Source organism: Adiantum capillus-veneris, chromosome 8, assembly GCF_014529385.1.
Source record: "Adiantum capillus-veneris isolate H3 chromosome 8, ASM1452938v2, whole genome shotgun sequence".
Classification (NCBI taxonomy): Eukaryota; Viridiplantae; Streptophyta; class Polypodiopsida; order Polypodiales; family Pteridaceae; genus Adiantum; species Adiantum capillus-veneris.
Window position 1 is genome coordinate 146,623,295 of NC_140938.1, and position 72,089 is coordinate 146,695,383.

The following is a 72,089-nucleotide window of genomic DNA, read 5'->3' on the forward strand; positions in this document are numbered from 1 at the left end:
GTTTAATTGAAAGATTGCCCTTGCAATAAATGAAAGAAATTCTTGTAATTTGCATGTGAAATTTTTTGATTTTAAAAGCTACCTTGGATGAAAATTTGTGCTTGGATTTGACATTGCTTTAAATTTTAGTGCTTGATATTAATGTAAAACCATGCAGGGCACTAAATTTAAGCTTGTTTGATGGCCAAAAGAGAGCACCAAAACTTTTGGTCTTGTAATTTAGCATGCTTTTAGTGCTTGTGTTAAATGACCAAATGCTTAAAAGCACTAACAATTGAGATTCATTTTGAAGGGATGTGGCATTGATCCAAGAAGGGGTTATCATTGCAATATATTGCAAAATATGGTTGTTTAGAGCCATTCCAATTATTTGGATTAACAGTTGTATAAATGCTAGCTCATAGCTTGGTCAAAAGTTTAAAATTTTTCATTTTGAGCTAGTGTTTACCCAACTTTTATGAGATCTTTCAAGTACAAATTTGTCTAGTGAGAGTCATTCAATTTTATTTCATCAAGTTGCAGTCATCTCTAGCTCATAGATTGCACTAAAAAATGTAAAATTTCATGTGAGCTAGTTGTTAGCCAACTTTTTGGAAAGCTTTGAAATGTAAAATTCGGCTTTGGAGAGCCACTTCATTTCATTCAAAAGTTGCATTATTTTCAGCTCTTGACTTGTTTTTGCCATACTTCAAGTGAGCTAGAAACTAATCTACTTTGAATCATCCATGAGAGGTAGTACAAATTGCTAAATTTGCTTTTGTAGAAGCATTTTTTCTCTCTCATCATTGTTGTGTATGCATAAATTTGCTATCAAAGAGCATCATGTGCATAACCAAAGGCATTTTTTTCCCTTGGGTTTTTTCCCTTTGGAAAATTCGGGTATGCAAGACCCTAGCTTTAGGTTTTCATTAATGTTTTTTGTGTGGCTTTTCAATAATTGGCTTTTGTAGCTTGTGTTTACACTTAGCTTCAAAAAGCTTCTTTTGCAAATAAAAAGATCAAGAGGCTTCTCTACACAAAGGGAGATGCTTGCTCAAGGATGCACAAAGAGCATGAATAGGTGTAATCCTTCCATGATTTTGCTCTTTTGTTCATCTCTTCATTCTCTATGCTTGGATTAAGTGAAATTTTGCTTCTAAGCTATGGTTTTTTCATCTTTAAAAGCTAGGCATAATAAATTTTCAACACTTTGCTTTGTGAAAATTAACTCATCAAAAAATTAGGTTTTATGTGTGCTAATCATAGGTAATTGGCCTTGACCTTAAGTTAATGTAGGATTATTTCTCATTAGTCCTAAACTCTTAGTGATAGTCTTAATACTCCGTTCATTTTTGTCATAACCTAGGGCTATGATTAGGCTTTAGTCCTTTAGTCCAATTTCCATTAGCATCTCATGTTGGAAGAATAAAAATGTGCTAAAAAATGAATCATGAAGCAAAGAAGTGTCCAAAAAAGTAGCAAAAATGCTACTAAGGCACATGAAAATAAAAATTCTATGTTATGTTGTGTCTATGAGAGGCCTAGCACCTTATTGGCACTTGGCAGGCGAGGGGAATCACCTTGGCTCGCTTGGTCAAGGCCCTAAACCGATGCCCTGGGATGATAGGGGTTAGCCGTCGCCTTGGTAGGCTAGCAGGCTTTTGGAACACCTTCTTGAGGATTCAAGGAGCCGAGAGTCGCACCTAGACTTGCCTTGGGGTGGTAGCCTTATGATGTGTTTAATTTTTTCAATGAATGACAAAAACAAAACTTCCATGAGCTTCAAAAAACTTTTGATAATGTACTAATAGATTAGGAGCTTTTTTATAGCCCGTACACATGATAGACTTGAATGATTTATTAAGATTGTTCACATAGTTTTTAGGCTAGTAGGTTTATAAACTTGCATTAGCGTAGTGTCATAATTGATTGCCTGTGTTTCATGCATAAAACTGAAATTTCAAGTGGTTTAATCTTAACAATAGTTTGAGTATTTTTTTGCTTTATGTTGTCTATTTTTTGACTATGATTGACCCATCTTTTAGAAGCAAAAAATCACTTTGCATGATTGTTCATTTATGCTTTATGTTTTATTCATTCTTGGTGGCCTTTGATGCTCATTACTTGTTCTTATGTTTTGCAGCTCAACATTTCTTCCATGGACTTGCTTTTTGCCATTGCACCGTGTCTTGCTTCACTGGCACACGAGGACGTGCGCCAAATTAGGAATGGGGGAATGTTAGCAGCCGTTAACACAGACTACACCAATTATGCACCAAGGTGTAAATGTGCTATAGTGCACAATATTTCCTTTTCATTATATAGAGCTTGGGCTTATGTAGGAGTTCCAAAGTTGTATGAGTTTAGGCTAGAGAGCTCAACTTTATCCCATAGTTGAAGGGTTTGAAGCCCAAAGCTATAAAAGAGCCCTATGTTTAATGAGTAGTCATTCTTTGGTGAGGACTCCTCTTTGTAGAGTGGATGGTCATGAGGCTCATGGGATTTCCATGCCCATGTAGCTCTTGATTTCTAATAATCAATTACACTTTCTTTCTTATTAGTCTTCTTTGCTTGATTATGTAGAGTGAGTTTATATTAGTGTGATGGTAGATCTCTAATCCCTTTTTTTGAGTTAATCTATTATATCCACACCATTGGCCATGGTGTGTGAGGGCTATGCCTTCCTTCTCTTCATCTCTCTCTGTAAGGTGCGGTTAGTGTGTGTGCATACGTAGTCGTATTGAGGAATTGTGTCGGAATGGACACACTAATGCGGAGTATGTATGTTAATTGCATGCTTGTCTAGTTGTGATTAAGAGTTGTGAATAAGAGTGATTGATGTGAGAGGTTAATTTCAACCACATGATTGTGTGCAAGTGATTAGTGAGTAGGAATGTGTTGTTGATTAGAGGAAGCCTCTTTCCATGGCTTATCTCTATGATGAAAAGAAGGATCCCTTGAATCCTCTATGTCTATACATCTTAGGCTCGTGCTTCCATGCCCTAGCCGGGTTGCCAATCCACAATTCGACAATTTTCTAGGTTGCGATTAGGTTGTGCTACAACGCATCCCTACACCTTGGTGAGGTGCACACACACTACTCACCTCCCTCCTTTGTAGGGCTTGCCCCCTCCTTTGTAGCAAGTTCTTTGAACTTGGTAAGCAGGCAGACCCCCTGGTTAAGCACATTCCTTGCTTAAGCAAGCTGCCCCCTTGCCTGCTTGGACCTTACTTGACTAAAGTTTAAAAATTAGAGACTATTTCTTAATGCTTTTAACACTTACCTTTAGAGGCTTTAATGAATCCAACCCTAAGGTATTTTTCTCCATTGTTTAGCCTTGCTCTTTGATAGGCCATTCCTCATTTGGACCCCTTTACCATTGGCCCCGTGTTGAAATAGATCTATAAGTACATCTATATCTTAACCCTTGTTCCCGTTTATTCTCCCACATTAAGTGATCATTTCAATATGAAAAAATCATTTGGGCTCGTTTGATGTTAGATTTTATGACATTACCTCTCTCTTGAAATCATAATCATCCTCGACTATGAGGTAGAAGAGATAAAGTCGTAGTTATTAGTCAATTTTACTTAGTGGGGAGAGGATCCCTTTTTACCCTACGACATCTTTCCAAGATGGATGACTAATCCATTTGGTGCTTAGCTACTCTTTAGTCCATTTCATTCTCCCAAAGTAGAGTGAAAAAATCTACTTGGTGTTTCAGAGACGTCGTCATCACAAACATGATTCTAAGCATGCATACTAGTTAAATTAAAAAGAGAATTAATCTTATAAGGCAAAACCATAGATCATTTAAAATAAATTTGTACATTTGTTTACTCTAATGTAGCATTGTAAGCATTGATAAGGTTCATACTATCCTTAAGCTGTATTCCTTGCATCCGTCTAGCATCTTCAAAAGGATAATTTTTGAATTTAATAAGATACCGTTCGATAATCTTACCATGTCGTAGTACCTTGTCTTCATGCCGAAGGATAGCTTTGGGTTGTAGCACCTCTTGTTGGTCTTCAACTTTGAGAGGGTCTTCAATAATTGGTTCACTTGGTGGCTCTCCGTTGTAGGGCTTAAGTAGGCTCACATGAAAAGCATTGTTTATGAGCCAATGGTTGGGCAACTTGAGTTGGTAAGCCGTCTCATTGATGGGCTTCAAAATTTTAAAAGTACCATAGTATCTTTTTGCTAGTTTAGCATAGTACTTTTGATGGCCCGTAGGATTTTTGCATGTGGTTTTCCTTAATCGAGCCTTAGGAAACTTAAGCAAGACCCAATCATTATCTTTGAATGTTAAGGCCCTTCTGTGCTTGTCAACAACAACTTTTTTCCTTTGTTCAGAGATGGACATAACCTCCTTAATCTTTTGAAAAGATTCTTGTAGGTCACGGCTATACTCATCGGTGGCGAAAATCTTCCCATGTACTTTGAGTAGCAAGGGACTTTTAGGTCTTCCCTAATGATCTCAAAAGGTGTTTTTCACATAGAAGTATGTACAGTATTATTGTAGGCATACTCTAAAAGAGGTAAGTACTTTTTCCATTGTGAGCGTTGATCTACTTCGGTAACATAAGTCTTGAGTAGATTGAGTATCGTAAGATTGGCTATCTCACTTTGGCCATCCGTTTGTGGGTTATAGGCCAAAGAGAAATTTAATCTTGTTCCTAGATCTTCAAAGAGACCTTTCTAGAAATTATTGGTCATTCTATGATCTCTATTCGACACGATGGATGTTGGTAATCCATGGTGTTTGAAAATCTGTGATATGAAGAGAGTTGCCAACTGGTGTGCCTTAATAGTCTTTTTGGCAGGAATTAAGTATGCGTGTTTGCTAAACCTGTCGACTATTGTCCATATTCCCGTATTCCCATGGTTATACTTGGATAATCCAAAGATGAAATCCATGGATATACTCTCCCATGGTGAATTTGGGATAGGCAATGGCTGGAGTAATCTAGGTTGCTTCCCTCTATCATATTTGGTCTTTTGGCATACTACACATTTTGAAACATACTCTTGTATGTCCACTTTCATGTAGGCCAATAGAAATATGTCTCTACTCCTCGGAGAGTAGGTTGAATATCTCTATGACCCGCATAGGGAGGAGCATGGGATTCATACATAACTTTCTCACGAAGGGAATGGGTAACACATAGCCTATTTCCGTGGAGAAGATAACCATCCTGCAAGGTGAATGGTTCCTCTTTCTTTCCCAAAGCAAGGGCTGAAATTATGTCTCTAAAGTCAGAGTCAGTAGCATAATCATCTATCATAAAAGATAGAACATTGTGAGTAGCTATAGACACTGCATTAACTTTTGGTCGTCTTGAAAGTGCATGGGCCACTTAATTATGCTTACCAGCAATGTGAGCAATATGAAAATTAAATTGCAAAAATTTGCCCACCTCATTTGTTTGTCGGAGAGCTTGGTTTCATTAAATACTTGAGACCTTGGTGATCGGTTCATAGAATGAATGGAGTCCCCAATAAGTAGTGCTTCCATGTGTCTAGGACATGTAGAACAGCTAAAAGCTCTTTCTCATAAATGCATAAGACTCGTTCATCAGTATTGAGCCTTCGGATCTCATATGCTATGGCATGCCCTTCTTGAAGCAAAACTACTCCAAGGCTATCACCACAAGCATCACCTTGGACCTCAATTGGCTTTGAGAGATCCGGAAGCACGAGGACTGGTTTGGAAGTAAGCTTCTCTTTGAGCTTATCAAAAGACTTTTTCTCCTTAGCAGTCCATACATACTTAACATTCTTCCTAGTTAAGTCGTGTAGTGGTCCTGCTACTTGAGAGAATTTTGCTATGAAGCGTCTATAGTATGCGCACATAGCTCATGTAGATTCTTTGGGTTAGGACATGCTTTTATTACCTCTATCTTTGATGGATCCATACGGATACCATGTTGAGAGATAATATGACCTAGGTATTGAATCTCTTGAAGGAAAAATTCGCTTTTCTTTCGGTTGAGAAAAAGCTTATTCTCCCTCAATGCTTGAAAAATCACTTGGAGATGTTGCTTATGTTCCTCCAAAGATTTGGACTAGATGTTAGCAGCAAGCTAACACGATACCATTTTTCGAAGTTCTCTTTGTAAAACACTTATTATCTTGATAAATCAAGAATATTGTAACTCCTATTTTCTCGGATTAACTCTGTAATTAATGAGCCGGGGCTACAAGCTTCCAGATTGTATCAACCTGTCATTACCCAGCTTTGGTAAAACTCTAGATTATTATTTTTGACCACCCAAAAACCTTGACTAAGGTATAAAAGCCAATTTTTGTAAGTTTTTTATAAATTTTGGATAATGAAATACACAGCGTGAGCTCATGGTGCTCACTTCTCTCCTTCTCGCGCTTCCTACTCCATCCCCGGTTGTCACATTGCAGTCGCATTTGTTGCATTGCAACCGCAGGTAAGAGCTATACGCATTGACGTAAGCAGTTCATAGTAATTCGTAGCTTTTGGCGTTGCCAACCCGTGGCCTAATTTCATCATAACTAGGAATTTACACTTTCAAATCAAAAACTAAGCATAGGCGGGGTATTGGGGCATCACTAGGCCAAAAATCCACTGCAATCACGATTTTGGAACTTGACCTAAAGTGGGGTTTGAAACCATAAGAATGTGTGCTTAGGTCTTATAAACATGTCCTAGAAGTTTTGTTACTTTTGGATGTCGTTTGATGCTGCAATGGATGTGATTTGTTTGTCGATAAGCGATTGGCTTTTGATGATTTCAGTCACTTGAGTGTAGCTTGAGTTACATGCAAGTTGTTAGTTTTTTTTTTGAGAGATTGATAACCTCTTGTAGCCTCTATGCACTAGTCGAGTCAGCTTCGTCCCATGGATTGACAATTTAATCGTGGTTCTCGATAATACTGCAATAAGATAGGATGGTGAGGTTAGACATGCGTCCCACATTTGACGCCATTGCTGGGGATCGAAGAGACCTAAGCTAGGGAAAAACATGAGCGTCTTGTGAAGTTATCCTTTAACTTCCTCTAGGTTCAAAACTTTCTTTTAGAAATCGCATAGCTTAAGATTGTCGTCTTTTGCTGTGTAGAGGTAGCTTGGAAGTAAACGTACTTGTTGAGTGCCTTTAGGATTGTAGGATTGTAGAAATAGATTAGGATTTTTGAGAATGATTGGTAGACGATACAAGTCTTAAGATCAATGCTCAGGAAACCATAAAAAATAAGAAAACGAGTGTTCGTGGACACTTTCCACAACCCCATTGCATGAGAATCTAGGAGTAGGGTAAGTAGAATCCGAGGTAGATTTTAGAACATTGCTCTCTTTCAAAGAATCAAGTGTGAGTTGTTATTGGAAGTTGTAGAATTTCAGGTCTACGGCTAGAAATAGCTCAACAAGACTCGAAACCACTCAATCCGAACGGAGAGTGAGCCTAAAAGTTGTCTGAACCAGTTGTCGAGGTAAAAATTTCAAGAGTTGGCCAAAGCTCATATTATTTACTTTTTCTTGATATTTTAGGCCAAATTAATTTTTTACTTGATTCATAGGCTTAAAATAGCTCATGTAAAGACCGTCTTTGAAAAAATTGCAAAAAAGTGTTCATTTCAAGCCTGAAGTTAATAATCGTGATTATTAACTTTCTGCTCCAAATTGACCAAGGTTCATACCATTGACTCATTGCATGTGTACAAACAACTTTTGTAAAGGCCCAAAAGGTTTGGATCACCAAACTGGCAAAAAACTGCGTAAAAACTAAAGTTTGTACTTACTTTTTGAATCTTGAGTGTAAATTGGGAAAAAATTTGTCCAAACTTGTTGAAAATTGATTCGTAGGCTTATATTGATGTATTAAACATGTGTACATGCTCAGTTGACCAAAAAGATGCAAAAAGTTGTCAGTTATAAATAATCACGATTATTTACATCTGTCCCATTTTTCAAATATTTTGACCAAGTCAGCATACCATTAGTTTTACCATGTTGTAATAAGCCCACAAACCAAATTTGGTAAGATTTGGATCACTGGATTGAAAATTGTGACCAATTTTGTAAAGTGAGTCTGCGGACAAAAAATTAATGACTATTTGACCAAAAATTGTCCAAACTTGATGAAATTTGGCTAGTGACCTTAACTTGAGGTGCTTAATAGATCTGTGTCAAATTTGGAGCAAAAAGTTGCAAAAATATAGCTGGAGTAAATAATCGTGATTATTTACATCTGCTTCAAAACTTGCGAAATTTACACATTTGAGTATACCACAAGGTCAAGCATATCAATTAGACCTCACAAATCAATGTTGTTGAATTTGGATCACAAAAGTGAGACCTAAGCCAGATTTTCAAAATCAGAGTCTGCAGACACAAAATAGTTGATAAACTTAATCAGATTTTGTCCAAACTTGTTGAAACTTGTCCAGGGACTTTAACAAGTTGTATACTTGCCAAACCAATCCAAAAAGTGCAAAAAACTAACAAAATTAAATAATCATGATTATTTACTATTGCTATCTAGAGACATCAATTTTGACTTTTTGAACTTATACATTGTAGACCAACATAATATAAAGCCACCGGGAAATTTTTTGGGTTCAATAGGATCAAAACTGGTACATGTTCACTCTGTTTCTAGATTGCAGGTTCAACCTTTGATTTTTTTGCTAAAGTTGAATCTGAAAGTCAAATTTTGACTCCCATAGCTCGATTTGAAGTGATACACATAAACCAATCACAAGAGTTAGCAAAAGCTCTATTGTCTTTTTAGAAGAATAGCTAACTTGATCAAATTTGTACAAGAATCAGGTTGCAAACGAGGAATCAGTGGCTTGACAGAAAGTTGCAATCGAATCAAGTGGAAATTGACGACAAGTCAATCCAAAGGTGAGTACTCTATCCTGGGCTTCATAAATCTATATGAATCTTAGATCTAGTCCTGTATTATGAAATCAGGGCATACTTGGAGAAACCTCCAGTAGAGTATCCACCGAAGATAGAGTGAATCAAGGCAATTCCTTGCACACAATTCTTGAAGAAGTCTTAGACACTTTTTCAGACTCAACATCCAAAACGTCTTCTTACTCGACTCACTCGAAAACCGGAACGACAATGCGCTATAAGCATATTATACTATCTTTTTACAAGACTAATCGACATGGAGTCCATGTTTACTTAGACCCTAACAAAGAGTATGCTATTCGCATTGATGACCATGGTATTAAGTTCGAAGAAGAGATTAGGGAAAACAAACAAGGAAAAATGTACATGGATAGAAACGGAACTCAGTATATACAAGTCAAAAACCCTGATGTGGTAGACAAATGGGGGTTAGAAGTAAACACCATAATCCCGGATATGTCAGCAAAAGAAGGACCACCAACTTTAGAATTCGAGGGATACGATCAAGTAGATTTAAAGCCTTTGAAACGGCTTAGTACGGATAATCCTAGGATCGGGCTCTATTGCTGGAAAGATAGAAACATAAAAGATCTTTTGTGGACTTTGTATGCCAAACCAGGACAACTAAAGGCCATGAAGGTCATCCATATCTTCAAGATCAAAGATAAGGGATCAGCAGACCTACCAACCTACCTGTTTAGGGATTGCTATAACAATAACTTTGTTATGATGACTCCTAAGGAGGTAGAACAAACCAAATACCAAGTGTATTCCATAAGAGATTGGATATTGTGACAAGGACCAGAAACCATTCCAAGAGATGAACACCGTGAGAGATCATTTGAGAGTAATGTGAAGAAACTAGAAACCACCTCATTACGTAGAAAATCGGGTCCAGGGCTACATGAGTCACTATTTCCAACAGACTGGTTTGAAAGACTCGGAATAGGACCAATTGCCAAGAGACCGGGAGTTGAACCAAACAGACGCGTCAGAGCAGCTGATTTTCAGAAGTGGGTCAAAAAATACAATGGATTAGGGGATCCATACAACCACTTAGCAAGCTTTCAGCAAGTACTAAGAGCAGAACGTATATTCGATTTCCATACTCAATTCGAGGGGTTTGGAATGACATTAGAAGGAAAAGCATTGACATGGTTCCAAAACATTCCACCAAGGTCAAGCATATCAAGTAGACCTCACAAATCAATTTTGGTGAAATTTGGATCACAAAAGTGAGACCTAAGCGAGATTCTCAAAATCAGAGTCTGTGGACACAAAACAGTTGATAAACTTGATCAAATTTTGTCCAAACTTGTTGAAACTTGTCGAGGGACTTTAACAAGTTGTATACTTGACAAACCAATCCAAAAAGTGCAAAAATTTGACAAACGTAAATAATCACGTTTATTTACTATTGCTATCCAGAGACATCAATTTTGACTTTTTGAACTTATACAATGTAGACCAACATAATATAAAGCCACCGAGCAATTGTGGGTTCAATCGGATCAAAACCTGTACATGTTCACTCAGTTTCCAGGTTGCAGATTAAACCTTTGATTTTTTTCTAAAGTTGAATCTGAAAGTCAAATTTTGACTCCCATAGCTCGATTTGAAGTGATACACATAGAGCAATGACAAGAGTTAGCAAAAACTCTATTGTCTTTATAGAATAATAGCTAACTTGATCAAATTAGTACAGGAATCAGGTTGCAGACGAGGAATCAAATTTGTATAGGAATCACCGATTATAGCATCCTCTTCTGTGATAGCAACATCTGCAAGCATATTAGCAATCATAGGTTCATTGACATCTCACGCTCATCCTGTGCTGGGTCCACAACTTTAGTCACTTCATTAGCTATTGTGTATATAATAGCTTTAGTTATGCAATCATCTATAGCAGACATGTTATCCTGCTCGGCTATAGTGCAAATAGTTTCAGTAATATCCTGTAGAGGCTCATCTGCTTGATAAACTCTTTCAGAATAACCCATGTCAAGGTCAACAACTTGTGAACCACTTGTTGTACAGTCTATGTCTTCACTGGAACCATTATTAGAGGTAGTGTCCATGCGAGAAATCTTTGAAAAAAAATCATATAAGCCTATTCCAGCATTAAATTCATTGTTTACCTTTTCTTCATTGCTCAAATAAATCTCCTCTGAAACTAAATCTGCTACTTCCAGCTTAGCATTCTCTTTGGCTTTACTTCTTGCAGAAATATGCTCCCAGAATTCATCATAGTTGAGGATCTGCATCTGATCCCCTTCACCTTTACTGAAGACAACCTTATTTTGTTCAGTAATCTCCTTTATTTCCCGATCTAGAATCCTTGAGCTTTCGTAAATAAATTCCTCTGCAAAATACTCCCACCGTGTGGGATATTCCTATGCCAGTTCTTGAACCTACTTTTTAAAATCCGAGTTTACAACCTCCTCAAAAGCTGCAATCATCTGATCTTCTGGAACATTTCGGCTCTTCATCTCAGCTTCGTAACATGCAATAAAACCTTCTGGATCATATCCCTGAAAAACATAATACTGCTCACATACAGCATCAAGTGCTAGCTCTATAGCATGATCAATCTGCTTTTTTATCTGCATGGCTTTTGCTTCCTGCAGATACCCTTGAACCAATTCCATCATTTTTGGCAAATCTACAACTGCTAGATTTTTATCAAATCCATTGGCACTGAAATCTTCAATAAACTACTTTAACTGTTCTGGCATCTCCATCTTTACCTCCCACCCCAGCTCATTTCGCGTCGTTCACCAAAGATTTCGGGGGATATGTGTTCGCTACGTGAGCTGGGCAGGTGCCGGGCCTCTGGTTGTGGGAGGTGTGAAAGAGAGAGAACAAGACCAACAGATGCAATTGAATCTAGAAATCACCGTAATCATCAATTAATTGATTAAGGCTTGAGTACAACTTAATCCTTAGCCAAGGCGGGCTGTTAACAGCACCGTCACTTGGATCATCTGCTAACTAGGAGTTTAAGCTCCCGTTTATAGGATTAACCGGGCCGTTAACGACACCGGGCTTAACAAAATGATAATTCAATCTCTAACGGATGACGGTGATGGAGATTTTCCTGTGTTCTTTCATCAGCTTTGAGTTCCCTTAGATTTAGCAAGCTTCAATTTTGTCAATTATTCCGCAGCTTGCTGCTCCTTATCCTTTGCACTGGCTTAATTTCCACTCACAGCTTTTAACTTCTTCTTGCTCTTCAATTGCTATCTGATGCTTTAACCCTTTCTTTGCCTGCCTCGTGCTTTCCTCGTGCCTTCTTAATCATGGCCGCTCATCTTATGCTCGACAAGAGAGAGAACTTTATGCTTGCTTATGTATGAGAGAGATCCTTGGTTTTGCTTCTCAAGCACGAGAGCGAGAGATTTCCTTTTTTCTTTGCCCTGGTTCTTAGGCATGTTTGAGAGGTAGCCTATATCCTGCTTCAAATCCTCCCTTGCCGGATTTTCTAGCCGAGGTCTCCTTCTTTTCTTTTGTTAACTCCCTTCACGCCTCTTGCCGAGTTCACCTCACTTTGCCGGCCTCTTTCTCTAGTGTAAGGCTCGACTCCTTCTTCTTGCCCCTTCTCTAGCTCGGATCCTTGGAGAGAGAGAGAGAGAGAGAGAGAAAAAGAGAGAGAGAGAGAGAGAGAGAGAGAGAGAGAGAGAGAGAGAGCTTTGCCTTCTCCAACCTTGCTTCGAGGATGAGAGCGAGAGAGAGAGAGAGAGGGAGCTCTTCCCCCCTTGTCCTTCGACTCCTTTGTTGACAGGCATATCAGAGTGTCAATTTAGTAGTTAGTCGAAAGTGATTCATCGAATGTAGTCAGTCGGATCATAGTTAGTTGGATGTTGTTTAATCGGATATTTAACAGTTATGATATATCAAGACTGAGGTTGTTATTACCAGTCTGTTTGTATGGTGGTTATAAGTCGGTTGTGTGAGTTGTGATGGCGCAGTTGTATTCAGAGATGTTGTAGCTCTTCTTGATCAATGAAGTACTCTTGTTCCTTAATTTTGAGTTATCAATTCCTTCTATCTCTTATCTTCAGTATGATGTTAGTATCTCTGTGTATTATTTCTGAGTTATGAGATGCTGAGAGAATTGTGATGAACTAGCATTTTTTTGTGTTTGATGAACCAAAACACATTTGGCGATCCTGCTGGTTCAGTTCTCGTGGCTGAGGACGTATGCAGTTATCAGGTATTATTCTTCGGTTCATGAATCTCATTCTGGTGATAATGCATGTCCGAGCGAGGTAGAAGACACTCTCCTATATATTACACACGGGCTCAAGTCAGGCAGGCAATATAGATCCATTCCCCTATGAGGATGTGATTGTAGATGAAGAAACTGATCCACAACCTCAAGAACGGGTGGTAAATTCTGGTGAGGAGGATTCTGGAGCAGCAGAGGACAGGGCAGTGAGGCAACTTGTGGGGGCACTACTCTTGACAGGAGGACCTACACGAAGTAGAAGGCGACTCCAATTTGACCCATTGAGAGGTTCTAGAGCAGGCAAAGACCTGTAAGACTCCAAAATCCCGTCCCCATGGCTCAACCACGTCCTAACCCGCAAATCAAATCAGCCAAGTTCAGTGAGAAGCCCAAAGAGGATGCAGATTGTCATGTAACACAATTTCAAACCCAGTGGCAAGCAAGTGGATACCAGGTGATGTTTCTAGATCCTATAAAATTATAGCAATTTGCAGCTACCTTGGAAGGAAAGGCCATGAGCTGGTTCAGCCAATATGGTATGGCTCACTTTCCTACTTATGTTGCACTTAGTTTGGCTTTTCTACAAAGATTCCGAAAGGAGAAAACTCCTACAGATATTTTAAGGAAGTTACGATGCATCAAACAGGGGACAATGTTGGTAAAAGATTTTGCTCAGAGATTTAGAATATTTGTTGAGAGATTGCAAGGAAATGAAAGGCCAAGTAATGAAATGTTGGCTGGCTACTTTCTCAAAGGATTGAGGAGTGGTATTAAAAATGCAGTGGCCAGCATTAACATTGGAGGAGGTTTTTCTAATTTGGTACATGCTGCTTCTAGAGTTGAGAAGAGGCTTGGAATGACAAAGTCTAGTAAGAGAGGAGACAAGGAATCTGAAACAGGTTCAGAGTCAGAGACATCTTCTTCTGAAGAATCGGATACTGGCACTTCATCTGATGAGGAGGAAAAGAAGAAAAAGAAGAGTCCTAAGAAGAAGAAGAAGGACAAAACAGGGGGTGAAGTTGATTTAGTTCAGCAATTAAAGAATATTGGCTATTCAGTCATAGCACCTAAAGAAAAAAGGTACTGTGAAATTTGTGAAAGAGATGGACACCACTGCTCAATGCTGGTACAACCCTAAGCAAAGGGGTAAAACAGGTACAGGTGTTGGGCGGGGTACTGCCTGCTTCAGCAGAGGAAAATCAGGTGGCTCCATTCTGAGGAAGACCTCCTGGACAGGGATTTCAGAGGGAACCTGGAAGAAACCAGGATAATAACCAAAGAAGGCCCCAAGGAGTTATGCCTTGTGTATACTGTGGTGACCCTACACATTGGGTTGGTCTTCGTTGTGCCTTATGGGTAAAACATCGTGAGGAGAGAGGTGTTCTTGTTGTTTCATTCAATCAGGAGAACCAGCAAGCAGGTCCTCCACAACCACCTCCAAATCAACCACATGCACAAGCAAATGTGATCATTATCGACATTCCGATGGAGAATGATTGTCAATATCCAGATAATATGGAAGATGAAATTGATGTGCTGGCTGTGACAAGATCCAAGGCTAAAGGTCCTATTGATTGGGAACAGCAAAAAGGGGTTAGAGATCAGGTGCAGAAGTAGGTGCAGAAGGAGCAGCAAGGTCAACACTTGGAGGATCATGCAGAATCTTCTAATACACCAGTACAATAGAAAAAGCAGGTTGAAGTACCTGAACCAGATTGGTTTGAGGTACTAATTAACTCTCCTTTACACTTGTCTTTAGACCAAATGCTTTCTATAGTACCAGCATTTAAAGAGAGATTGCTACATAAATTACTGGGAAAGCACTATGAAAGTTCGATGCAGCAGAAAGAGGAGCCTGTGGTGAATAGCGTTCATCCTTCTGATGTGGATTTCATGGTTCCAGTTATCAAGGTGACTTTATAGGATAGGATATTTGAGGAGGTATTGCTGGATGGAGGATCTGGTGTCAATATCTTACCTGAGTCAGTTTATCTCACAATGGGCTTAGGGAGATTGGAACCAGCACCTTTCCAAGTTAAAATGGTTGATCAAAGGAGGGTTCATCCAATAGGCATTTTAAAGAACTCTTCTATTCAGATTGCAGGGATGCAATTTCAAGTTAATTTTGTTGTTCTTAGAATGAAGGAAGGTGATGCTTCCTATGAGATGTTGTTGGGAAGACCTTGGTTTAGGTTAGCCAAGGTGAAACACAGTTGGGGTGAAAATCAGGTGGTTCTTACCAAAGGGAAACAGATAATCAGCATACCTATGTTGGGAAGAAAGCACATTCCTGGAAAAGAAAGACCCTTGTTTGCTCAATCAATCAGTCTTGCTGAGGAAGTAGAGGATGATGAGGAGGAAGCCTTTTTGCAGGCTAATCTGACTGTCATACCCGTTTTTGAAGTTGATATTGAGGGAATTTTGTAGAAAGATCAAGAAACAGAGGAGATTTTGATGAACCTGTCATGGGACAAGAAATTCAGGGTTCTGACATACTGATAGCCATTTTTCGGCTTTCCATAATTTTCATAGTAAGCTACCTCACCCTATCAAATCACTCAAACATTTTGGTTATCCCTACCATTTCATTGTACATAGGCGTGTGTGAGTTAGGGACTTTCTCCATATTTTCTTAAGAACCCTCAATTAGCTAGTCACTGGGCTAGTTGAGCCAAAAAAAATAAAAAAAATAAAAAATATAAGTATATTATGGCCCATTTATGTGTAAACATTTCATTGTATATAGAGCCTAAATAAAAAGATTTTTCATAATTATTTTGGTATTTATTTAAATATTTCTACCTATGGTGTGTTATTTATGCTATGTACATTGACTCACCATTACCATATTTTTTCTTACCATTTTGCATACTCTTTATTCCATATAAAAATAATTTCATGCAAGCTTCTCTTATTTTTGGTGTAATCCATCCCAACAAAAATCCAAAAAAACTAGTTCTATTTATGTGTATATTTTTTCACTATTGTGATTTTTTCCTTCCTACATCTATTCTCTATTACACTCATAAATTAGACCACCAAAAATATTCATCTTTTTATGGTAGACTTATAATGAGAGAGATTTATTTTGACCCTTTTATAGTTTTTCCACCTATATTATTTATATTGAACATGTACATATTTTTGTAGACCCCTCAATATTTGATTTTCTTAGTTGTACTATTCACTTATATCATGATCTCAATAATATCTTCAATTATAGACCTACCAAATAAGGTCAAGGGTATGTGGCATCCATGCATGCACCATGGGGAGCTCACTCTTGGAGGTATTCAAAAGAATCATCCAAAGAACGACCTCACAAGGACTTTGTGCAGTGGAAAAAACAGTTGGTTTTGCTGAATTTTTAAAGATCACATGCTCCCCAAATTTGAAAAGGTGATACACACAAAAGTTGTAGCTCGTGAGCTGAACTTTTACCTCAAATTTTTTCATATTTTTTTGAGCTACGAGCTGTGAGCTATGATTTTATTGGTGGACCCCAATTTGCCCATGCTATGCAGCCACACTCCCTCTTCCACTTTATCATTTTCCTCTTTCATACACACTCCTCCCTCTCCTTCCCACTCCCAAACCTGCAACTCCCATGTCCTAATTCACCCTCTTCACCATTGCCACATCTCTCACACCTCCATAGCCTTCATCCTCCATTTCTACACCCTATGTGTCCCCCTTTCTCTCTACATATATGTCCATATTACCATACTCTCTTCAGCTTTGTAAAGAACTTCAAAAAAATCAGCAAAAATCCAAGGATAACCTCTGCAAATGAAGGCTTTTATCATGAATTTTCCAAGGTTTGAAGATAACATAGCTTCATCGACACGCGTTGCTTCGCCATGCTGACTGCTTCTTCTTCCAGTGCCGTAAAGAGGTGAATGTCAACTTCTCCAAAGCTTCAACCTCTCTTTACAAGCTTATCCCTTCTCTAACTTTTCTCATCATATATCTCACCATTTGGTGAATGATTTTGTAAATATTTTTTAGTGATAATTACTAACTACTAACCACTAACCTTATTGTAAAATGCACCCTCTACTAGAGTAGGCACTCCCAAATTATTCACTCAATCCTCTCTCCTTTCATCCTCAATAATTCTCTTCCCTTGAGCCCACATCCATGTGACTCAAAGGACAAGAGAGACCCACCCTCATTAAAAAAAATAAAAATATGCATAATCTTTTATTCCTTCAAATAAACTTGATTAGGCCTAATCCTAATCGGGGCTTCTAAACCTATAAATAGAGCCCTTCTCTCCCTTGTAAATCATCACATGATCACACTACACCACACCATTCTCAACACATAACACACCACTCTTCAAGCCTAGTTGCGTAGAGTGTGTGCATCATGAGTGCTCTATTCCATCATTACACATAGGTGCATGGAGAAGCTTGAAGTTAGTTATGCCATCTAGAGGAGTGGAGTGTATGCCATACTCCTCACCACACTTGTAGCCTACTCTTGTGCATAAATAAGATTTATAGTTTTGGGTGCAATTGTATGTTGCAACTACGACTCTTCTCTCCAAATTGACTTGATAAGTTGGCTCATCAGGTGGTTGAAGGTATATTGTCCTTGAAGTTTGTTGTGTCATTTCATGCTTGGTGGTTTGAGGGCTTGCTGAATTGTTTGCCTAAAAGGTCAATTGTAAGAGGGTGCTCGGTGAGAGGGCTCCCGTGACCCTAAGACAATTTGTGTATTGGCAACAAGGTCAAGTTTTGTGTTGTCTCTCTATTTCTCATCAAGCTTTGTGTGCATCTAGTCTTTAAGGCTAAGACCGAGTTGCTCAAGTTGATTTGTGCTCTTTACCTCTCTCTGGCGTGGTGAATGTTTGTGTTTGGTGTGTGTGGCTATCTTGCGTTCCCCTCTCTTTGTGCGTTTGAGTACAAGGAGATATCACGTGCGTCCTAGTTCGCATCTACAACTAGGTGGTGCCCCTTTTCTTGTTTGGTTTCGGGCTGTGGGTTGTTGTTGTCTCTGATTGTGCTTGCCCCAGCCCCAATTGAGCAGCACGGGAGCCTCGAAGGATGTTTAGAGGCCGCTCTTCTTGTTGCCCGCCCCGGACCGCCTCAATAATAAAGCTGATGGACGAGAGTGTATCAACTAGTGTCAAAGGGTAAGTTCAGCAGGAGGAGAGGGATGCCAGAGATATGGTGGAAAAGCTTTACAACAAAATATTTGGAGTATCTAAAAGGGTTCAGCAGGATGAACTGAAAGAATTGAATTTAGGGACTGAGGAAGAACCAAGGATGGTCAAGGTTAGCATTTATGTGGATGGGGAATTCCTACAAGAGTTATGGCAGTTATTGTTGGAATATAAAGATGTTTTTGTATGGGATTATGCAGATGTAAAAGGTATTGATCCATTACTGCATCAGCATCACATTAATTTGAGAGAAGATGCTATTCCGATTGTCCAGCAGAGATATAGGATGAATCCCAACTTTGCACAACAGGTTAAGCAATAAATTGATAAATTACTGGCAGTTGGGTTCATCAAGCCTATTCATGAAGTTACTTGGTTATCTCCAATCATTGTGGTACCAAAGAAGAATGGGAAGATTAGGGTTTGTGTTGATTACAGGAAGCTAAATGCAGCCACTATTACAGATCCTTTCCCAATGTCATTTTGTGATGCTATCTTAGATGCAGTAGCAGGGAAAGAGATGTATAGTTTCCTTGATGGTTTCTCAGGGTATAATCAGATTACGGTTGCAAAGGAAGACCAACATAAAACAACCTTTATTATAGATTGTGGAGCCTTTGCATCTACTGTCATGAACTTTGGCCTTAAGAATGGACCACCGTCCTTTAATTTTACAGCTTATAAGACATTTGAACCTTATTTTCAGGATTTCATGAGAGTGTTTGTAGATGAATTTTCAGTTTTTGGTCAAAGAGATTTACACCTTGAGCATCTGAAATTATGTTTTGAAAGGTGTAGGAAGTTCAGATTGTCCCTTAATCCCTACAAAAGTGTGATGGCTGTCAGGAGTGGTGTGCTATTGGGTCATGTGGTTTCTCAGGAAGGGATGTCAATAGATGTGAATAAGATTGAGGTAATACAATCAGCACAAGCACCTAGCAATATCAAGGAATTGAGCAGGTTTGTGGGACAAGTTAAGTGGCACAATGGCACAGTGGCTAATGTATGTATGCCTCTTACCCATTTAACCAAGAAGCATGTAGAGTTTGTTTGGTCTGAACCACAAGAAAAAGCATTTCAGATTCTCAAGAAAATTCTCTCAGTTGCTCCCATATTACAACCTCCAGATTGGGTATTGCCATTTCATGTGTTTGTTGATGCCTCGGATATAGCCATTGGAGCTGTTTTAATGTAGGAGAAGACCCAACGGTGGTTTAGACCTGTGTACTATGCTAGTAGGGTGCTTACATCTGCTGAGAAGAACTATGCAATGACTGAGAGGGGGGCATTAGGGATGGTTTATGCTTTAAACAAATTCAGACATTACCTCTTGTGCAATAGGGTCATATTCCATGTGGATCATCAAGAATTGCTTTATCTTATTAAAAAGCTTTTACTTGCAGGTAGATTGGCAAGGTGGATGCTATTGTTGCAGGAGTTTGACTTCCTTATTGTTCATACACCTGGCAAGGAACATGCAATAGCTGATTCCCTAAGTCGGATTGAGACAAGGGAACAACCGACAGGGATTCCGGATCAGTTGCCAGATGCAGATTTATTTGAAGTTCAGAGTTCCATTTCTGATTCATGGTATGACCAAATGCTGGTGTTCCTGACTGATGGTGTTATGCCAACAGGGTTTACAACAGACCAAAGGAGGAAATTTGCCCTAACAAGCAGACCCTTTTTAGTGATTGCTGGAGCATTATACAGAAAAGGGATTGACCAGGTGATTAGAAGGTGTGTACCGGATTTTCAACAATCAACTGTGTTGCAAGAAGCCCATTATGGAGCAGCAGGAGGACATTTCTCAGGGGACATTACAGGAAAAAAGATACTCCAAGCTAGTTTGTGGTGGCCAACTGTGTTGAAGGATGCTCATTCCTATGTAAAAAGTTGTGTGGTGTGTCAACAGTTTGGTCAACCTGATTCTAGAGATAGAATGACAGATCATCCTATATTGCCATTAGAGCCATTTCAAAAATGGGGTATGGATTTTGTAGGACCAGTCAAGCCTACAACAAGTAAGGGATGCAAGTACATTCTAGTAGCTACTGACTACTATACCAAGTGGGTGGAAACTGTGGCATTGAAAGATAACAAAGCTCAGAGTGTGGCAAAGTTCTTGTATCACAACATCATGACCAGGTTTGGATATCCAGTAGAGTTGGTCAGTGATAGAGGTACACATTTTTTGAATGAAGTGATTTCTGAGTTAACAAAAACCCACATGATAATGCACAAGAAATCTACCGCTTACCATCCCCAAGCTAATGGACAGACTGAGAGTACTAATAAGACTCTTATAAAGATTCTGAAAAAAATTGTACAGGAGAATAAGAGGGATTGGGATGCAAAGTTGGATTCTGCTCTGTGGTCATTCAGAAAAGCTTTCAAGGTGACAACAGGTATGACCCCATTCCGATTGGTGTATGGCTTGGAAGCTGTAGTACCAATGGAGTTTGTGGTACCTAGTCTGAGGATTAGTGCTGAGAAGATGACTCCAAAGCTGTCAGTTCAGTATAGAAGCAAGTATTTAATGTAGCTGGAAGAAGACAGGTTGATCAGCTCCTATATAACAGATGTCATTCAAAGAAGAAGGAAAGCCTCGGTCAGCATGAATGTCAAGTTTAAGGTTTTCCAGGTAGGTGACTGGGTAATGCTTTACAACTCTAGGTTAGGTCCACATCCTGGGAAGCTCAATTTAAGGTACAAGGGGCCATATCAGATTATGACAGACCTAGGTCAAGGAACTTTTATTGTAGCAGATGTTTTTGGCACAAGGGTAGAGAAACCTGTTAATGGATTCAGGTTAAAAAAATTTCAGGGCAAGCCACCCCATTTGGATTGGCTCAAACCTGCTATACCAGAGGTTTCATTTTGTGAAATAGTGGAGTTCTCTTCAGGTACTATGGACCAGGTCACTCTTGATCTATCATCAGAGTGCATAGGCTTTGCATTCAGGTCAGGGATCGGATTGTACTACATCGGAGTTTGTTGGCTCGGAGTCTACTGGGTCGGAGTTCACCTGATCCGATTACTTAAACAATGTTTAAATTTCAAAAATTGCGTCGAAAAGGGTGCAAAGTCCCTTCCACTTAACTCCATCATACGAGTTAGGGACGACATCATTACCTCACACACTTTTAGAGGCCTTCGCGCTTGTGCAATTCACGTAAGTAGCGTGCGCATGCATACTCCACAACTTGCTAAGCTTTCTACTACTTCTGCTTCCGCTATGCCTAAGCCTAAACCTGTTTCTGTCATGAGACCATCACCAGAAGATGAGCAAGGGGAGGTTGGTAAGCTACGCCCTCGTAGAAAAGGAGTAGTGCTCAGAGTTGATGTATCTGACCCAGAAGACGAGGTCGAAGTGCTGCCTGAGGAAGAATCAGCACCAATGTCATCAAGCAAGATGTTGCAAAGTTTAATGGAGCCTTTCACTGATTTCAGGGTGGAAATTGACTGTCAGGCAGAACGAAATGAGAAGTGGTTGAAGGCAACAGGTTTATATGATTTTGCTACTCTACCCTGGGGCCAGTGGAAAGGGAACATTTATGCAAAAACTCAAATGGAGCTGTCACGAAAATCCAAAGGTGCCATTTCTGAGAAGGTACATCTTAGTCCTGGTGTGGTAGCTCAGGTATTTCAGCTTCCCTTTACCTCTATTACTGCAGTACCAAAATGTTCAGATGAAGATCTGAAAAAAGAGTTTGGACCAAGAGAAGGAGGTAGGCAGTACTTTATGTTGAAGAATGTTGAGTATTGGAGGAGAGAACAACTGAAATGGTTTTTGGAAAGATTTTGTTTTCTAGCTAAATATGACTACATGTCTAAGGAAAACTGGGCACCACTGTATTTTGCTGAAAATGGGGGGAAGGTCAGTTGGGCACATTGGGTGTATGATAGGATTCATGCAGAAATCTTTACCTCGGATAAAAGAAAGACCCAGTTGAGTAGCAGGTTAGCAGCATTTCTGTCTGCTTTGTTTGCTTTTGCCCAAAAAGTTGATGTAGGGGAGGTCACAGTTTCTCTCATTACTCCTATCAATGAGGTTAGTCCTTGGCCGGAACAAGGGAGAATATCTGACAAAGCAGAGATTAGTAAAAGCATGGATGAAAAGCTGAGGACCATACAGGATGTTATTGAAGTAGGATACACTGAGGATGAGGCCAAGATGGGGTTGGCTAGTCATGAGCATAAACTGCTTATGGGGAATTTGCTCAAGAGTTTGGATGTTGAGGCACAAACTCCTAGTAGGGTTATAGGAAAAACTTTTAACATGCCCAAAAAGAGGAAGCTAGATAGTGCTTTGCATGAGGTGGCCAAATCATTAAATTTCTCTCCAGCTGGTCCTAGCACTTGTGCTAAATCTGATTTGCTTATTACTGATGTACCAACAGCTCTAAAGATGTTGCAGGAATTACACGGATTTATAAGGTATCAACAGCACAATATGGAGGAACAGTTACAAAATATAGCTGAATCTGGTCTATCTAAAGCAATGTTGCACCAGCAGTCGGAGTTGGTGGAATCTTTGAAGCAGGAATTGGTAGAGCAGAAGGAGAAGCATCAACAAGAGATGCAGGTTCAGCTGCAACTACATCAACAAGAGGTAGCAAAGGTTAAGCTCTCCTTGGGAATGTTTCAAGAATGGACTAAGGACTTGGAAGGCAGAGTCTTCTGAGCTGGATAACATGTCAGGCAGAAATACAGAGTTGCAGGTGGAGAATGAAATGTTACAACAAAGGTTGAAACCTTTGGAAGCTCTGGAAAAGCAAGTATTAGCGCAAGAAGATATCAATGTTTTTGGAGTGCTCATGGATGAAGGGGATCTCAATCTGGTAAGGCAATAGTTGGTTGAGGGGATGCAGGATGTTTGGAAAGCAATGAGAGAAAGACTGACATCAGTTATCAAGTATCCTTATGAGGCTGTGAGATTAGGCTTCATCAGTTCTCATGAAGCTGCCTAGGCTTCATCAGTTCTCATGAAGCTGCCTTATTAGAGACAGTGGAATCTCTGAAGAAGGAAAAGATGTTTATCAGGAGCAGCTCCAGGAGTTCAAGGATAAACAGTTGCAGGTGGATGAAGAATTCATGATACAAGGTGGTTCTACACTTAAAAAACTAGTGCATGTTCTGTTCAAACACTGCAAGCTACTGAGGAAATTCAGAAGTCAAGTGGAGAAGCTTTGCCAATGGAGGTTGAAAATCATAAGGAGATTACAGATATTGCAAATGTTGAAGTTCCAGAACTAAATGCAGCAAAGAATGAGGAGATTGTGGTGACTACAATCCAAGAAGCTGATGCTGAAACAGTTCTCAAAGATATGTTTGAAGTTTAGAGTGGTCAGAACTCATTTTTGTCTATCTCTTGCTGATCAAGGGATATGTGGATTTGAGTCGGATTTCTGAGAAATCCACCACCGGGCTGTGCCATGTGTTGACACGCATATCAAAGTGTCAATTTAGTAGTTAGTCGGAAGTGATTCATCGGATGTAGTCAGTCGGATCATAGTTAGTCGGATGTTGTTTAATCGGATATTTAACAATTATGATATATCAAGACTGAGGTTGTTATTACCAGTCTGTTTGTATGGTGGTTATGAGTCGGTTCTGTGAGTTGTGATGGCGCAGTTGTATTCAGAGATGTTGTAGCTCTTCTTGATCAATGAAGTACTCTTGTTCCTTAATTTTGAGTTATCAATTCCTTCTATCTCTTATCTTCAGTATGATGTTAGTATCTATGTGTATTATTTTTGAGTTATGAGATGCTGAGAGAATTGTGATGAACTAGCATTTTTCTGTGTTGATGAACCACAACATCCTTTCCGCCTTCCTCTTCTTCGCCTTGCTAAGCTTTGGTTGCCCTCCTCAATTCTCGTTGGCTCCCCTCCCTTCCTCAAGCTCGTTTTTCTCGCAATCCCCTTCATGTAAAAAATGTCCCCTATTATTAGCATGCCCCCTCCCTTAGCAACGATGGCGCCGTGGTTGCTAGGGAGGCATAAAAATCCCCTCCTGCTGACGTGGCACCATTTCTGACCTGCACGAAATGCGCCGCCACTGGTCTCAAATGGAGTGCCCTCGCGAGCCCCGGAAAATACGCTTCTTCGCCGGCCTCATCCGATTCCTTCCCCGGCTTGCGCGAACAGTTCTTGCCTTGCGCAGCTGCTCACTGCCTTCGCCATCGCCTTGCCTATTTTTCTTTTGTTCACACCCTTATTATAAATAGGGTTGACATTTTACCTTTGCCTTGGGTGGCCTCTCCCCTTTTGGGTGGCCTTATGCCTCATTGGGTGGCACATTTAGCATACATATCGACCAAAGCATCGCCGAGCACAACAACTTCCCTCTTGTCATCCATAAAGGCACCTTCTTTGATACGCATGCCGGCCGAAGCATTTCCAACTACAAGTGAGCATCAAAAACAAATTGCCAAGCACGGCATCTTCCCACAACAGTCATTGACTAAAAATATCTTCGTGAACTTTACTGGGTATACCAGCATCTCAAATAATGCCACATGCTTCTAAGATGCATGTATAGGTGATTGCACTTGCCGGAAGGCATTCCCTTTTTCACTCGGTTGTTAATTGCTTGTATCAGCTTCTCAGATAATGCCAAAATTATCCGTCTCAGTAGTGCGTCGGCAACTGTCATCAGCCTCAAGCCGTATTATCTGATCAAGCCGGACTGTGTTTGACGAGCCATTAATTCCTTTAGACTTCTCAAACTGCATAGAAGCATACAAACCTTGATGAGGCTGTAAAATTCCTAGATGGCACACCGATCGAGCAGACCGGACTGGTACGAAAGTGGCCCCCGGTGAATCTTTAATGGAAATAACTTGGCAACCAAAACTCCAATCACTGATCTGAAAATATCGACATGCTCCACAAAGTGAGCACTTCAGGCCCGTGCATTCATTTCATCTATGTCACTACAGCTTCAGTTGCCCAATCCGGTATGGATCTGCAATCGACTCAAACTTCAATATGCCATAACTTCTTCACCGTAGCTCCAATCGACAAGCCGTAAAGACAGGCTGGTAGAGCATTTCAAGCACTGCAATTCTAGATCATAGTCTTCCATCTGTGCTCACATCAAGCATAATCATTTTTGGCATCATTAAGGCATCTGTTGGCCCTTTTAAGCTACATCTGGCATACATTAATAATTAAACTTGGCCTATTAACAAGCCCTGATCACTGCTCATCAAATGTGTAGGCTTCAAATAATCTTAGCTTACATTTCTCTGCTCTTTTTTTTATCATGGAAGCGGAGCTGCAAGACAGCGTTATAAGCATATACTATCTTTTTACAAGACTAACCGACATGAAGCCTAGGTTTACTTGAACCCTAATGAAGATTATGTTGTTCACATTGATGACCATGGTATTGAGTTTGAAGAAGAGATTAGGGCAAACAAACAAGGAAAAATGTACATGGGTAGAAACGGAACTCAGTATATACAAGTCAAAAACCCTGATGTGGTAGACAAATGGGGGTTAAAGAAAACACCATAAACCCGGATATGTCAGCAAAAGAAGGACCACCAACTTTAGAATTCGAGGGATACGATCAAGTAGATTTGAAGCCTTTGAAACGGCTTAGTACGGATAATCCTAGGATCGGGGTCTATTGTTGGAAAGATAGAAACATAAAAGATCTTTTGTGGACTTTGCATGCCAAACCAGGACAACTAAAGGCCATGAAGATCATCTATATCTTCAAGATCAAAGATAAGGGATCATCAGACCTACCAACCTACCTGTTTAGGGATTTTTATAACAACAACTTTGTTATGATGACTCCTGAGGAGGTAGAACAAACCAAATACCAAGTGTATTCCATAAGGATTGGATATTGGGACAAGGACCAGAAACCATTCTAAGAGATGAACACCGTGAGAGATCATTTGAGAGTAATGTGGAGAAACCAGAAACCACCTCATCACGTAGAAAACCGGGTGACACTAAGGCCAGTCCAGGGCTACATGAGTCACTATTTCCAACAGACTGGTTTGAAGGACTCGAAATAGAACCAACTGCCAGGAGACCGGGAGTTGAACCAAACAGATGCATTAGGCCAGCTAATTTTTAGAAATGGGTCAAAAAATACAGTGGATCAGGGGATCCATACGACCACTTAGCAAGCTTTAAGCAAGTGCTAAGAGCAGAACGTATATTCGATTTCCATACTCAATTCGAGGGGTTTGGAATGACATTAGAAGGAAAAGCATTGACATGGTTCCAAAACATTCCACCAAGGTCAATCATGGACTTGAACACATTAGCTCAAGGATTTGTAGTTGCTTTCCAAAACAGAGATCAAACATAATACGGTAGCTCAAATCTACAGCTTTAAACAAAAACATGGTGAGTCTGTTAGGGATTGTGCAACTCGAATGAAACAATACATTGCCAGATGCCCAGGGCTAGAGATACCTGCAGAAGAACGACTCATATCTTTGTTTCTAGAGAGACTGCTAAACAAAGAACTTCATGCTATACTCTATAGTAAAAAGCATACAACCCTAGAAGAGTGTGTGTCAGATGACTTAGGAGACAATTGTGATATTTTCAATGAAGAAGATGTCGCTAAGGATAACCAAAGCAAGAAAACAGCATCCAGTAAACTAGCACAAGTGGGAACAGCTGCTGCAGCACCACTTTCATCCATAGAAGACATGCTCAAAAGGATGAACGACATGATGAACAACATGCAAAAAGCACCTACGAGGGGACCAGGACAAGGGATACCTCAACAGGGACAACCAATTAGGCCACAAAAATAGTGTGCAATTGAGGGTAAATGGACCAACCCTAAGACCCACGAGTGCTACTTCAGACCAAAGTATGATTGGAATGTTCAGTACATGCCCATGAGGCCACAAGGACAACCCATGTACAGATATCAACCTAATATGGCCCAAGCTCAAAGACCACCAATGGGTATGGAAAGACCTCAACCTGTGTTGGGACAACAACCTTCGTACCTAGGACATAATGCAGTGCCTGTAAAGTACATGCACTCCAAAGGAGTCATAGATGAACAAGCATTAGTGCCTATTACAACCTATTCAGAGCCTAGTCCATTTACAGTAATGGTAGAAGGATATTGGTGTAATTCACATCCACCACCAATGGAAGAAACCGTGACTTATGCTCCACCAGAGCTCGCACCAATGTATTATGTAGCTAATCAAGGTGTCAGACTCCCATGGTAAGACCCATGATTAAGCCAAGAACGAGAAATTGTCATAACTGTGGTGTAGATGATCACTGGAAAAATGAATGTCCAGAGCCTGACAAAAACCTCAAGCCAGTTGAAGCCTATTGCATACAATGTCGCAAAAAGGGAGGACACTTTCCGGAAGATTGTCCTAAAAATCCTTCAAACAAGGATAAAACAGTAGTAAACGTGTTCCAAGTGATACCTAGTAGCTCATCAAAGAGTGAACTGATTGCTCCAATCAAGGTAATCACTAGAGCCCAGGCCAAGAAAAAGAAACACAACTCCTTTGATGATTCGTAAAATACGAAAGTTTCCTCTCAAAGAATCAAAAGGAGCAGAAGCAAAAGATATGAGATAAGAAAACAAAAACAACAGGTTGAAATCAAGGAGAAAGCAAAAAAGCTATTCTAGGAAAAGTTGAAAGAAACGGGAAGTGAAATCAAGGAAACAACAGTGAAATCTAGAGTATCCATTCTGGTTGATAAAATTTTTGAGCCTATTAATGACGCATTGAAAGCCTACCAAGTAGGACTTAAAGCACGTAAAAACATGGAAAACAAACGGAAAAACTATCCTTCTCCAGACATGGAAGTAGCTAAGCTGGAAGCTTATCAAAATTTGGTAGGAATCACGCAAGAAATGCTGGAAAAACAAAAACCCAATCTTGAAAGTATTGCAAAACCTGCTTGTGGTAAGAGACACTAAATAAAAATCCAATGTGGTGGCCGAAACCCACCTTGAAACAAAAGAACCAGAGCTTATAGTGCCTAACAACGAAGATGCCTTAGACGGAATTCCATTCATAGAGGAAGATTGGCCAGGACACTTATGGGAAAAAATGAGAGAGATCAATGATGGGAGCCTAACTCTAAAGTTAGCTCCTATAGAGGAAGTCTGGTTGGATAACCTACCTTCTGATGTAAACATGAATGTACAATCCTTGTACGAGGATTGCAAATCTGAAGCTTCAGGAATGTCGAAACCATTGACCTTGAAAAAAATACCCTCTTACTTGGGAGATAACAAAGATGAATCCATAGTGTGTAAGACCACTTGAGTAAAAAGAGCTGAACAGACACTAGAAGTAGACAACATTCATTCAATCGTGTCTAAACCCATCCTATGCACTCTTACCTTGGGAGGACTGTTAAAACTCAGTCCATACTTATGGAATGATCTACAGAGGACCGTAGAGAAGGTGGGGATAACGGGGTTGATCTCAAAAAATTTGCAAAATTTGAAAAACAAAATGGACAACAAAGAGATTCGATATGTTCCCATGAACAAAGTCGGAGAATATTATGAAGGGGAAGAAGAAAACACCACCCTCCCCGTGAAATATAATGACATTGAAACCATGGCAATACTGGATAGTGGAGCAGGCATAGCCATAGCCACTAAAGCAATATGGGAATCCTGGGGACAGCCAGCCATTAGAAAAACTCGAATGAAATTACAATTGGGAATGATGGACACATTGAGAGACCATTAGGGCTGCTTGAAAAAGTGATAGTTAATTCCTATGGAATTGAATATCAACACACTTTTGCTATAGTAGACTTTGGGAAAAAACTCAACTATGAAACTATATTGGGAAGACCTTTCATGCGACAAGTACATCTTATCCAAGATTGGGGAAACAATTATCTGTACTTGAAGCAAGTGGGATCTATAACAAGAGTAAATCTAAAATATCACACTTATAGAGATGTCTTGAAAGCACCCATACAAGAGTTTGATTCAGTCTCTTCGGCTGAAACTAAGCTTCCATCCTGGTTAAACAAGGACACTCCTATTTGGATGTGTGGAGCTTCAGAAAATGGAAGCTTAAGACGAGAATAATGTATCCTAGAAAGGGACTGCACAGACGAAGCCTATGTACCTGAACTCTTTCCAGAGCATTTGCTTGAGCCATTTGAATGGACTCAAATTTTAGCGACAATGGATGTATGTGTGAATACGTCTATGCCTACTCAATTTTGTGATGAGCATGCCTAGGAAATAATTCCCATCCAAACGATTTCAATCCTCAACATAGAAGACAAAGATGAGGAGCCCAAGGACTTAATGAAAGCTCAACAAGTCTTTTCAAACCTCTATTATGATGCAACTGATGAGTTAGATGAACACTTAGTTACCTCAAAAGGTTCGGGGTCAAAAAAAGAACATATGATACCTAAGCTACTCTTAAAAGGAGGAGAGGAAAAGTTTTTTGACTTTCCAAACCAGATATCGAGAAGAAAAAAATGGTATAGATAAAAAAGAGACACCAGATACGTTAAAACACGACCTATGCCATCAGTCTCCAGTAGAACACAATTCCTGATGCAGATAGATGCAAATGATTGTGTCAAGGATAAAATCACTGGCAGATATCCTTCAAACAAAAATTCAGAAATGTCTCAAACATCAAGAAAAAAAAGGAAGGATACTCAAGCGAACCCACAGGATAAGAAACCACTCATGACTCAAATCGAGCGAAAAAAGAAATATCAAGAGTTGAAAAAAGCTATAAAGGAGATATACACGACCAAAATGGAAACCACGGAAGAGGATGGTAAGGATGTAATGAGTGTTCCATCCCATCACAAAAAGTATACTCTCCAAGATCAAAAAATCATAGTCGAACAACCTGTTAGGGAAATACAGAAACAGGGCGTCTATTACGAAGGGCCTGAAAACGCTAAAAGGATAGACTTGGTTGAACCAGGAGAAGAGCCTAAACCTGCTTACATTGCGAATGACCTAACATAAGAAGAAGAAGAGCTCTTGCTGAGCTTGTTAAAGGAATATCGAGATATATTCGTTTGGTCTTACAAGGATCTCAAGGGTGTTGATCCAGAAATCTGTCAACATACCATACCCATGAGAGATGATGCGAAACCAAGTAGACAAAGGCCATACACGTATAGTGAAACATTTGCCACGAAGATAAAAGAAGAGATTGAGAAACTAAAGGAAGCCAAATTCATTTACGAAATTGAATACACAGATTGGGTGTCTCCAATTGTGATAGTACCCAAGAAGATGGAAAATTACGAGTGTGTGTTAATCTCAAAAAGGTGAATGCAGCTACTATTAGAGACAACTTTCCTCTTCCAATCACTGAGCATGTTTTAGAAAGAGTTGTAGGAAAAGAAGCTTACGGTTTCTTAGACGGATTTTTGGGATACAATCAACTTTTCGTTGACCAAAAAGATCAGCATAAAACTGCTTTTGCAACAAAATGGGGTATATTTGCTTATCGGGTTATGTCGTTTGGGTTAACTAATGCTCCAGCCATGATGAACCATGCTTTTAAAGAATATCTTAGGAAATTCTTAGAAGTATATACAAGACAAGGGAAGCTAGAGCCTGAGAGTCCACCACCCAGCCACCCATTATATAGGCAAGCCCTTGGCCTTTTGCCCTAGTTGGACTCCCCGTTCCACACCGCCTAGCCCGGCCCTGCCCTTGTCTAGTCCGGCCTTGCCGGTGTCCTGACAGTACTCCCCCCTTAAGAAGAGTTTTCGTCCTCGAAAACAAAAGTGGGGAACTTCTTCTTAAGAACACTAATGTTTTCCCAAGTGGCATCCTTCATGGATCCAGCTGTTTGGTTGACCGAAACACGGCTCCGTAGGAGGTTCAATGAAACCAAGAGTAACATCTTGATTTTCCACATTGTTGTTCGTTTGCAGCCAGCTTGTGTTACTGATTCCTATCATATCATTGTGTGTAGACTCCATTTAGAACACCCATGAGTATTCAAAACGAGTTATCACACGAAGATGTACCCTAAAGAGTACCTCTTTTCACTTTCCATGAAATTAACTTGCTAACATGCTCATCAGCCAAGTTTAAGTCCTTGACTTGTTTTCCAATTTCAGCAGTAGTAAACAACCCCACCATCACTAGTGTTCAAGGTTGAGAACTTGATTTATACATGAAGAGACTACACCTAGTCGCAACCATGCTTTAATCTTTATAAGCAAACTCCAAGTAGAGCAATAAATGCTTACCAATTGGATAGTGTGGTGCTAACGTACGCACTTGCATATCCTTTAGCACAAGATTACACTTTGTAACCTGCATATCCCCTTGGATAAGTGACAGTACTGCGGTGTATTTCCCCCACGGTTTACAGCCAGTCTTTCCAGATGGCTGGTAAATGGGAATCACAATATTGTACCACATTGCTCGGGAATCAACAATTGGATGAATAACCAGCGTGGTTAACTTGAAAGATCTACAAACATCCAAACCAAGCCATGACCTCTATTGGTGATTGGTAGACCGAAAAGTAAACTCACAGAGATACTACACATAGAGTGCAAAAATGCTTCAGAAGCAACAACTTGAGGAATATGCCTGCCGTTCCAAATCAGCCTTTGCTAAACACTAGGGCCCATAACACCTAGTGTGCATGCATTTAGCAAAAAACAGATCTGAACCTGTATATCCATGGTGATCCTTGGCAATACTTATGGCAAATGTGATGCGTCTAGCACACATTGAAAAGGAATATAAATAGTTCTAAAAAGAAAATAAATACTTGCAGTTGCAATCTTGTGCAAGCCTTGTTGAAACGTCTAAACAGTAATAGAAGTGAAACATTGATCACTTCTAGGTACAAACAATGAAACTTTTTCATTAACATCTTAGAGCCTTGCTATATGTATAAACAACCATCTGTAATGTTGTTTAGTAGTACTTGTACGTGAACAAGTCATTCTAAGTATCCGACAATTTTTGGCCCACTGAAATTGCTCCTGATACGTCGTGCTACAAATGGTCTAGAAAACTGATTGGACCAGCACTTAGGGACTTTGTCGTGACACATACTTGATATAGTGGGCGCCAGTGTCAGTCCCAGAGACTCATATCCTCCACATGTGGAATATGTTTCATGTAAGAATGTTTGAAAAAAGAACATTCTTCAAGTACAAGATGTACTTGTGCGTGGAGGTAAGCATAAACACTCTACGACGGGAGTGAGAGGGGCCCTCATTATCCTTGCTCCACACTGGCTAAACCTAACTCCTTGAGTCCCTAGACCATGTTGTATCCCATGTGACAACATGTGCCAAATCGAATCCGACAAGTGGATTCATCAGCATAATGTACATTGGACACTATGGCCCCAAAATACTTGTTCCGACCTGCCCTTGGCATGGCCCTAAAATATTCAAGCGTATTTAAACGACTTGAAAAACTCAAGCAATACATACGAAAAACTGGAATAACACCAAATCAATAGATGAGTACCTGGATATTGAACTGAATGTTCACTTACACGTATTCAAGTATAGAGGAACATGGTGTCCATCTGTGAGAGAGAGAAAAAAAACAAGCAACATTGCACTGGAAACCCTGGGTGTTGCCTTTGCAATCCAAACCCTTCAATTAGGATCTACGTACTCAAACCCTTTGGTAAGACCCTTTGTAGAAACTGCTCGACTAGCAGGTAATGGTAACCAACATAGTTAACCGTGTGCAGAACGATGAAAATCAACTTGAAAAGTTGAATTGTTCCGCTACCACGTGGTAGATTGCGGAATTCTTTCCTTGAAAGTATAACGAGACTAGATCAAAGTGTGATCCTCCATGACCATGTGATGATTTAGTAAGCACCCGCGGGGTCGTACCCCAAAACTGGGATGCCATAGATGCTCGTAGTGCTATAGAGAGAGTAAGAAATCCACACAAGTGAGATGTCTAGCTCGTATTAATAGCCATGATGTCTCAATTGTTTGCTGACTCTAGATCCCATGGTATAGACCAGCTGATGTAAGTGCAAGAGTATCAACAACTCAACTTGAGCGTCGCACTAGGAACATATAGTGCGGAAATGACACCCTAGACCTCCGTACTGGCAAGACTCTTACTTGTCCAGTAATATCAATGTGTACTTCCCTGGGTAGAGCTGTTTGATCTTGAAAACAGTCACTCAAACAATGCTAGTAGTTAGGCCTACCCGTGGCCTGACAATGGATCTTAGCCAATGTAGCTCATAGCCATGATGAAAATTAGTGTTCAATGGACAAACCGATGAATACTAATTTGAGTAGCATCTTAGTCACGTGTTAGTTGAGAGGTAGAGCACCTTGGCTCAAGCTGACTCACGAGCAAAACATGTATCAAAAGCTTCGTGAACGATTTGCATTATTCCCATAAAGAGAGAGAGAGAGAGAGAGAGAGAGAGAGAGAGAGAGAAAGAGAGAGAGAACATGAGCATGCTGGGCTGAGGAACTTTTCTTAAGGTTTTAGAGAGTGTACACAAGCTGTGTGCTCTTACGCATCTTATGTCTAAATTGTAGCTTATCCTATAAGCAATCCATAGTTTTTAGGTATGACTCTCTCATCGAGAGAGGTAGCAGAAAAACAGAAAACTCATTCCAACCCACCTACCATGCAGGGGTCGTGATTGTATGAGGACGACTTAGCATCGGCACTTTGCCCGTAAGTCCTAGAGGTAGGTTCCTTGTAGTGTTGTTGTGTGTTGATAGCAACCAACAATCATATTAAACAATCCCTTTGTTAGTCTGTCCGTGACAGAGTTACAAGGGTGATAGCCGAAGCGTAATTCATGAGGCGGTAGAATTGAATCCACCGAAGTAGCATGCCTTGCATCCAGTATGGTAAGCCCTTGGCGAGAGTGATGGCCTCAACCGTGAGAACCGAAACCGTGAGTGCCTTGCACAGTTTAGACTAGTAGGGATTCTGATACTCCCTATGTTGCCAGTTCCCCAAAGCCTTGCCTCATATGAAAGTGCCAAAGCACTTTGCTTTGCACAATGCGAGTAATTTCCAAGTAAAGTCTAAACAGGAAAAAACAAGAAAAACTTAAACTTGGCTAACCTGTCATTGTTGCTACAACCAGTTGTCATGAAATTTGGAAGGAAAAACTCGTTCCAAAACGTCTTATAGCCATGTTTGCACAGACACCATTGTATATCCTATACACTTGTCTGGTACATAATGAAATAACATGCAATATGAATTATCCTGCAAACACATTGCCTATTTCTTCCCGATTTTGTATGGTCATACCACATGCCAAACGTGTGAAGTCTCAATACAAAATTGAGCAATTATGAAAGCCGTGCTTCACATAAATACTTCTATGCTCATAGCGAACATATATTCTTGCCAATTTACAGAGCAAAAGAAAGTCAACCTTGTTGAGCATTTATGAAAGCCGTGCTTCACATAAATACTTCTATGCTCATAGCGAACATATATTCTTGCCAATTTACACGACAAAAAAAACAGTCGACCTTGTTGAGCATTGACTGATAATCGACCTGTTGAATTGGCCCCAAAATACTGAAAAGCAAAAAAACTTGCAAAATATGTATTGTGTACCTGCTTGGCTTGATTACTTTGTCCTTGATATATTTGTAAATATTGTCCTTGACCTATATGTAGATATGGATCCCTCCTTCTGGAATCTTTGATTCCCCCAAGTTAGAGACCATGCCCATACTCGCTAGGTAATTTTGCCTAGTTGGAGCCTTGTTCCGTTGTGAAAACATGATGGAAGCACCGTCGTGCAGCTTTTGACAGTGGTATATCGAAGTAATTCCCACCACTTTGTGTCTTTGTCGAGCGAAATTCCATACCCAAGGCATATAAATATTTACCAATTGGTAGCAACCTCGCGACCGTTAACCATTCGTGCATGTTTTTCCTGAAAACTTTAGTCAAATACAAAAATTGTAAACCTTATTGAGATGCGTACCTCCCTTTCATGTCAAATTTAATCACTAGAATTTGGACGAATCTTCCAATCCTATGAAAAGCTGGTCACTTTCATGATCAAGGTACTTTGCATCCCTTGCATGTTGTTTGCCTCTTGTGGCATGTTGTGCCGAAAAGGCGTCAGTCCGTCTACTTCCTTTTGAAAAAATTGTTGGATCGACCACATTGCCTACGTTTTCGAAACTGAGAAGCTTCCTTGCCACATGACTGGCATCCAAATTCTTGATTTCATGTGATTGCCAGCTTCTGAACACGAGGTTGATTCCATGGTCATGATGTCCTGACATCATGCCGATGGCTTTGCAAAGTGGTATTAGTCATTGACTTCATGATGTATTTGAGCTTGCCCTCCTTGCTTTGAAACCTTGCAGACTCGCCCTCCGTGCGACGTGGTAGGGATGGGCCTAAGTTTGGATAATTTATCAAAACGAGGCCCATGGCCCTTGTGAGGTAGTCGGTTGCGGGGTCACTGGCCTTAAGAGAGGACTATGTCCCTCAACTTTGCAATTTCCTACAGCGTGTGTCCCGTCGATGTTGTATGCATGCTTCAAGCCTATCACAAAGCTTGTTTATCAGAGGTGGGCACCATCTTGTCAAACAAACGTAATCTGTTTTGGCTATGGGAACGACCCTATGGGGTAGGGTGTCCTAAAATAGGTTTTTTTTTTAAATAACAATAACCACACACTGGCTATGGCGGCAAGCTGCCTTCTGCGCAGGGATAAAATCCATGGAGGAACACACCACGGATCTCGTTTCGCTACGTTCCTGTGACGAACTTGCCTCTACAAGCCAGGGCAAAACCAACAAGACCACCTTCAATAGATTTTGTCATGGCGTTGTGCTTACCTCTTCTCCTCTAAGCGGCCATGCCCACCGCTGGCTTCTCCCTTCAGCTTTTTGCAAGGGAGGTGTCCCATGCTGTGTGTAGGGGTGCTTGAGCCCGCCATGAAACTCCCCATATAAGGGGTGACCTCTGCGGCTCCGCCCTTGGTTGTCCCTTCCATGCACGCCCTCCAGGAAACGAGAGAGAGAGGGGGGGGGGGGGGGGAGAGAGAGAGAGAGAGAGAGAGAGAGAGAGAGAGAGAGAGAGAGAGAGAGAGAGAGAGAGAGAGATCATGCAAAAACCATGCCAAAGAATGCAAGGTTCTCCCTTCCTCCATAGCCCACCTCCATAGCCCACCCTCCTTTGAGCTCTGATACCAATGTAAGACAAGCGAAGCTAGAGCCCTAGAGTCCACCACACAACCACCCATTATATAGGCAAGCCCCTGGCCCTTTGCCCTAGTTGAACTCCCCGTTCCACACCGCCTAACCCTGCCCTGCCCTTGTCTAGTTCGGCCTTGCCGGTGTCCTGACAGTATATATGAATGATCTAAGCGTACATTCATCAATCCGGGCTGATCATTTTGAACACCTCAAAAAGGTATTCGAAAAATGTAGACTTTGTAGGATTTGCTTAAACCCTAAAAAATGCACATTCATGGGTAGACAAGGAAAATTTCTTGGACATATAGTGTCTAAAAATGGCATAGTTACTGATATTGAGAAGATTCATGTCATTGCTAATTTGCCTAGACCAACAACAGTCAAGGGGGTGCAAGCCTTCATGGGGCATTGTGGGGATTACCAACGGTTCATCTACATGTACGCTATAATTGCAAAACCCATGTATAGCTTGATTACACACTTTGAATGGACCAAGGCATGTCAACAATCCTTCATGAAGCTTAAGCAAGCTCTCACCTCAGCTCCAATATTGAAAGCACTAGATTGGAATAAGGTATTCCACGCTGTCGTGCTGTGACACGTACATAGTGGGAACGCATACTACAAGATCTATCTTGTATTATTTTAGATACATAATTATATTTCCTATAGTGTACATATGCATATTTAAGTATAATAATAAGCCTTCTATCTCATCCTATTATTTTTCTCAAAGGTAACATATCCTTACTTTACCATCAGAAAATACTATGAGAAAAGCATCAATAGCTCCGCCTCTTTAACTTGGGGCAAAAAGCATTGATTCTTTATTTCTACTATTTCATTATCATCTCACACCCTAGCTAGATCCTATATCTAGGGTAAACTCCAATATATATATATTCTATGTATTTTTTATACTTTTCTTATATTTTTTTTTAAATAGCTACTAGGAGAGAATCAAATCCTAGTGGGACACTAGGTGGCATGATTTCAAAGATACACTTATTTTAATGCATTATTGTAAGCATGATTACAAAACTTTTTCAAGGAGCAATGTCATGCTTTCATATGGCATGAGGTGTCCTTTGGAATTAAATGAAAGTCTAGGCTAAGGAGACCACATGAAGACTTTTGCTGCCATAAATGGACCCTATTTTGATGAATTTTTTACACAAGGTTCCAATCCGAATTGAAAAACGATTTTAAAATGAAAATCGTAGCTAATGAGCTGAAGTTTTTGCCCATATTTTTACTTTTTTATTTGGAGCCACGGTTGAGGAGATATGATCAAAATACTGGACCCCAGTTTGCCCACATCATGCAGGGGCAGCTCATTTCCAACTTTTCCAATTCCTGTTCACACTGGCTCCTCTCTTCTTTTAAAAACCCTTGGGGGTTCCCTTCACCTATAAAAGGGGACCTCTTCTTCCTTGGAAGGAACTCAAGCATTCAAGCCATTGATGAGAGGAATTCTTGAGGGAGTGAGTAGTAATGCCTAATTATACTTAGCCATTAACATAAGCCCAAGCCTACACTTTCTCCTAGAGGGAGACTAGCCATTCTTGCAACAAGCTAACCTTGGAAGATCAACTCTAATCAAAGAAGGTCTTGCACTTGGTGTATCAATCAAAGTGGGATTATCCACTCTTCTTCTCTCTCCCATCAATAATGGTGCCGAAGGGTTTCAAGTAAGATGTGTTCTACATTGATGTTTTCTTGATTTCTTGTTGTTTCCATTTTCATCTCTAATCCAACATATATATATATATATATATATATATGTATCTAATCTCATCTCCTTAACCAAACCTATCTCTCTCATTCTTAGTAATTCATCCTCTCTAGGTTCTCTTGCTACAGGTACATCTCCCCGCAGTATCCTTATTGCCTACGGGCAATAATAGGGCTTGGGAGGGAAACTTCTCATCTCTTCACATCTCTCATATCTACATTTCTCACATACTATTCTAGATGAATAACTCACATGATGATCATTTCTATCGCTTTCACTCTGTACGATCTATTAGAATTAACGTATGGATTAGCCGTAAAATACACTTTCAACAACGTATAGTGTTTCTCTTCGGCCCTGAAAGGCTCAATGAAATACTTCTATCTTTGGATCCCATCATACTACCTCTCATAGACTATAATTTTTCTTTTGATGTAAGCGTAGTTATCTTGCTATGAACCAAGAGGATTTGTACACACAATTAATCCCAATCACTAGACAAAATATATATATTATGGTAAGCACAAAACTACAATTCCAAAGAACAATTCGTAGCCTATTTGGTCAGACAAGATTGAATGCCATTAACTCATCCATTAACCCTTTCATATCACCCATGATACGATATGACCATAGCCTTGATGTTTTCATCTTCGTATTGTTTTGACATTCTCTTTTGCATTCTTTCTTTGTGTGTGTGAATGCAAGAGAGAAAGAGTGAGTCTTCTTTGATTGCACTTCTTTCCAAACCCTAGTCTTCATGGCATCTATGGTTTAACTCCTTCATATAGTTTTTGTTGAGTTCTCTCACAAACTCTCACAGCCATAAGCCCGGTGCTCTCCTGGCAAGACCGCAAATTTCTCGACATATTTTTGGTGAACCCGACGCGAATCTGCTAGGGTGAGAGTTTGTGGGTAACCATGGGTGATCATGTTGAGCAACAGGGTATGCATTTTGACCTAGCAACAATGCAAATGTTTCAAGCATTTGCAATGTTCATGCAACAACAACATGCTACTGAAAGAAGGGAGATTTCAGCAACGAAGGCCATACAAGCGGTCGTCAACAGAATGGATCAGTTCAATGGCAAAGATGTAACCAAGTACTTACGCGAGTATGTGAAGGAGATGGAGCTGCATCGCGTGTCAGAAGGTGAGATGATTCAAAGCTTTGAGCTAGTTGTTGCTCCAGAAATTAGGGAGCATGTTAGGGCAATTAAAGATGGGCATGGGAGAAATTGGGAAGAACTCAAAGTAGCTTTAAAGGAGGAATATTTCATGGAGGACGCTGAGAGAGTGACCAAAAGGACATTCTTAGAATGGGTAGTCAAGCCAAAGCAAGGACTATCAATAACAGAGCTACTTAGGGAATTTGAGCGGCGCTATGCACAACTCACCAAGACAAAAAGGGCCACACTAGATGCAGAGAAGACAGATCTTTTCTTACAAGCTGCAGGTAAAGAGTTTCAAGAAAATTTGGAGCTTCTTCTTGAAGATAAAGATGCTGAGCAAGGACTAAAGACCGACTGGAATGAGGTTGAAGGTGCTGTCTCACTGCTTGCCAAACGACAAAGAAGAAGGGACAAGATGATAGTAAACACTACAAGTCCTTCCACTTCAACTTCTGATAAAATGGTAAAGCCTACTTTTATTGCTCCTAAGTTTGATGAGTCCATGCTAGATGAGCTTGTGAAGGGAATGAGTGACTTGAAGGTGAAGTTTGCAAAGCTTGAAGAAAAAGGCCAACCATCAGGGCCACTTCCTAGGCAAAGACAACATCCCAAAGAAGGGTTTGTTAATAGATGTATTTGGTGTGATAGTACAGACCATGTAAGAAGGGATTGTGATGATTTTAGTGATGCTTTGTCAAAAGATGTTGTATTTTTTAAGGATGGTAAAATCCACTTAAGAGAGACAGGTCTACCCTTGAGAACTAACTTTGGGAAGGGGGGAATGCAAACCTTAGTTGAAGATATGGCAACCAAGCATGCCACCTCTTCAGTTGAGGCAGCTACTTATGGAGTAAAAATTGAACATTTTTGTGATGAAGAGGTGAGTGACCATCATGGTCAAATTTGGCCAAATGTCATGCAATTAGCTAAAAAGGGAAAGCTTACAAAAGAGATTCTACATGAAGCAGGTGATTGCATACGTCTAGAAACAGGATGGAATGATCCAGTGGACTCATTGTCAGTGCATGCCTACATTACAAAATGCCAACAAAATGAGGCAATTGTAGAAGAGAAGCGCAGACGTGAGAATGCTGATGAAGGACCATCAAAAAGAGCTTCTAGAAGTGGGGGAAGAAGCGACTCAATGCCTTCTCAAACACCCTCAACACAAGGAGCATCTCCACCTGAAGTACTCATGGAGGACTCTACAACAGGAAAGAAGAAAGAGCCAACGAAAGGTAAGACAAAAGGCCCAACTTATAAACTACAATCTGATATTGAGGTTGCTACAGATTTAAAGAAAGTCTTGGAGGAAAGGATATTGAATAGCAAGATTGAGTTTACTCTGGGAGAAGTTCTTGGCATTGCAAAGCGTGAATTCCATGAGGAGATCATTGACATCATCAAGAGAAAGAGGCAAACCCTTGCTGAAGTTTCTCGTCCACAGGTTGAAGGGGAAACCTCAAAGACACAAGGGATGCAACTGCAAAATAAGGAGAATGATGGAGTTGTGGTAGGATGCTACCAATCTAGTGGGAGAGTGAAGCAAGTGTATTTCTCAAATGATGATGAAGAAGTTGAAGATATTCCTAGGAGTTACTATTCACGAAGTCATTGGGCAAGGGCTACTACAGAAACTTTGGTCAAGATAGGTGATCTTGAAGAGCCATTTGTTGCCTTGATTGACCATGGTTCAGAAATAAACATAATGTCAAAGAGTCTCTACAACAAGTGTAAATGGCCGATGGACACAGATCATGGCTGGATGGTAAAAGTGGCAAACAATTCATCCGGTGAATTGTATGCAGCATGTCCAGGTGTGAAGGTAACAATAGGTGATGTAAAGATTGACCAAAACTTCTTTGTACAGGATACATCTTCATATCATCTCATCCTTGGACAACCCTACATTGTGGGAGTTCGAATGGAAACAAAGGTAATGGACGATGGTTCAGCATATGCTAGAATACGTAGCAAAGATGGTAAACGAGCTGTCCAATTTCTCACAGTCTGTGTAAACCATGAAAGAAATCGTGACAACCTCAGAGAACATCCTCTACCAAAGGTAAGCAAAGAGTTTCATGATCATAGAGAAATGATGGGTTTTAGCCAAGTACCATTGTAAAGCGGGATTGCAGTGGTACAGAAAGAAAAAGGGTCTCGCTTGATCCAAAAATAGGTGAAACTTTCTCGATGAGCTCCTTGGTAACAAGGAATGGATCAGTATGTTTTACAAAACTTGAAGATTTGAAGAGATATGAGAGGCAATATGTGCATAATGTACAAATAGGCATGAAAAAGAGTGGGTTGCTAAAGCCTACTGAAAATGTTTTGGGTTTGTGTGAACAAGTTTCTTTTGTAGATACTATGGGTGCGCTTGATGCTATAATGAGGTCTAGTTTGCATCTTGAAAATGAAGTTGTGGAAGTTTGCTCTATGGAAATGTATCAAGTAATAGAAGCCTTTAAAGAAAGCCAAACAGTTGGCCCAGAAGTCCATGTTGAAACTAAATACAAGAGTGTAGCAAAGAAGGTGAAACCAGTAGCTTCACCCTTACCACCCAACAACAAGGAAAAGATTGAACAGGATTCTTTACAACCAAGTTTGCGGAATCCCAAAAAGATCGGGCATACCTTCACAAAGGAGTCCTTTCAAGAGTTGCAGATTGGTTGCGAGGAGTTTCTAACACAGGAGGAGACAAAGTGCTTCAAAGAAATGCTTTCAAAGCATGGTAAGGCTTTTGCATTTGAGCCACATGAGATAGGATGTGTTGATCCTTATATTGTAGCTCCTATGGTAATTTTCACAATACCTCATGTGCCTTGGAATCTGCGGCCTATTCCGGTTCCAAAGGCTCATTTGCCAAAGTTAGTAGAGCTACTGAATGAGAAAATCAAAATGGGAATTTTGGAGCCTTCTTGTGCTCCATACTCAAACAGGTGGTTCACAGTTCCAAAGAAGAATGGTTCTCTACGCTTCATCCAAGATATGAAACCAGTGAACAAGGTGACAATTAGAAATGTAGGAACAGGTCCAATTGTGGATGAATTTGCAGAGGCGTTTGCAGGGAGGGCAATCTACTCAATGGGGGATCTCTACTCAGGGTATGATCAATTTCAGCTTGCAATCGAAAGCAGAGACTTGACAACCATGAGGAAAACTTTGGGTTTGGTAAGGATGTGTACCTTGCCACAGGGAGCAACCAACTCGGTTGCACATATGATGAATGGGATGAATAAGGTCTTACGTGACTTTATTCCTCAAATCACAATGCCTTTCATTGATGATTTGCCTATCAAAGGATGTGAAGAAAGTGACAAAGATGAAGCTTTGGATCTCAAGGGATGTCGCAGGTTTGTGGTAAATCACATAAATGATTGTGATAAAATTTTGTCTAGGTTGGAAGAAGTGAATCTTACATTGTCAGGGAAAAAGTCTATGTTCGGTGTCAAAGAAGTGCTCATTGTGGGGCACATGTGCGGGCCATATGGTAGGAAACCTTGTCCATCAAAGGTAGATGCCATCCAAAGAATGAAAGAAACATGCACTAGCATCACTGAGGTTAGAAGGTTTCTGGGAGCATGTGTCTTCTATGTTATTTGGATTCCACATTAAGCACATGTAGCCGATCCTCTTTATCAGCTGCTTAGAAAGAATCAAAAGTTTAAATGGACAGAAGCACATGTAAAATCCATGAAAAAGCTAAAGGAGTTACTCCAGTCAGCAACGACTTTGAGAAAGGTAGACTATGAGTGTCAAAGGCCAGTGATTGTGACAGTAGATACCAGTCCTACAGGGATTGGATGGGCAATAGGGCAAGATGACAAAGAAGGACACAGGTATGTGGTAAGATTTGGAGCAAAGGTACTAAGTGCTCGCCAAAGAAACTATCCACAGATAAAGAGAGAGTTATGGGGTATGGTTACAGCCTTGAAAAGTGGGAAAGAGTACCTAATTGGTGCATGTGTGGTTGTAGAAACAGATTGTCTACCACTTCTTCGGATGATTACAAGCTGCTCAACACCAGACATTGCTATGTTGCGGTGGATTGTCTACATTAAGTCCTTAAATCCCGAGTTTAAGCACATTGCAGGTAAAGACAATACAGTGGCAGATATGCTATCAAGGGCAAGGTATGAAGATGAGTCACAAATGATTGATGAGGGAGATGATGTAGGCACAAAATTCTATTCTATCTCTCATGTCAAAGGTAACAATGTCTACATGACTAATTCACTTGAATTGTTCTTGAAAGATCTTTATGAAGGTGATTGGCTTTCTATTGGAAGGTACTTGAGTACTCTAACAAAACAGGATGATTGGTCTGAACAAGAATTCAAGAGGATACGCAGGAAAGCATATGGGTACTTTTTAAGGGATGGTTACTTGTGCAAGCATCCTAAACAAAAGGGTGCTACACCACAACGGGTTATATGTAAAAAAGAGACTCAACTAAAGCTCATGCAAGAGTTTCATGAGAGTCTATGGGCTGGACACAAGGGTGTGTGGGCAACCTTCTCCAAGTTGAAAGAAAAATACTGGTGGAAGGGTATGTATAAAGATGTATCTCAGTTTGTAGAGTCATGTGTAACTTGTCAAATGTATTCAAATGTTCGACATCGTGATGGATTGCACCCTACATATCCACTAGCCATGCACTATAAATGGGTTGTGGATCTAGTCACGATGCCTTTAGGACTCTGGCAGATGAGATACTTGGTTCTTGCACGAGAGGACCTAACTAACCAGGTTGAAGGAAGAGTATTAAGAGCTAAGACCACAGAAGCTGTGTGCAAATTCCTTCTTGATGAGGTGATTTGCCGTTATGGTTGTGTGGGAAAAATCACTGCAGATCGAGGTGAACTGGATGCCGAAGAAGCAAGGGAGTTTTTTTCTAGATTAGGGATCAAGATTTCTCTTACTACAGCTTACAACCCTGAAGGCAATGGAAAGAGTGAAAGAGGGCATCCTCCTATCATCAAAGCTTTGGCCAAGGCTTGCGAAGGAAGAGTTGGTGAATGGCCAAAATTGTTACCATATGCTTTATGGGCTGATCGTACAACACATAGCTCAGTAACTGGCTACATGCCTGCGGAGCTAATGCATGGTCAAAAGCCAATGATGCCGATTGAGGATACAATTCCCACATGGAATGTACTACCTTGGCAAGAGGGGCTTAGTAGGGAAGATCTCCTTGCACTGCGTATAAGGCAGCTAGAGAGAAGACCTGGAGACATTGAAGCTGCAAAAGAACGACTCAAAGATGCAAGGTTGAAAAACAAGGACTATTTTGATAAGCGACATCGACTCAAGAGCAAAGCAATTGACAAAGGTGACTGGGTTTTAGTGTATGATAGTAGCCTTGATAACCAGCACACAGTCATGCGTAAGTTCTCAAAAAGATGGTTTGGACCGTATGTTGTAAAGCATGTGCATGAAAATGCTACTTACAGCTTGTCTGAACTAGATGGTACAGAAGTAAAGATTCCCATTGCAGGAAAAAGGATTAAAATGTTTAAGAGAAGAGGAGACAATGATCTAGAAGATATGGATGAGGAAGAAGAGAAAAACACAGGTGAAGATCAAAATGAACATGAAGCTCTGGAATCATCCAGTGAAGAAGAAGACAAGGAACATGTACAAGAGGTCTAATCTTACAAAGAGACAATGTGGCACATACCGGAGGATGTGCAGGTTTAGAGGGGGTGGATGTCGTGCTGTGACACGTACATAGTGGGAACGCATGCTACAAGATATATCTTGTATTTTTTTAGATACATAATTATATTTCCTATAATGTACATATGCATATTTAAGTATAATAATAAGCCTTCTATCTCATCCTATTATTTTTCTCAAGGGTAACATATCCTTACTTTACCATCAGAAAATACTATGAGAAAAGCATCAATAGCTCCGCCTCTTTAACTTGGGGCAAAAAGCATTGATTCTTTATTTCTACTATTTCATTATCATCTCACACCCTAGCTAGATCCTATATCTAGGGTAAACTCCAATATATATATATATTCTATGTATTTTTTATACTTTTCTTATATTTCTTTTTAAATAGCTACTAGGAGAGAATCAAATCCTAGTGGGACACTAGGTGGCATGATTTCAAAGATACACTTATTTTAATGCATTATTGTAAGCATGATTACAAAACTTTGTCAAGGAGCAATTTCATGCTTTCATATGGCATGAGGTGTCCTTTGGAATTAAATGAAAGTCTAGGCTAAGGAGACCACATGAAGACTTTTGCTGCCATAAATGGACCCTATTTTGATGAATTTTTTACACAAGGTTCCAATCCGAATTGGAAAACGATTTTAAAATGAAAATCGTAGCTAATGAGCTGAAGTTTTTGCCCATATTTTTACTTTTTTATTTGGAGCCACGGTTGAGGAGATATGATCAAAATACTGGACCCCAGTTTGCCCACATCATGCAGGGGCAGCTCATTTCCAACTTTTCCAATTCCTGTTCACACTGGCTCCTCTCTTCTTTTAAAAACCCTTGGGGGTTCCCTTCACCTATAAAAGGGGACCTCTTCTTCCTTAGAAGGAACTCAAGCATTCAAGCCATTGATGAGAGGAATTCTTGAGGGAGTGAGTAGTAATGCCTAATTGTACTTAGCCATTAACATAAGCCCAAGCCTACACTTTCTCCTAGAGGGAGACTAGCCATTCTTGCAACAAGCTAACCTTGGAAGATCAACTCTAATCAAAGAAGGTCTTGCACTTGGTGTATCAATCAAAGTAGGATTATCCACTCTTCTTCTCTCTCCCATCAATAATGGTGCCGAAGGGTTTCAAGTAAGATGTGTTTTACATTGATGTTTTCTTGATTTCTTGTTGTTTCCATTTTCATCTCTAATCCAACATATATATATATATATATATATATATATATATATATATATATATATATATATATATATATATATATATATATCTAATCTCATCTCCTTAACCAAACCTATCTCTCTCATTCTTAGTAATTCATCCTCTCTAGGTTCTCTTGCTACAGGTACATCTCTCCCCGCAGTATCCTTATTGCCTACGGGCAAGAATAGGGCTTGGGAGGGAAACTTCTCATCTCTTCACATCTCTCATATCTACATTTCTCACATACTATCCTAGATGAATAACCCACATGATGATCATTTCTATCGCTTTCACTCTGTACGAACTATTAGAATTAACGTATGGATTAGCCGTAAAATACACTTTCAACAACGTATAGTGTTTCTCTTCGGCCCTGAAAGGCTCAATGAAATACTTCTATCACCGGATCCCATCATACTACCTCTCATAGACTATAATTTTTCTTTTGATGTAAGCGTAGTTATCTTGCTATGAACCAAGAGGATTTGTACACACAATTAATCCCAATCACTAGACAAAATATATATATTATGGTAAGCACAAAACTACAATTCCAAAGAACAATTCGTAGCCTATTTGGTCAGACAAGATTGAATGCCATTAACTCATCCATTAACCCTTTCATATTACCCATGATACGATATGACCATAGCCTTGATGTTTTCATCTTCGTATTGTTTTGACATTCTCTTTTGCGTTCTTTCTTTGTGTGTGTGAATGCAAGAGAGAAAGAGTGAGTCTTCTTTGATTGCACTTCTTTCCAAACCCTAGTCTTCATGGCATCTATGGTTTAACTCCTTCATATAGTTTTTGTTGAGTTCTCTCACAAACTCTCACAGCCATAAGCCCGGTGCTTTCCTGGCAAGACCGCAAATTTCTCGACAACGTACATGTAGATGCTTCCAATTTTGCTATCGGTTGTATACTAGCTCAACCAGGAGACGGAAAATTTGACTTTCCTATTTCTTATGCTAGCCGGCAATTGAACATGGCGGAAGAGAATTACACCACCACCGAAAGGAAAGAATTAGGAATGATCTATGCCGTTAAAAAGTATATATGTTACCTATTAGCCAACAAGTTTGTGTTATTTGTGGACCACCAAGCTTTAATGTATTTGGTCAACAAGCCATGCAGCACAGGGAGGATAGTGAGATGGTTCATCATTCTTCTCGAATTTGATCTCACTGTAGTTGTAAAAAAGGGCATTGTGCATCAACGAGCTGATCATTTTCCAAGGATTGTTTCAGAAGAATCACCTAAAGGGGTAGACGATGATATGCCAGATGCCTATTTGTTCTCCATGGAAATGATACCTAGATGGTCGAAAAACATTGTGTCATTGATGAAAATAGCTCAAGTGGATTCACAAATACCACTTCCAAATACGATCGGATTAATCGAGCAATCGGCTATGTATCAACTACTGGCTGGTAGGCTATACAAAAGAAATCGAGATGAGATATTGCTCTTATGCATTAATCCTGAAGAAAAACAACAGTACCTGATTCAACCACATGTTACCATAGTAGGACTTCACTTTGCGGAAGACCAAAATATGCAACGAATCTTGCGACTTGGAGTATTTTGGCTGACTATGAGGAGCGATGTTCGATCTTTTGTAAAGGATTGCCCTCAATGTCAAAAACAAACACCCATACTTCATGTAACATTGTTTCAAATGTCACTTGTTCCTAAGTGGAGTAACTATCTAGTTACTTACTTATCAGGCCGAACATTTCCTGAGGATATGAGTAAACGCTGGAGAGGGGGAATGAGGAACACGCCCGACACACACGCAATGACCCCTATATAGCTCAGGGTATTCACAGCACCTCTGTCCTCTCGAAAACACCTTCAAAACAAGAAACTCACACTAGCAGGGCCTCGCCTGCACTTCGCCCAATGCACAAACACTCTGCACAATCCTCGGACAGCGATCACACCAATATTGCTCACTTCCAACCCTTCCACATCTCGATACCTCTGTCTCTTTCTCTCTCACACACACAGGGGGCCCGGGGGGGCGCACACGCTCACACACACCGGCACCACACACCTTGGAGACGAGCAAAGAAGAAAGGGGGGAAGGGGGAAAGACGACGCCAAAATTGACAATGAAAGCTTCTCCTTCAAACAGAAAACACATGTACAGGATCCATGTAGCCTGCTCTTGGCTGCACCATGGCCATCACCACAAAATACATAGGGGCACACGCCTCCCTCCAAATTCGACTCGCGTCGGTACCCACCTCGATGAGAAAAACTCACTCTGGCTTCGCTTCGACAAAATCTTTTTCTCTTGGCAACTCTCACTGGCTGCCTCCTCTGCCAGGCCCTTGCCCTTTTGAGCCGCTTCACGAACAATACCTTGCATGCCGGCTTCGACTATCGATCACGAGCACACGAAGCTTCTTTTTTCAATTCTCCTTCCTTCTTCTCCCTGAAAAACCCCTACTCGGAAACGATGCCCTCTCCTTTTGTTTTCCTTCCTCTTCTTTTTTTTCCAGGGCAAAGGAAAAAATTTTCTCTTTTTGGCAGTAGCGCTTTTGGTCTTTTTTTCGTTACTCAAGCTTACCTTTTTAAACTCATCCTTCAACTTCATTTTTCTTCTTTCCCCCTTGAGTCCAGCCACCCTTTGCTTTTACCTTTACAAAACAAAAAGAGCTCAAGCTTGTGATTCACGTGCCGTCGATGGTGCTACGTGTTCGCCCAATAAGTTCTTCGGTCATGCCACATGGGAGATCCACCTTTCGGCTCCGCATCGTGATGTCTCGATAGCCTCAAAACGGCATGTCCCAAACATCGGAAAAAGCATCCGATCATCTACATTCCCTACGAACTGCCGACCTCAGCCAAGCATATGTCCATGCTCCGAACTCCGATTCAGGTGCAATCGACTCCGACTAGCATCACATGCTGCATACTACCCACCAGACACCTGGCGAGCTCGAGAAAACACCAAATGGCACGTTTTCCAATGCGGCTCCCAACCGCCTCAAAATTGGCCCTTGTCAAAACTTGATTGTCCATAACTTTCCATCCAAAAGCCCGATTCTCAATCTGAAAAGACCGACGTGCTCCACAACTCGAGGACTTCCCGTGTTTCATTTCAAACCCGCCTTGACCAACCATTTGTGCCCGCCCAATCCGGCGAGGATCTGCAAACGCATCCCACTTCCACTTGCCATATCTTGCACATCGAGGCTCCGTTTGACGAGTCGCCTGGACTTGCTCCAAAAACACACCAAGCACCACATTTTTGGCACACAAAACCATCACTTTGGACACATGAGGCCACCATCCAATTTAGCGTCTGGTAGCATACCATCGGCCTAAAAAGACACATCAAAACCTACATTTCCACATCCACCTCGCTGCAGCCACACTTCATACCTTCTTTAGCCCTTTGCCATGCGCATGCTAGCACCCTTTGCACTGCATAGCACACTTCACAATGCAGACCAACTTTGGTCGCACCATCATTGCCCACCCCCTTGTTGAACATTTATGTTCAACCACAAACAGGCTTATTGCACTAAAAAACTGCCACACAAAAACGAGCTCTCTGCACATCACAAAACCACCTAGCATATGTACGAAACTTGGCATCTGCTACCCGCTGCCTTTGTTCATGCTGGTTGCCCAACCCCCTGCTTTACCTGCCATCATCCGCTTGGATCAAACACCTGGCATTGATCCCATCCATCCACCTGTAACATGCTCACATATTGCCGCACCAAGGCATCTAGCCAACAATCCACATAAGTTGTTCTCACCATGCTTCCATTGCTCCAAGCATCCATAGGCATACTGTCCACTTCCCAAAAAACACCACCAAAAGCATCACGACTCTCCGAGTGTACATCATCATTCACATTGAACATACCATGCCCTCCCTCCTGTAGAGTATAAACACAAGATCACACTCACACTCTTACCTAAACCATGCGGGAACAATCTCTATCCCTAGAACATTCTAGGCCTTCCATCATAAGCCTATATAAGAGAAGGCTCTCAAGCATGTAACAAAATCTCTCATTTTCATAATAGAAGGTTGCATTCTCTTTCTCTATTGTGTACATTCTCATTTACACTCACACACACTCACGATGAATGCTTCACATGAGCATCCACCCTAGCCAGGGCCCAACACCTCCCAACCATATAACGCAAGATCCTCCTCAAGCAAATCTTGTACCTGCTCGAAATCCCACTGCACGGCCGCTTTTATCAGCATCCCTTTCAACCACCATTCACAAATCCCTTTAGAAAGCTCAGACAAAATCTAGGAATCTGTATTCTCTTCCACCACAGAGTGCACTTGCTGCATAGGAAGCACCTCTATCTTTGGCTCCACACTCGCCTTCACACCTACATTGCACTCAATCCCAACATCATCAAGATCCCCCTCATGAATCATCCCTTTAAGGTCTACCAACACCACCTGCCTGTCGGCTTCTATTACGTGCCCTTCAAGCATCTCCTCTACTGCTGCATCATGCTCCATCAAGGAAGAGAGAAACTCATTCTCTATCACATTATCCTCATCTTCTCCCATAGGCAAGGTTGCTTCATCCGTTTTGGCAAAGTTTTGCACCTGTTGTACCACTATGGCACACTCCACTGCCACTTTCATCAACATGGCCATTAACATGGCACCACACATCACCATCATACCTTGACTGAGACGACTCAGTCTCCCAAATTGTGTTAGCATCCATAGAGCTACTTTCACTTGGCTCAACCTCGTCCTCTGTCTCAAGCTCGGGAAGCTCATCTAGCTTCACCACTTCAACCTCATCTACAAACCGCACCCTTTGACCTTTATCACACTTCCATGGAGATTCTACAATCACACTTGAACTTGGTAGCACATTCTTTGCCTGATCGGGAACCACCTACATATCTTCCACAATTGGAGCCGCTCTAGCTGGCATCCTCAGCATAGGAACCACCATGTCTCTCTGTAGCCAAAGAACCCTTGGTTCTTCTCGCACATGCACTTCTCTTTGTACCATCTTTGGCTCGGCTACCACCGCATCACACCATCTTGGCATCACAGAGCCTTGCAGACCCTGCCTAGCTTCACGCTTCTTGAGAATCTTCTTGGTCCGCCCTCTTGCTAGAGCTACAGCCTCTTCGTATGACACCGGGCCATCTATCTCCACCTTATCATGTACTTCCTCATGCAGGCAATCCATGAATTTTCTCAACTTTAAAAACCCAACATTCTCAGCAGCAGTTACCTTTATCAGCTTTCCCCAAAGGACCTCAAACTCCCATAGGAACGCTTGAAAATCTACTCCCAAGCCTTGCTTCAAATTGTCCAGCCTTCTCTTTACTTCATCCAATTACGCATCTGCTACATATTTGCTTCGAAAAGCCGCTTCCAGTACTTCATGATCCACCTTTTCCTCATTAGGCAGGCCATCAAACCATAGCCTTGCTTTACCACGAACTAGGAGAGGAAACACCTTTACCGCACCTTCTTCCCTCGACAAACCGCTTTCTCTTTTTGGCAGTAGCGCCTTTGGGCTTTTTTTCCTTACTTAAGCTTACCTTTTTCAACTTATCCTTCAACTACATTTTTCTTCTTTCCCCCTTGAGTCCAACCACCCTTTGCTTTTACCTTTACAAAACAAAAAGAGCTCAAGCTTGTGATTCACGTGCCGCCGGTGGTGCTACATGTTCGCCCGGGGCTAGAACTTTTGCAAAATGGGGTATAGATTTTGTTGGGCCAAAATATAGCCACCTGCTTATAGAACCCACGCTCAGTATATCATTGTAGCTACGGACTATTTGACCAAGTGGGCCGAGGCTAAAGCAACTCAAAAGAATGATGCCACAACCACTATTGCATTCTTATATCAGTATGTATTCACGAGATATGGATTGCCAATAGAAATTGTCAGTGATCGGGAAACTCATTTCCTCAATGAGGTATTTGCTTAATGAGTTTATGGTCATCCATAACAAATCAACTCCCTATCACCCACAAGCAAACGGACAAGCTGAGCATACGAATAAAATTCTTAGCTCGGTGCTGACTAAAGTGGTTAGTTCAAGAAGGACATACTGGGAAATGAATCTCCATGCTGCTCTATGGGCTTATTGAGTTTCATTCAAAACAGCTTTAAATGCTACATCCTTGAACCTTGTTTATGGTCTTGATGCCATACTTCCAATAGAATTTCTATTGCGGACATTAAGGGTAGCACAGAATCTTGAGTGGTCTAAACATGAATTGTCAAAAAGATTTGAAGATTTGGAAAAGCTAGATGAGCAAAGGCTAACGGTTGTAGCTCACATTGATGGCTGATTTTTTAAAATCAAAGAAAAAAAACTTATTTTTCCTCTGCTGGAGCCTTGGCGACACTATTGGAAGGCTCGGCACTGCCTGGTCAATCCTCACAACACCTCTACAGGCATAACAACCCCCCCCCCCCCCCTCTCTCTGTCTCCTTTTTCCTACATACCTCTCTCTAATATCCTCTCTCCCAAACCTACCCCCCGCCCCCCCCCCCACGGGGGGCACCCGCCCTATGGGATTCCCCCTCCCTCCCCGGGGCGGTCACTTTTTAGAATGTGTATGATATCACGTGAGTTAACCGGAGAGGATTATTAAAAGACCAAAATGTATAAAAATGTATACATACAGAAAGGGGTGGGGGTTTTTTAAATAGGCTCACAGTGTAAGTATAGTATGTATATTGGGGTATTATTAATTACCTCTTGAACGCACGTGATATAGGGGTCTTTTGATAAGTGATTGCCCCGTGCCTCCCTCTAGCGCCACCTCATCCTCTCTCTCTCTCTCTCTCTCTCTCTCTCTCTCTCTCTCTCTCTCTCTCTCTCTCTCTCTCTCAACACCACACACACACACACACTTACACACACACAAACACATACACACCATCCCCCCCCCCACCCAAATCATGCGTAGCTACCGCTGGCCGCCGAACAGAAAAAATATATATAAAAACATATATATTATATAAACATTATGTACATAGGCCCCTCCCTTGTTCCCAGATGCACTCACGCACACACACCCATATACATATGTATATATACATCCGCCCACATGCACATACGTACACATACACGCGTATACGCACCACAAATACAAAAAAAAAATGGAGGACTAATTCACGACTACGACGGCCACAAAAAGAAGAAGGATCCAAAGCACGCGCCGCCAACAACAAAAAGAGGAAATGCGCCGAAGGCATGCCCCGGCCAACCCCGAAAAGAAGTACGCTCGACACCGACGCACCGGCAACACACCATTTTCCAGCAACACGCAACCACGACGCCAGTCTAGTAATTTATAGGTTATTTTCATCATGTCTTCAGTTTTCACCCGAGCCATTGTAAAATTCCCATTTTGTAAATATCCTCTCTCTAGGTGATGGTCACAAAGGCCCACCTAGAGATTCTTATCTTTTAATAAACCTCCCAAAAGAAAGCAAGGGTCAACCACACCGGGCCCACCACTTGCTTTGTCTCCCCGATTAAGCTTACCCTAATCACACTAGGATTACCATAATCCAAGCAGCCAACACCTATAAATTGGCACTGAGAGGTCACTATCGGGGGGGGCAGTCCATGGGAAGTCAGCAGTTGGTAGAGTGTAGTGGGAAGAGTTGACACTATCACCATCACGGAGAGGGGGCTTGTGTGTTGGGTTTGCCTTGGGAATTGCACCATGCGAAGGGAACCACGTCCACCTCTCGACTCCAATGGTTGATCCACACACGTATACACGCTCTTGATAGCAAGCTCCACAATCATTGAGTCGTCTTAAAGAACGCACCAAGTAGTTTGCACCATCTCCTCTCCCTACCTCTCTACCACCACGGCGTGCCATTTGTAAATACTGCAGAAATAATTATCCCTCACACCCCCGAGGGTTTTCATCATTTGCAAATCTCTCTACTCTCTCTCTCTCTCTCTCTCTCTCTCTCTCTCTCTCTCTCTCTCTCTCTCTCTCTCTCTCTCTCTCTCTCTCTCTCTCTGTGTGTGTAATTTTGTGGTGTTCATATCACCGTGGTTTGCGTCCTAGCCGCTCAAAGCTAGGTGGTGCCCCATGTTCGCTTTACCATGACAGACTCGAGGTGCGCCATTCGGCCCCCGACATTTTAGAGGCCGTCGGGGTTCGGGGTTCGGCGTGCGTCATTTGGTGCCCCCACGGAGGAGGGCTTTCTAAGACCCTTCAATTTACAATGCTGGAAGTGACACCCACTATCAATCATGGACGAATGGTTGAAGGAATTTTCTAACTGGAGGACGGAAGAAGAGGAAAGGAAGGAGGCACTAGCAGCCTTCATTGAGGTGCTACTGCTAGGCTGGAGTGTCGTCAGCATTCAAGAGGTAAATTCTCCATCTCGTGTTGCTCGTTCTAACCATAAGTTGAGAGCATTAGGTGGGAGGTCGGTGAAATGCCATCACTGTTGTCAACCAAGGCACACTGTCAATGAGTGCCAGCAACAAACGCAGCAAAAGGGCTGAAGTAATCAACATCGATATTCATCGCGAAGAATTCATTCACATCAAGGAAGGGAAGCAAACGGTGAGACCTCTTTTCCCTAAAGAAACTGTAGTCAAAGTTATAACTCCAAAGTGGCCTAAAGGGGCTGCTCGAGCCAAAGGCAAGGAGAAGATAAGCCAGTCTGGAAACACGTGACCCCGAAGGGAGAAGCATCTAGCCAAGCAAGTGCTTCAAGCTCAGAAATCCGGGTTGTACCCAGCTTGCCAAAGAGGAAGTCATCCGAAGCTAAGCGGCGGAAGGTCGCCTACCGATTTGCACGACGCATGCGAGTGCTACCAATCCACTTGGACAATCCTAAAGAAGAAGTGGTACGAAGATTACCATGTCCTAGGAAAGAGTGGTTCGGCTACTGCTCTCGCTATTTTGGAAAGCGAGTGGAGGATCTTCCTCCTCTCCCTGTACAACTTATCATGAAGAAGCTCTCTACCACGGGAGAAACCCAGTGGGCTAGGGACGAATTTCAACTGAATGGAGTAGAATTCATGCAACACGCTGACTACGGAAATTACCTGCAATTGTTGTTAACCAAGAGGCTAGGAGTGGTTAGACGCATCGCAATCACCCCGTACGTGCTGAGCGACGAGGGAAAGGTAGAGCCCATGAAAGGCGACGACCTCCTGTGGATGTGCCGACTCATCAACACTGGCACGATAAGAGTATAAGTAAGTATTCCACCCTCTGTGCATGATGGAAAATGGGCCGACGGCATTCCCGTTCAGATTCCTGTAGCATATGCATGTGAATATCTATGTAGATAGAAAAGTCTTCTACCAACAGAAGATTGTACACCTATTCAATGCGGCGGTACTAGGAGAAATCCTCAATTCCCCGAACCCTATCATTCTCCCCATATTAGATTGTAACCATCATTCCTTTAATGTTTCTATCTTTATCCTGTTTTAACCAATCCACCCACCCCTGTAAAAAGCCACTATGAGCCGCTACTGTTAATGTAATGTAAAAAAAAAAAGAGGTTTGTAATTTCCTGAGTCACTACCATGGCAAGTGTTTCTTTCCCCACGTTCAATGGAAAGAAGGGAGAGGATCTCACCACCGACTTTTTGGATGATTTCGACATTGCTTATGTCGTCTCCAACAAAGATGACGACGCTTCACGACTTAGAATTTTTCCTCTACTGATGAAAGTAGAGGCCAAGTCCTGGTATAATGCATTGCCCCAGGCCACCAAGAATGCATGGGATGTGTTAAGGGCTGCTTTTGTAAAGAGGTTTGGTGGAGGCACAACCTCGGAGAAGCTATGGCAGCTACTAACAGAATTAAAGCAAGGAGGTCTGCTGGAGTATGCCACCTACGAGTCCAAATTTGTGGACTTATGGGAGAGATGGGTTTCCTCACTGGAGGAAGGCGAAGGAGAGCCCAATTTCCTAAAGAAGGACCGTTTCATTATTGGTCTATGGTCGCAGATTAGAGAGAAGGTGAAGGGAAGGGGAAGGGAAGGTTTCCTGCAACATATGAGTTGGCAGTCAAAGTAGCCCGCCTTAAAGACAAGAAGCTATGCATGCAAGCAAGAGTAAACGATTCAGAGGAAACAAGCTCAGCCCGACCAACCCCAGTGACTGCAACAGCCAATCATAGAGTCCAACCGTAGGAGGCATCAAAAGAGCAGCAAGACCTGCTGAGTCGCATCACCTCCCAACTAGAGAGTTTGTCCGTGCATCTAGTGCAGCAAGGGCATGCACCTGGCAGGACTCCAGAACAAGGAAGAGGACAACGAAGGCAGAACCAAGAGTACCACTGTTACAACTGCGGGGAAGATGGCCATGGAATGTACTACTGTCCACACCCAAGGAGGCAAAATTTCAATAGAGAGGGGAGACAGAATTAGATCTCTCCACCAAGAGCAAGACCACCACAACCTAGGAAACCAGGACCAATCCCACCGGTCCAAATCCTTCGACCACCTGTACAACAGCAACCACCACCCCAACCTCTCATTCCGCCACTACCCCCACCACCTGATGTGAACCAAGCGGTGAGTGTTATTAGCTTGGAGGCTAAAGGGAAGGCAAAGGTAGAGGAATCAGTTCGAGAGAAGCACAAAGGGAAAGCGAAGGTAGAAGAAGTGGATGCTATGGGAGTGAAGCGTGCGAGGCACGAAGAAGCATCTCAAAGAGAAGAGAAGATGAAAGGGAAGGCCGAGTCTAGCAAGTAAGCAGCTAAACCACGGCGGAAGATAGACATCGTGGACTTCTCACTAGGTGAGTATGCAAAACCCTATGACTTAGTTCAGGATGTGTTAATGCAGGGCTCGAAGATAACTTGGCCCCAATTACTTCACCTTGCACCCAGAATGAGGAGGCAATGGACAAAAATGATAAGTACCAAGAAATCAAGGCCCAGGATAGCTGGGGCTATCTCTGGAAGGGATCTCGACAACATCCTACCAACCATGGACGCTCACATCAAGGGGCAACGAATTTCAGACGTCTACATAGATGGTGGCGCGCAAATATGCGTCATGAGTGAAAAGATGATGCACCATCTAGGTCTAGAGGTAAGTAGGCCGGCACCCTGCCGAGCCAAGATGGCAAACAATGTAAGAGTGAAATGTGTGGGCATTGTAAATGCGGTCAAAGTAAAAGCATTCAATACAAAAGTGGAGATAGACTCCTTGTCATGCCACACAAAGGAGAGGGTTACCCCATCATTCTTGGGAGGCCTTGGCATATGGCTATGGAAGCTAAACAAGACTAGAGCACTGGGATGATTCAGATGAAGGACGCTAAAGAGAAGTTCTGGCACTAATGTTTGCTACCACAAAGTTCCGCTCCTATCTCCTGCCTAGACCCTTTGTAATCCTGACAATGGAAGAGGTTTTCCCATATGTAATGCGACACGTGGATGTCTCATCTAGGATCTCAAAGTGGTTAATTAGACTACAAGAGTTTGACTACACCATGCAAGTAGAAAACTCCACCAGGGCTAGTTTAGCGGGAATTCTCACTCATCGCCATTATGAGAAGAAGCTGAAGGTCAACACAGAAGCAAAGGAAGAAACACCAATGGTAGAAAGTCCGAGGCTAGAAATAGCTCACTCTCTTTTCTTTGACGAAGCATACAATAGAACAATGGATCAGTCTGCAGCAGGCATAGTCATTTTCAATGAACAACAAGAAAGAGTATTCTCCATCGGGCAGTTATTACACTCCCACTCCAACAATGAAGCAAAATATGCAGCACTAATTCTTGGGTTGGAACAATGTATTTCACAAGGAATTCAGCGCCTAAATGTCTTTGGTGATGCTTTGCTTTTGATAAGGCAGATGAATGGCACCTGGGATTGTAAACATCAGGTTTTACTTGGTCAACTTTGCCAAGTTAAGGACCTTCTAAAGAAGTTTAAAACAGTGAAACTATTCCATGTTCCCAGAGTAGAAAATCAAGAGGCGGATGCTCTAGCTAAAGAAAGAATACAAGACGTTCCTGTAGGGGCAATCAAACTAAAGCTACCCCTCTTTCAAGATAGTGATGTTATGCCTGATGTCATCAGCTTTCTAGATACAGGAGAATGTCCAGCGCGACACACCAAAGGCCAAAAACAGTGGCTGATAAGGAAGGCTACTAGGTACCGCCTTGTAAACAACCACTTGTATTGTAAGGGCAAGGATCAAATTCTCAGGCGGGTGCCAGCCTCCAGTGAAATCACAGAGGTAATTTCAAGTTGCCATGATGGCGTCTGTGGCGGTCATTTTTCTCTAGATATCACCAGTAGGAAGATTCTACAAGCAGGATACTCTTGGCCTAGCTTGAACAGGGATGTACACCATTGGTTTAAAACATGTAAGGCTTGTTAAGTGGCCAGTGATTGAACATTAACCTACGAGCCACAAACTCCTATCATCTCATATGGTCCATTTGAGAAATGGGGAATAGATGCAATCGGTCCATTACCAAGGGCCCAATGAGGTAAATTGTACATCATAGTGGGTGTAGACTACATGACTCGATGGGCAGAAACAACAGCCACCACCCGCATTACAACCCAAGAGGTGGCAAAGTTCATTTTTGATCATATCGTTTGCCGTTTTGGCACTCCTCTTGAGATAATATCAGATAGAGGACCAAGATTCAGAGGTGATTTGGTGGGAGAACTAATGAAGAAGTTAGGCATCACACGTTGGCATTCCACACCATACTATCCACAATGCAATGGGCTGGTAGAGAAGGTAAATGGAATGATTTGCAAAATCATCACAAAACAGGTGACCAATCACACAGGGGACTGGGATAAACATCTCATGGCAGCTCTTTGGGCCTACAGAACAACGTTCCAAACATCCCTAGGTTTCACCCCTTTCCATCTAATTTATGGGAAGGAGGCAATTCTACCCATTGAGGTACAAATAGCCAGTTTACGAGTTTTGGCTAGCCAGATACATCGTCCGATTGTAAACCTCCGAAACCACATCTTGGATCTGGAGAGACTCCAACTGTATAGGGAAGGAGCAATCAATCACTATGCAGCACATGCAGAACGATGCCAACTCACTTTCAATCAAGGGCTTAAAGAAAAAGGACTGGAAAAAGGTTTGCTAGTACTGAGATACAACAACAGATTTGACACTAGGAAGGATAAGAAATTTCAACCCAGATGGGAAGGGCCATTCATCATCAAGAAACGCTATGACAACGGCAGCTATAAGCTGATGGAAGCAGATGGGAGAATTCACAAGACAAGGGTCAATGGATGTGTTGGAATTAGGGTTGCAAAGAAACACACACAGCTTGGAGAAGACGAAGGAAGCTCAAGGCACACAATAGAGAGTGTGTTACTTAGTGCGCAATGGAAAGATAGATAGCCCTAGAGTGATGGGCGTATATACAATGCACGGGGGAAAAAACCTCCTAAAGAGGGAAAAAATGCCCCGGCGGTCCTAGTGTGTTCACACACATCACTACCACATGTATATGGTAACAAATCCCCCCTGGAGTGATGCGATGAACGAGAGCTGGCACATGAGTAAAGGGAAGTGCCATGCCCTGAGGACAGGATCAGTCCACAAAGGGGAGTAAGCCCAAAGCTTTGCGGAAAGCTTCAAGCTTCTCACGAGACAATGCCTTTGTGAAAAGATCTGCAAGGTTGTCCTGTGTTTGCACATAAGCCAAGCTGATCTCTCCTGCTGAGAGCCTCTCCCTGACATAGTGGTAATGCACCTCAATGTGCTTTGTGCGAGCATGAAAAACTGGGTTCCTCGCAACTGCCAATGCGCTCTGACTGTCAGTGTAGATAGTGTTGGCAGTGTCCTGTCCAACACCCAAGTCAGCCATAAGGCGTCTGAGCCATACACACTCAACCGTAGCTGTGAAGACTGCCCTGTACTCAGCCTCACAACTCGAAGTGGCCACAGTAGGTTTCTTCTTGCTCAACCATGATATACATGAACTGCCAAGCATGAAACAAAAACCACTTGTGGACACTCGCGTGTCAAAACAACCAGCCCAATCTGAGTCCGAAAAAGCATGTAAGTCTGGCGGCAATGATCCCCCCTTGGGATAAAACAAGCCAAGATGTAAAGTGCCACTAACGTAGCGGAAAATCCTCTTGACAGCCTGCCAATGCTTAGACCCTGGGCTATGCATAAATCTGCTGACCTGCGAGACTGCAAACTGAATATCTGGCCTCGTGTTGCATACATAAATGAGGCAGCCAACAGCAGTTTGGTAAAGAGTGACATCAGCAGGATCGCCAGCATCATGTAGACTCAACTTCAAACCTGTTTCCATGGGAGTGGCAATAGGTTTGCAATCCTCAAGTCCAAACTTACATAGCAATGTCTCTATGTAACTTTTCTGACACAAAGCAATACCACCATCACACTGCTTAAACTGTATACCCAAGTAATGATGCAACAGCCCCAAATCTTTCATCTTGAAAGTAGCATTCAAATCAGCCTTAAATTCAGCAATATGTCTCTCATTTGGTCCAGTGATCAGCAAATCATCAACATAAAGAACCACAATGAGAAATACATCATCCTCACGCTTTACATACAATGTGCTTTCTGTTGGACTGTTACGAAAGCCTCGTTTAACCAAATGAGTGTCAGCTTTCTCATACCAAGCACGAGGAGATTGCTTCAACCCATACAAAGCCTTCTTACATTTGCACACTTTGTCCTCTTGTCCTTTTATGACAAAACCGCGAGGCTGCGTTACATAAACTTCCTCAAATATGTCACCATTCAAGAAAGCAGTAACAATGTCTGATTGATGTACATCCCAACCAAAATGAGCTGCCAATGCACAAAGAAAACTCACAGTAGTCATACGACAAGTGGGAGCAAAAGTCTCTTCATAATCTATGCCTTTTTGTTGTGCATAACCCTTTGCAACAAGTCGAGCCTTATGGCGATCGATCTCACCATCCGGCTTGCGTTTCAACTTGTAAACCCACTTCGTACCAATGGCCTTTTTGCCAGGAGGCAAATCACATAAAGTCCATGTGTCATTCTCTATAAGTGCATCATATTCTGATTTCATGGCAGCAATCCAATTTTCTGAATTCTGTGCTTCATCAAAAGACAGAGGCTCCTCAACATCATGTAAGCTAGACACAGCCAAAGCATAACAATCTGATGCATAAGATGCATGGCGAGAGCCTGAACGAGTACGACTAGATAAAGGTGCATCCAATTTACTGTCACGCAAAGTGTGCACCAGCCATTTTGGCATACCTCTAGCCTGCTCATTTTCAGCCCTTTCCTCATCAAGTACATCATGTACATCTGCATCAGTAATAGGCTGTTCTAAAACATTTTCAGAAACCCCCATAGGCTGTACATTTGCCTCATTGGAACTTACATTCGTATTTCCACCACTGAAAAGAGGCAACAAAGTGTCATAAATGTCCTGTGAGCTTACATTACTGTCTCTAGTACATGACAGCAAGGGTTGAACAGAATCTTCCACAAACACTACATCCCGTGAAACCAAAATACGTTTTGTTTGCGGATGATACAACCTGTAACCTTTGCTTTCAGCACTATAACCAACAAAAATACATTTGACAACCTTATCATCCAATTTTCTGCGCTGCACTTGTGGCACCAAAGCATATGCCAAACAGCCAAAAACACGCATGTGCTCAATAGAAGGTTTTCTATCATGCCATGCTTCATATGGAGTAATAGACTGCAAAGCTTTCGTAGGACACCTGTTAAGTACATAAGTGGCACACATGATGGCCTCAAGCCAAAAAGAATGCGGCAAAGCTTGACTTTTGACCATACATCGTGACATTTCCGTTAGTGACCTGTTTTTCCTCTCAGCAACACCATTTTGCTGAGGTGTATAAGGCACTGTACATTGGTGTTTTATCCCACGACTAGCCAGAAATGCATTAAATTCATGAGACATATACTCCCCCCCTCGATCGGAACGGAGGGTGCCCATAGTACATTTTGAGACATTTTCAGCCATAGCCAAAAATTGTTTGAAGCACATAAAAACTTCGGACTTTGCTTTAAGCGGAAATACCCATGCATGCCTGGAGTAATCATCAATGAAAGTCACCAAGTACAGGTAATTGCCCAAGGACGGAGTTTGCATGGGCCCACAAACATCACTATGCACAAGCTGCAACCTACATGTGGCCCTAACTGAACCATCCTTTGGAAACTTAGAACGCTGCATTTTACCTAGAATACAGCCTTCACAAACATGTTTGATAGGTGCTTCAAGAGGCGGCAAAGAAGCAACCATATCAGCTTTCTGCAAACGCAGCAAACTGGCAAAATTCAGATGACCAAAACGTGCATGCCAAAGTTTTGCATCTGAAATAGCCCTTGAATCTGCAACAGCATTTGCAAAATTTTGTCCACACTTGTCATACAAAGTGAGCTTATACAGCCCACGGCACAAAAGCCCAGATGCAACAATTTCATCACCAAAACTGAGATCATGAACTGTACATCTGTCATCCACAAATTTGACTACAAGTCCAAGTCTAGCAAGTGCGGATACAGACAATAGATTCTTCTTGATCCCAGGTACATAAAGTGCATCAACAAGTGTGAAGGAACTGCCATTAGCAGCAGTGAGCACAATCTTTCCAACTCCCTGAACTGGATAAGAGGCGTTGTTGGCACAAGTGACTGAATTCCCATGAGGGACAGACTCGAGAGAGGTAAACAATTCACGATGTGAGGTAATGTGCTTTGTAGCACCACTGTCGAAATACCACACATGTGAATCTGCAGCAACTGACAAGCATGCATCATGGACAGCAGGATTGTAAGTGCACTCTGCGCTAAAAGCCCATTCTGCATCAACATCAGCATCACAATCTCCTTTCACAGAAGACTCAACAATGGCTGCATTTGTAGTGGAACCAGCATTTGCAGTGGAACCACCCTCTTTCTTCTTAGCCTCTTTGGCCTTCAACTTAGGACACGACTTGATCAAGTGATCATTGGCTTTACAATAATGGCAACGCATCTTCTTTTTGCCCTTATCACCAGAATTGCCAGACGAAGTGCTACCAGCAGAAGCATTAGGAACAGAATTTTTGCCACTCGCAGCAGAACCATAAGAAGTGGCTGCATTACTGTTACCACCCTTTCTTTGAGAAGCAATAAAAGCCTGTTCAACTGCACGCTGCCTAGTCCTGTTTTTTCTAGAAAGTGACTCTTGCAACAGCAATGTGCATAATGCATCAAACTTGACAACTTCAGGATTTCCTTGGGTCATCAGTCTCCAAGTACTAGCAAAAGTCTGGTAGGAATCTGGTAAGGCATCAAGAACAGTCTGCACAAGGGAACTGTCAGAAATGACTTCACCTGCAGAAATGAGTTGCTCATTGATATCCTTGACACTAGCAAGGAAAGTGTCCATATCATCTTCCTCATGCATAATCTTCGACTCTAGCTCTTTACGCAGCAAAGCAATTTTAGCCTCATTGCGGCTTGCATAAAGACCTGCTAGAATATCCCAAGCCTGTTTTGCAGATTTTGCTGAACGGATGTGAGGAATAATGGTGCGCTTCACAGACAACGCAATCAATGCATGAGCCTGCGCATCCTTAACATCCCAACGAGCTTGTTCTGCTGTAGGCAAAACAACTCTAACAGCTGCAATCCTTGCAGCAAGACCTGCAACATCCTCAATATCGCCTACATCTTCAGAACCAGGACGTACATCAATGCCCTGCACAATGTTCCAGACACCTTTTGACACAAGAACGTGTTGCATCATATAAGCCCACATAGGGTAGTTGTCCCCATCCAACCTGTCCTCAGCAGCAAACATCTTGAACACATCTGTGTTGTTGTTGTCAGCCATGGTAAATGCTGCACCTGATGTGAAAACTGCCCGAAAATAGGAGAAATGGAGCGGGAACAACTTGTGCTATATAGCACAAACCGTAGAAGACTATAAGGCACCTGTTATGCAGAAAACGGCACTGATAGAAAATCTGCACAAAATGACGAAATAGCCTGTGCAGTACTGCCCGTAGTGGAAACGGAGGCCGAAATGAGCCCAAATCAAAATTCTGAGCAGACCAAGCTCTTTGAGCTCCCCCAAAAGATTTGTCGACCTGCGAACGCTTGCCAAAGCTCACTGAAATCGGAGAAAGTGAGTAGGCGTGTGCTGGAGCAGCTGGCGACTAAGCCCGGGAGGACGTGACCTGCTCTGATACCAATTGTTGGAATTAGGGTTGCAGAGAAACACACACAGCTTGGAGAAGACGAAGGAAGCTCAAGGCACACAATAGAGAGTGTGTTACTTAGTGCGCAATGGAAAGATAGATAGCCCTAGAGTGATGGGCGTATATACAATGCACGGGGGAAAAAACCTCCTAAAGAGGGAAAAAATGCCCCGGCGGTCCTAGTGTGTTCACACACATCACTACCACATGTATATGGTAACAGGATGGAGACTGAAAAGGTATTTTCTTAGGTTTGATCCAGAATTCATGCTAGACATTCCAGAGGAGGGAGAACCCTCTAACTCCACTGCTAAAGAAGCAGAAGAAGGGCTAGAAGCATGAATGCCTCTAGCCAAAGGGAGAGGGCTAACGATGGCCAATTTTTTAAAATTAAAAAAAAAAGAAAAAAAACTTGTTTTTCCTCTGCTAGAGCCTTGGCGACACTATTGGACGGCTCGGCACCGCCTAGTCAATCCTCACAACACCTCTATGGGCATAACACCCCCCCCCCCCCCCCCCCCCGCCCTCTCTCTCTCTCCTTTTTCCTACATACCTCTCTCTAATATCCTCTCTCCCAAACCTACCCCCCCTACTAGCCACACCCGGCCAGGCGCAAGCCTCGAGCACTCACCCCGACCCCTCTCTCGTGCTCCCTCTGTGTTGAGCCACATAGGAACCCCCCCACTCTCCCGTATTCTTACACTCACTCCCCCCCTCACACTCTTTTTCCCCCCACTCTCATTACTCCCCCCCCCCCCCCCCCCCCCCCCCCTTGGCCCGCCGCTATCCCCACCCTCATTCTTCCCCACACCATTGACTTCTACCCCCCCCCCCCCCCCCCCCCCCCCCCCCCCCCATGGTGGGCACCCTCCCTATGAGATGCCCCCTCCCTCTAGCACCACCTCATCCTCTCTCTCTCTCTCTCTCTCTCTCTCTCTCTCTCTCTCTCTCTCTCTCTCTCTCTCTCTCTCTCTCTCTCTCTCTCTCTCTCTCTCTCTCTCTCTCTCTCTCTCTCTCTCTCGTTTCAGCCGAAGGCGCAGCGCACGGAGCCATGGAGCCCATGCCTTCCCACACCACACACTCACCCCTCATCCTCACCCTCTCCCTCATCCTCACACTCTCACACACACACCCCAATCCCCCTCTCCCTCTCTCGCACTCTGTTTCGGCAGCAGCCGCCCGCCATCTCCCTCTCTCTCCCTCTCGGCCTGTATAGGCGCAGCCCGTCTCTCTCTCTCTCTCTCTCTCAACACTACACACACACACACATACACACACCCCATACATACACACACACACACACACACACACACACACACCATTCCCCCCCCCACCCAAAGCATGCGTAGCTGCCACTGGCCGCCGAACAGAAAAAAAAAATATAAAAACATATATATAATATAAACATTATGTACATAAGCCCCCCCCGTTCCCACACGCACTCACGCACACACACCCATATACATATGTATATACACATCCATCCACATGCACATACATACACACACACGCGTATATGCACCACGAATACAAAAAAAAACGAAGGACTTCACGACTACGACGACCACAAAAAGAAGAAGGATCCAAAGCACGCGCCGCCAACAACAAAAAGAGGAAATGCGCAGAAGGCATGCCCCGGCCAACCCCAAAAAGAAGTACGCTCAACATCGACGCACCGGAAACACACCATTTGCCGGCAACATGCAACCACAATGCCATTCTAGTAATTTATAGGTTATTTTCATCATTTCTTCAGTTTTCACCCGAGCCATTGTAAAATTCCCATTTTGTAAATATCCTCTCTCTAGGTGATGGTCACAAAGGCCCACAAAGAGATTCTTATCTTTTAATAAACCTCCCAAAAGAAAGCAAGGGTCAACCACACCGGGCCCACCACTTGCTTTCTCTCCCCGATTAAGCTTACCCTAATCACACTAGGACACCATAATCCAAGCAGCCAACACCTATAAGTTGGCACTGAGAGGTCACTATCTGGGGGGGTAGTCCATGGGAAGTTAGCAGTTGGTAGAGTGTAGTGGGAAGAGTTGACACTATCACCATCACGGAGAGGGGGCTTGTGTGTTGGGTCTGCCTTGGGAATTGCACCATGCGAAGGGAACCACGTCCACCTCTCGACTCCAATGGTCGATGCACACACGTATACACGCTCTTGATAGCAAGCTCCACAATCACTGAGTCGTCTTAGAGAACGCACCAAGTAGTTTGCACCATCTCCTCTCCCTACCTCTCTACCACCACGGCGTGCCATTTGTAAATACTGCAGAAATAATTATCCCTCACACCCCCGAGGGTTTTCATCATTTGCAAATCTCTCTACTCTCTCTCTCTCTCTCTCTCTCTCTCTCTCTCTCTCTCTCTCTCTCTCTCTCTCTCTCTCTCTCTCTCTCTCTCTGTGTGTGTGTGTGTGTGTGTGTGTGTAATTTTGTGGTGTTCATATCACCGTGGTTTGCGTCCTAGCAGCTCAAAGCTAGGTGGTGCCCCCTGTTCGCTTTACTGACAACAAGCTCGAGGCACGCCATTCGGCCCCCGGCGTTTTAGAGGCCGTCGGGGTTCGGGGTCCGCTTTGCATCCGTCAACATCTATGCACAAAAGCGGAAACAAAAACAGTTTTTTAATTCCCACTTAATCACAAAAATATTCAAGAAAGGAGACTTAGTTTAGTCTATTCCCTTAAGCAACACATTCCCAAGTTTAAGAAAAAGGAAAACGGACCGTTTATCATTGAAGATGTATCTCCAAGTGCAGCAATAAAATTACCCATCCTAGATGGTGAACCAATGGCTAATTGGATTAGTGAATTTTCGTTTAAAGAAATACAATTTGCCGCTAACCAATGAATTGCTAGAAAGAATTCATGCAGCCAAGCAAAGAAAGATCAAATGACAGCAAGTTATTGATGAAGCCCAAGATGAAGCTCGGCTTTGGGTACTCAAACAGAAAGCTGCCCTCAAGAATCAACAGATACCGAGTCCCATCAACACTCTGGAAATAGATGACCGACAATGGGAATTACCTAAAGATTCAGTTTCAACAGATGATGGCTGGTTAGACGGAATGGACCTGCGCATCAAAGTACAGCTCAACAATCATAGCACCAATGCTTCGGTCGACACGGGAGCTAGAGTAAATGCAGTAAGTTATTCCACGTACAAGAAGGCAACAAGTCAAGCATTGACAACAGGAATAGCGACAATCAAAGGATGCAACAAGAACCCAACTCCAACATTGGGAGTAGTCAACTTGAACGTGATAGTACATGGATGTTCATGTCCTCATCAGTTTGTATGCTTACCAGATGAACACATGAATGAGACGACGATTATTGGAATTCCCTAGGTGCGAACATACAAAGCAGTACCAGATTAGGACACAAATCAACTAAAGCTATCACCTAAAGGCGGGCAACTCATTTTTCCAATTGCACCAAGCAAAGAGGAATGGAAAAGAAGCAATCAGCAGACCAAACCACGAAGAAGTCAATCTTTCCATCCCCTCGACAAGCAAATTCTACAAGTAGCATGCAAGGAGTCAGGAAAATTTGGGTACCAAAATCATAGCTTAAGGATTAACCGATTCAAATCTGGGTGCCTAAAACTTCACTGACAAAAAAAAAGAAGGTTCCAAGGGTTAAAACACAGAGACGAGCATCTCCAAGCAAGGAAACTAACATGAAATTGGTTTGGAAGAAAAAGGAGCAATTATCTTCTCCACCAAACGTAACATCAATCAAGCAATGGCGAGTTAAGTCTCAAAAAAAGACTCCACCACACCATACAACACCAAGCAAACCAAGCTACCAATGGCGAGAAAAAGCAATCAGCGTGCTGAAGCATCCTAATGTACAATCAAACAGAGAGCACACAAGCTTCAAGATTTGCTCTTTGGAAGACATCAGCAGCCAACCTCTACATCAGAAACCCTTGAGTTAATTACTCAAGACCCGGCTCTTGCACACCATAGTGGTTTGAATTGCATTAATCTTCAAAGCATGGTAGAGCCAACCACGGCTATGCATAGACACGATTGTTCAACCCATGCACACAGTCGTCCCGGAGTACGCCATCTAGGAGAGGTGGAAGGGCACTAAGTACTAAGTAATTAAGGGCAATGTTTGAAGAGGGAGGGAAAAGTTTGATGTTAATGTGTGATTTTTTTGCGTCTAACCAGCCATCATCTGTTGAAACTGAATCTTTAGGTAATGATGAAAATGATGAAAAATATCCAAAAAGGACATGATGGTTATCAAAAAGACAAGACGGACAAGCACAAAAAATTTCAATGAAATTAGAAAATGGAAGCGGGAAGCCTAAATTAGGCGGTCATGCCTACTTTTGCAAAATTCTTGCAGAATGAGCTATAGGAATCCGATCAGGGAAATTTTTGAGTCTAACATAGATTTCACGGCGTAGTAGGACTAATGGGGGAATCTAACGAAAATTGGTTCAAGAAATCCGGGTATAGATATCCAAGGTAGGCTAAAACCACCTCATTTCCACTTGCAGCCTTTGCAAAAATAGCTTTCGACCTCTTTCGCGCGTCTTTTTCGGAGTCCACAGTTACCCGTTTTCAGCACCGTCTCACACGAGACATGAGGGGTAAGTTCTTTAATCATCAATGATCCATTTTGTACGGTCGGTAGCTAGTCTAAACCCCTAGAAAAAACCCTAGAAATCGAGCAGTGCACAAAGACATACGACCAAAAACTGACCATAGCGGCCTGTCAGCTCAACCAAATCAGATGGGATTTGAACTGTAGCATGCCCTAACATAATAGAATCTTTCTATATCATCAATTGACCATTCGGCAGGGGTTGAGGGGGTCCCCATTAGAAAAAGCTAGGTTTTTGGCAGATGTTAAAATTCCGATCTGACTCCACAGATAGCTTGCCTACGAGGTTCATATACAATGTATATGATTGGTTTAGTGAAATCTATTACCATATACATGTGGTAGTGATGTGTGTGAACACACTAGGACCGCCGTGGCATTTTTTCCCTCTTTAGGAGGTTTTTTCCCCCGAGCATTGTATATACGCCCATCACTCTAGGGCTATCTATCTTTCCATTGCACACTAAGTAACACACTCTCTATTGTGTTCCTTGAGCTTCCTTCATCTTCTCCAAGCTGTGTGTGTTTCTCTGCAACCCTAATTCCAACAATTGGTATCAAAGCAGATTACGTCCTCCCGCACTTAGTCGCCAGCTGCTCCAACACACGCCTGCTCACTTTCTCCGATTACAATGAGATTTGGCGAGCGTTCGCACGTCGACAAATATTTCAGGCAAACTTGTAGAGCTCGATCTGCTCAGATTTCTGATTCAGACTCATTTCGGCCTTCGTTTCCACTACAAGTACGTCTGGATAGGCAATTTCGACATTTTGTGCAAAATTTTTGTTAGTGCCATTTAATGCATAACAGGTGCCTTACAGTCTTCTACGGTTTGTGCTATATAGCAGGTGTTGTTCCCGCTCCATTTCGGGCAATTTTCACATCTGGTGCAGTATTTACCATGGCTGACAACAACACAGATGTCTTCAAGATGTTTGCTGCTGAGGACAGTTTGGATGGGGACAATTACCCTATGTGGGCTTATATGATGCAACACATTCTTGTGTCAAAGAGCGTCTGGAATATTGTGCAGGGCATTGATGTACGTCCTGGTTTTGAGGATGCGGGCTTTGTTGAGGATGTTGCAGGTCTTGCTGCAAGGATTGCTGCTATTAGAATTGTTTTGCTTACGGAGAAAAAATCTCGTTGGGATGTAAAGGATGCGTAGGCTCATGCATTGATTGTGTTGTCTGTGAAGTGCACCATTGTTCCTCACATCCGTTCAGCAAAATCTGCAAAATAGGCTTGTGATATTTTGGCTGGTCTTTATACAAGTCGCAATGATGCTAAAATTGCTTTGTTGCGTAAAGAGCTAGAGTCGAAGATTGTTACGGCATTAACCGCACATGCGGTCCTGCGGAGGTCTGGACACTGCTGATCAGAAGTCATGCGGTATGCGGCGACCGTGGCGGCAGTTCTTCACAGGATATCATGGGACAGGAGTGTGTGCACCGTTCCCGATCTGCGCTGGAGAAGCGATTGTATATGGAGGGGCATACCTGTCTTTTGATGTAACTCAACCAATCTCTATGATATTCATGGCATCTACTGTTGTAACTCTGTGTCTGGATCACACATGAATGAAGCAAGCGGTGTTCTGTGCCTGTGTACTGTGTATTGTCTTCTATCGTCATTCTATGTGTTGATGTTAATATAATGTAGTCGCGGGTAATCATTCCCGTAATGCCTATTGCTCCTATGCGGGCAATAGCCATTACATCTGGCGAACACGATGCGTGACGGTCCTGCGATGAATATGCATGCGCACTAGGTCACAGGGTCCGCCTCACCCTGTGGTTCCAATTGTAGGAAGACGTCGGAGGAGAGGCGGTTCGGATGAATTTGTCTTTTCTTCACCGCAAATTGCGGAATATGTATCTCCATCACCAAGCTCGGTGCGTGGTAGGCGGTTGCGACGAGCGAGGCGTACTCCACGCAGTCAGTCATGTCCTCCTGTCGTACGTTCACCCTCACCCACACAGGTCGCTCCACCACCGTCTCCGGTAAGCAGTCCGGGGGTGTCTCCGCCACTATCTCCACCTCCTAGTGCTCGTCAGCTTTTTCCAGGAGGAGGTACAGTTGGGCAAGGGGTGATGGCTCATCCTCAGATTAAGTATAGTCGGTTTTGAGGTCTTTCAAGCGAAGACCCTGATGCACATTTGCGCCAATTCAATAAAACTTATGGATTGAATCATCCTGGGGTGGTGATTCCTCTCCATCAACAGTCAGTGTTTGAATCTACACTTTCGAGAAAGCTGCGAAATGGTTATTTGAATACCTTGATGATCATTTTCAGACGTATGTTGACGGATCCACAGCGTTTCTACGAAGGTTTCGAACGGAGAAGACAGTCCCTCAACATTTGAAAAAGCTTCGACCGCTGCGGCAGAAGTCATTGCCAGTGGAGGATTACGCTGCAAAATTTTGGATGCTTTTGCAGAGGGTACCTTAGGCACAAAGGCCGGCAGTCGAAGTACTGAATGATTATTTTTTGCGGGGGCTCAATAAGGATCTCAGAACGGCTATGGCAACAGTGGATAAGGTAACTACTCCACTTGATAATATAATTGCTAGGGCTGTAGTAGCAGGAGAAGCTTTAGAGGATACAGAATCTCCAAAGAAATCAAAGAAAAATGACAGGAAGAAATCTCATCGGAAGTCACAAGATAGTGGCAGTGATAGTTCAGAGTCAGAATCCGCAGTATCAGATTCCTCAAACTCAGGCAACAGCGATTTGGGGAAAGAATCGGAAGAGACACCTCGGAAAAAATCCCAGCGTCACGGGAAAGGTGTTTCATCCGGGTCGTCGGAATCGGCTATGGTGGCTAAAAGTCTGAAGGAACTATGGTGTACCCAGTGTCGGAATCCGGGCCATGCTGCTCAGGAGTGCGCAAAGAATCAGAAGTGGTGTGCGATTTGCACGACCAATACCCATAATACAGTGGAATGTTATTTCAATGGCCGGGGTTGTCGGAGTCGAGGA